This window comes from Mercenaria mercenaria, chromosome 19 (genome assembly GCF_021730395.1).
Source record: "Mercenaria mercenaria strain notata chromosome 19, MADL_Memer_1, whole genome shotgun sequence".
Classification (NCBI taxonomy): Eukaryota; Metazoa; Mollusca; class Bivalvia; order Venerida; family Veneridae; genus Mercenaria; species Mercenaria mercenaria.
Window position 1 is genome coordinate 13,596,543 of NC_069379.1, and position 67,847 is coordinate 13,664,389.

General features: G+C 35.7%; 1 protein-coding gene across 1 annotated transcript; it reads left to right on the plus strand.

Annotated features, from left to right (window-relative positions):
• Nucleotides 1-20,605: 20,605 nt before the first annotated feature.
• LOC123542818 (aminopeptidase N-like) lies at nucleotides 20,606-50,346 on the plus strand. The gene is made up of 24 exons (XM_053531146.1): nucleotides 20,606-20,729; nucleotides 27,575-27,874; nucleotides 28,963-29,173; nucleotides 29,553-29,708; nucleotides 30,816-30,933; nucleotides 31,745-31,865; nucleotides 32,694-32,848; nucleotides 33,141-33,254; nucleotides 34,056-34,190; nucleotides 35,752-35,817; nucleotides 36,334-36,399; nucleotides 37,754-37,938; nucleotides 39,628-39,728; nucleotides 40,293-40,435; nucleotides 40,964-41,019; nucleotides 41,979-42,126; nucleotides 42,655-42,731; nucleotides 43,692-43,802; nucleotides 44,590-44,757; nucleotides 45,261-45,350; nucleotides 45,606-45,656; nucleotides 48,446-48,527; nucleotides 48,799-48,946; nucleotides 50,224-50,346. The coding sequence occupies exons 1-23, from the start codon at nucleotides 20,654-20,656 to the stop codon at nucleotides 48,943-48,945; spliced, it is 2,877 nt and encodes a 958-aa protein (XP_053387121.1). The 5' UTR covers nucleotides 20,606-20,653; the 3' UTR covers nucleotide 48,946; nucleotides 50,224-50,346.
• The last annotated feature ends 17,501 nt before the right edge of the window (nucleotides 50,347-67,847 follow it).

The following is a 67,847-nucleotide window of genomic DNA, read 5'->3' on the forward strand; positions in this document are numbered from 1 at the left end:
TGTTATAATACAAAAAAACTGTTCAAAAATAGTAAGTAGCCTTTTGTTTTAAGAATATAATTTGATCTTTACTAAAACTGTTAAGAACAGTATTTTTTCTTTAAACTTGTGATACGTACCTTCTTTTTAAGACACCATTAAACGGGATAACCTTGATGTGGCCTTAATGTGTAAGATACAAATCTAAAAATAGAAAGTAGCATCAAAGGTCAGTATAGTCACGCTGTCGCTGGATGTAACATTCTGCATGGATTATATATAGATCTGGGGGTTTCCCAACATGTGCATTCACGAAAACGACATATTTTGAAGCTGGGTTAAATACCTTTGACTTGTGTACTGTTCTGATAAGAGGAAGTTACTTCAAATAAAGGTATTTATACTGCCTGTCATTATTTGTTGATGCGTTTTAATTTATATTTGCTATTTTGTCATGACATTAAATGATTGTTATTAATTAATTTGATTTGGTTAGATTCCTAAACCAAGCTAATCTTATTTTCGAGTCCAAGTTGGACCGTATTTTTTCTGAAACGTTTATTATTGTACTACAGATCTAGCTTAAGTTGAACAAGAAAATAACTTCTTGACACTATGTGTCACTCTATTAATAAATACATACTTTTTAGCCCGCCCGCTTACATGGCTTAGCTCAATAGTGAGAGCGTAGATCTACGGATCGCGGGGTCGTGAGTTCGATACCCGTGACGACTTGATAAAAGAAATTTTGTCGGAAATCATTCGTCCTTCACCTCTGATTTATGTTGGGAAGTTGACAATTACTTGCGGAGAACACGTTTGTACCGGTACAGAGTCCATGAACACACTAGTTATGTTAACTGCTCGCCGTTACATGACTGAAATACTGTTGAAAAACGGCGTTATACCCAAAACAAAGCAAAGATTAATTCAGTCATTTTAAGTAAGTTGGTTTTTGCTTGCGCTAGCACAAACATAATATACTAGATAAAAGCCAATTATTGGTCTGGATCGTGAAGAACTGGTCCAGTGGTTATTACTGTCGGACTAAATAACCGGGGTCGTGTGTTCAAGACCCCTCCAACTAAAAATAACTTACTTACTAATATTAGGGATGAAAGTCCCGGATATGGGTGCTTTATGTCTGGCACAGCTAATGAAAATGGAGCGTTCTTTGTATCTTGCACTATCCTCCAACAAGCATTACTGACAAGCTTCTGAAGGAGAAACTTATCTGAGTCGCGCCATGGGAAAATCAACATAGTGGCTTTGCATCCGCGCAGTCTGGTCAGGATCCATGCTGTTCGCTTTCAAAGCCTATTGCAATTAGAGAAACCATTAGCGAAAAACATGGATCCTGACCAGACTGCGCGGATGCGCAGGCTGGTCTGGATCAATGCTGGTCGCAAAGCCACTGTGTTGGTTTTCTCATGGCGCGGCTCGTCTGTGTTTTATGACGATTGTAAATAAGCTAACAAACAAATAAGTGTCGTGAACTTTCATCAAATGAGACCACACCGCCTGTTGATTTCATTTGATAATTAACGTTGGGTTTAAGCCTGTAAGAAATTCAGGTATTTATACATTGACATTCTTAATATTCGTATAATAAACTTACTCTGTTACAAGTATGCATTTACTTAGTGTTAATTGGTTTAACAAGTAGTAGTTTAATACAGATAAGCCATCGGTTGTTGAAATAAGGTTTGCTATTCGTGCGGATCATATGATTACATAAAAAGTTTTGTACTCTTCATTTATTATACTACGAAATGTGAAACGCGCCTAACTATAAATGTATGGAAAGTAGCAGGCAAGAATGTGATTTATTAGGTCACGCCATCGTATCTGTAGATGACCGAGTTAAGTATATATAGATCAGGGGTTTCCCAGCATGTGCTAAACATAGGCGCATAAGATATTCTAGTTTTTTTTCTGAATTGTGTATTGTTCAGAATAAATGGGAGATATTAAAGCGGTTACATCATAGGGACGAGGTAAAGTTTTTCTTTTATCACTGAAAGATCCGTTTTAAATTTGTACGAATGACTTAAAGCAAGGAAGCGTCAGTCAGTCAACCCATCCCTTACCAATTAGACTAGCCACTAGACTGATAATTAAGATATTTCTATGATTTTTCTTTCTTTTTGTGTGTCCAGTTCAATTTCATAGAGACAAAAGCCAGTATATTCTAGTGATTTTATAAGAGGACTGGTGTTAAATTGACTGGCTCAGTTTAATACATTGAATAATAAAATGTAAAAAAATATATCATAGTCTATGAGCTAGTCTACTCACCAGTTACATTCGAAAATCGACTGGAATCAACACCTACGTTTGTTCATTTTGTTGAGTACCATCACAATTTGATATGTAAGGCATATATCATGAAAACTGATAATCCGTTCTTTTTGGGATTTTTTGCCATTAATATTTTACAAAAATACTGAACGTACTTTTTTTTAATGTTTCGTACACTTACACTATGCTGTTAATTGAAACTGCTGTCAATACGGTTTGGAAGTGGCTAGGGGTCCGGTAACTGGACCTGTACGAGCTGTCTAGAAGTCTGGTAATCAGTATACTTACCTGTCAGTGTTACAAAAACGTTGTTTTTTTAACTTTCTTTTAGTAGTTTTTAACAATTATCATGTTGGACACGACTGATTCTGCCTTTTCGACCAGTGTAGATCATGATTTTCGCTGTTCGCCATTCAGTCAGTATCGTTTTTTTTTTTTTGTTTTTTTTTTTTTTGTGAGCACCCCTTTTAACAGTTAATAATACTGTCCACATTTAAAGATTGGCAAGTTTATTGTAGAAATTTAGCAGGGTAAGGGTTAAACACTTTCGCCCGCTTAGCTCAGTAGGTAAGAGCGTCGGTTTACGGATCGCGGGGTCGCGAGTTCGATCCTCGGGCTGGGCGCATGTTCTCCATGACGATTTGATAAACGACATTGTGTCTGAAATCATTAGTCCTCCACCTCTGATTCATGTGGGGAAGTTGGCAGTTACTTGCGGAGAACAGGCTTGTACTGGTACAGAATCCAGGAACACTGGTTAGGTTAACTGCCCGCCGTTACATGACTGAAATACTGTTGAAAAACGGCGTTAAACCCAAAACTGTTTTCTTTAAAAAAAAAAAAAAAAAAAAAAAAAAAAAAAACACAATACAGTGTATTTTAAATCACTAACACAAAACATAATGATTATCTACAGACATTTCAGTTCTGTTGGCTGTTACCTCTCCCCAGATGATACGACTTCACTCCGCTATTTACAGCCGTTGCTCTAAGGCAAAAACAAACAGTTAACGACATTTCTGCATATTTGTGTCTTGTTTTTCTTCATTTTATAAAGTCTATATTTAATACAAAAATTGCTAAAACATTAGTTTGTTATCAGAAAGTCCTCTTCTTACTTATTTACTTGTTGTTAGACTAGCCACTACACTGAAAATAAACACATATATTTTATTATTTTTTTTGTCTTACTCCATTTCTCACACTATTCTATTGATGATGTTAAAATTATCAATGTTTTGGGCATAGGATAAAGACTGGCTCAGTCCACTTCATTAAATCATATATATGAAAAAAGATATATCATAGTTTAAGAACTAGATTAACATGTTTAGAGCGACGAAAATCGCCGTCGGTCAGGGTAACTAAGGCTTTTTTTCTTGGCCTAAATGGATTTTCCCCCCCCCCCCCCCCCAAAAAAAAAAATAAAAATAAAAAACCTTATATAATACGCTTTGAAGCATACATGGTGAAATATTTATATTATTATACCTCACATAAATGTCCAATGCAAATTTCCCATTAGTTTAACTTGAATAATATATCATATTCCCCAGTGATTTTATATCACATGCGCAAAATCGTTATTTTCAATTTCTGCGCAGGTGATATGATCCATAATTTCATATCACATGCGCAACAACGTTATTTTGTTTTTCTGCGCATGTGATATTATTGTTTCATATCACCCGTTGAGAGATTGATACTTTCGCATTGATTATTTTCTTTTTTGTGCTACATGCAAAATATTTCGAAAACAATTTTTCATCAAATATTGAATCGAAACTACAACAATAAGTTTGGAAATGATCTAACTAAGAAAATGAGTACTCACACTTATACGTTTCATTTAGAAAAAGGAATGTTATCGCCGTTTTTCGAATGGTACTGTTTGACGCAATGTTGAAATATTAGAATAAATATAGGGGTCAGCGATATGTAAACGTCTCGACTAAATCTATCAAAAAAGTCTTATTACAGGAAAGTCGCCACAAATTATGAGTGCTAACAAGTAAGACTCTTTAATTCTGTCTTCATTATTTGGTTAGTAATTACTTTTTAATCTTAAATAAATTATTATGCTGATTTTCCAGTAAATGCTTTGACCCTTATAAGCTTTCGGTATAATAAAATAAATATTGCATTCCTGAGAGGGTGATATGAAAAATGTTCACCCCTCGAAATATGAATATAGACCTCGGCTGGCGCCTCGGTCAATATTCATATATCTCGCGGTGAACATTTTTCATATCATCCTCTCAGAAATGCAATATTTATATAATAACACATAATAATAGAAGACATTTAAGAAAAAAAAAATTAAAGAAAAGAAATACAAAAAAAAAAAAAAAAAAAATAGATAAATAAACGAAACACGCAAAATCATACATGAAACTTTGTACATTTTCTCCATAATTACATTGTATTTGCTTGATTAAAAATTTGAAAAAGGTTTATAATATAAAGAACATTTTTTCCTGAATACCAAGGAGTATTCTTGATACAAATGAATGTTTGTTTCAACATTATATTATTATTCACTGGAATCAGGTAAACATTTTAAATGTTATTGCATTCAGTCTGCATTTAATATTTACATTATTTAAAGAAATCTCCGAAGAATAATTATCATCTGCTGATATGACAATACATGTATACATAAGACGGAACGTTTCCTTTTTCGTTGTATAATTTAAACTGACTAGTACATTGAATATTTCATTAAATTACAATATAAGCAAGTTAAGCAAGAAAATAAAAGACTGAAAGAGTTACGTATTAACCCTTACGATGCGAGACACGATTGATTCTGCCTTTGCGACCAGTGTAGATCATAATCAGCCTGCACATCTGTGCAGTCTGATCATGATCTGCACTATTCGCCATTCAGTCAGTATCTTTTGTTTGGTAAGCACCCCTTTATCAGTTAATGGTACTGTCCAAATTTAAAGATTGTCAAGTTCATTATAGAAATTTAGCAGGGTAAGGGTTAATCTCAGATTTTTGTCTTGCAAACAATAAACAAATGTAGTGAAGTTCGTTTAGTGGCACGCTCCGGGTACCTTTTTGTCACGATGCAGTTCAGTTAAGTCATTTGCATGAGATTATTGGTGACTATCGCGGTAAAGTTAACCTTTGCCCTGCTAAATTTCTAAAATGGACTAGTCTATCATTCAATTTGGACAGTACCATTTATTATACAAAGCGGTGTTTACTGAAAATGTATAGACTGGTATAGCGAACAGTGAAGACCGTGATCAGCCTGAACGGACGTGCAGGCTGATCTTGGTCGCAAAGTCAAAATCACTTGCCGCCAGCAGGCTAATGTTAAGTTATACACACGAGATTATTGATCATTTACAAGAGAAATCTTACTCACGCGCACGATGTAGTAGTATATCATACGCATGGCATATTTATAACTTTTCGTGGCTTGGAAGTCTTTATTGTAAACCCCCCCAAAAAAATGCATCGAGTAACCGATTTTCAGAAAAACTTACGCGAAAACAGTTCTTTACGTTTATAAACAGGAATAAACTATGTCTGGCCTGAATGAGTATATCTGTTAGGCCAGACAGGTGTCTCGATATATAAATATATGCAGATTGAGGTTTCCCCCAAGTTACTTAAAATAGATTCTTTTGCAGTTCTTTCCAAGAAAACCAGAAAAATCCCATTAGTCATGCTTGTAGCTTCAAAGAAATAAAAGTTGAGGTAAATCGTGCTAATTTTCATAGCTGAATAACGCTGCACTGTAATTTTATTCATCTTTCTTACATTGTCGTTAACTTCTAATTGGATTCTTATTTATAGTGGGATAGCTTTTAGTAACGTAATACAAAAGGTATATGTATTTCGTTTTTTTTTTCTTCATGAGTGTTTTTTATTTTCTTTTTTTTTTATTTATTTCTTTGTGTGTTTGTTTTCTTGGTTTCGGTTTAACTCCAGATTTTCAAGAATTTTCTGGACAATTAACCTGATAAGTGTTCTTGGATTCTGTGCTATTGTAAACCTGTTTTTTTCAAGTAATTGCCAACCTCCCCACATAAAATAGGTGGAGGACGAATAATTTCATACACACTGCCTTTTATCAAATCATACGCCGTGCCCGAGGCTCGTATTCACGATACCGCAATTTGTAGATATGCGCTGTTCCGCCTTATAGGGCTTGCGCCGTATATAGCTCACGCATGAGCTATATTCGGCGCTTGGCAACGCATAGAACTTACGTCGAACTGTACTGCTTACGTAAGCTGTATACGTTGGACATACACATATTCTTTTCAGACAGGTCTGTCGTCTTACGGTGCACGACATTACGTCGAAAGACATATGATAGAATAAGACAATTGGTAGAATGGACATGTGATAGAATACGACAAGTGATAGAATGGACATTTGATAGAAATTATGTAAATGTCGAATTTCGTCGAAAAGTTTTCGAAAACTTGTCGAAATTACCTGTCCAAAACATCAAAGGCAAGTCTTAACGTATATAGCTTACATGGTCAGTATTAAACATATTTGTGATCATCCTCATCATCGTCGTTGTTGTCGTAATAGTAGTGCTAGCAGCAGCAGCAGCAGCATCAGCAGTAGCAGAAGTAGTAGCAGAAGAAGGAGTTGTAGGAACAACAGTACTAGGAGCAGTAGTAATAGAAATAGCAGCAACAGAAGTAGCTTAAGCAGCAGAGTAACAACAGTAGTTGCAGTGCTAGCAGTAGTAGGAGCAGTACTAGCACTGGTAGGAGCTGTAGTAGCAGAAGTGGTGGTAGTAGTAGTAGTAGTAGTAGTAGTAGTAGCAGTACTAGGAGCAGTAGTAGTAGTAGCGTGAGCAGCAGTAGTAGCAGTAGTAGAAGTGATAGGAGGAGTAGTAGTAGTAGCAGTAGCAGTAGCAGTAGCAGTAGCAGCAGCAGCAGCAGCAGTAGTAGTAGTAGTTGCAGCAGCGACAGTAGCAGTTGTAGCAGTAGTGGTAGCAGCAGCAGTAGTAGTAGTTGCAGCAGCAACAGCAGCAGTTGTAGCAGTAGTAGTTGCAGCAGCAGTTGTAGCAGTAGTAGCAGTAGCTGCAGCAGCAGTATCAGCAGCAGTAGTCGTAGCAGTAGCAGCAGTAGTAGAAGTGATAGGAGCAGTAGTAGCAGTAGCAGCAGCAGCAGTAGTAGTTGCAGCAGCAACAGCAGCAGTTGTAGCAGTAGTGGTAGCAGCAGCAGCAGAAGTTGCAGTAACAGCAGCAGTAGTAGAAGTAGTAGCAGTAGCTGCAGCAGCAGTAGTCGTAGCAGTAGCAGCAGTAGTAGAAGTGATAGGAGCAGTAGTAGCAGTAGCAGCAGCAGCAGTAGTAGTTGCAGCAGCAACAGCAGCAGTTGTAGCAGTAGTGGTAGCAGAAGTTGTAGCAGTAGTAGTTGCAGCAGCAGTTGTAGCAGTAGTAGTTGCAGCAGCAGTTGTAGCAGTAGTGGTAGCAGCAGCAGCAGAAGTTGCAGTAACAGCAGCAGTAGTAGAAGTAGTAGCAGTAGCTGCAGCAGCAGTAGTCGTAGCAGTAGCAGCAGTAGTAGAAGTGATAGTAGCAGTAGCAGCAGCAGCAGTAGTAGTTGCAGCAGCAACAGCAGCAGTTGTAGCAGTAGTGGTAGCAGCAGCAGCAGAAGTTGCAGTAACAGCAGCAGTAGTAGAAGTAGTAGCAGTAGCTGCGGTAGTAGTATCAGCAGCAGTAGTAGTAGCAGTAGCAGCAGTGGTAGCAGTATTAATAGTAACAGTAACAGCAGCAGCAGCAGCAGCAGAAGTTGCAGTAACAGCAGCAGTAGTAGAAGTAGTAGCAGTAGCTGCAGTAGTAGTATCAGCAGCAGTAGTAGTAGCAGTAGCAGCAGTGGTAGCAGTATTAATAGTAACAGTAACAGCAGCAGCAGCAGCAGAAGTTGCAGTAACAGCAGCAGTAGTAGAAGTAGTAGCAGTAGCAGCAGTAGTAGCAGTAGTAGTACTAGCAGTAGCAATAGCAGCAGCAGCAGAAGAAGAAGCAGGAGTTGCAGCAGTAGTAGGAAGCAGCAGCAGAAGTAGCAAAATATTTAATACGTTGGCTTTAAATTTGAGTTGGATTTATAACGATGATGATTATGATGTTATGTTTTGGGTTTCGGAATAAGAAAACTTTTTTTTATTTCGTTCAGAGAGATCATTAGACAGCCAATGAAATAAATTGCTGAATACACTATATTACTTTAATTTAAGAAAAAGATATTTGTGGTAGATTGCTAGTCGGCTTTACGCCAATGAATCGACCATCGGTCAGGTTTTTCAGAGGTAAATCGAACATCGGTCAGAGTCGCACGGACTAATCTATATTTTCGGGTTCCCGTTACTTTTTATTGCCAAATTTAAAGGCATTGTTATACAGTCAAGAAATGTCTTCCAAAAAAGGGAAAAACAGAAGTATCTCCTACGAAAGAACGGTGGTGACATTTCAAATTCACGATTTTTCGATATCAGAATTTCTCAATTTCTCGCTAATACTTAACAATTTCAAGATTTCTCGATTTCACGTTTTCTCGATTGTACTTCAAATTTTCACGATTTCTCGATTTTACTTCACAACATCAGAATTTCACGATTTCAGGATTTCACAAAAGTTTCTCGATTTTACTTCAGAATTTCACGATTTCTCGACTTAACTTCACAATTTCAAGATTTCTTTATTTCACGATTTCTCGATTTTAAACTTTAAATTGAGAAACCGTGAAATCAAGATGTCGTGAAATTGTGAAGCAAAATCGAGAAATCATAAAATTGGAAAATCTTGAAATTGTGAAGAAAAAATGAAGAAATCGTGAATTTGTGGAGTGAAGTCGAGAAAGTTTGAAGTACTAGTAATATCGAGAAAACGGGAAATCGAGAAATTATTAAATGATATCGTGAAATCATGAAATTGTTTTTTTGTTTGTTTTGGGTTTAACGCCGTTTTTCAACAGTATTTCAGTCATGTAACGGTGGACTGTTAACCTAACCAGCGTTCCTGGATTCTGTACCAGTACAAACCTGTTCTCCGCAAGTAACTGTCAACTTCCCCACATGAATTATCAGAGGGGAGGACGAATGATTTCAGACACAATGTCTTTTATCAAATCGTCACGGAGAACATACGCCCCGCCCGGGGATCGAACTCGCGACCCGTAGACCAACGCTCTCCCTACTGAGCTAAGCGGGTGGGAATATTTTAAAGTGAAATCGTGAAATCGTTAAATTGTGAAGTTTTCAAGTAAAATCGAGAAATCGATAAATTGTGAAATAGTGAAATAAAATCTAGGAATCGTGAAATCGAGAATTTGAAATGTCACCGCTGGTCTATCATAGTCTCTAGTTATGAAGCGTTACTGCGCTGCAAATTTGTTTTGATTGGTATAGATAGAGGCTCTAAAGTGGAAAGCATACAGGACTGACCTTTAAAGGCTCTGACCTCCAGATTTTGGCTAAAAATAACCTTTTTTTTTCAAATTGAAGTTTAGTCATACATATATTATGAACATTAGAATATGAGTTTTTTTTTCAAGACTATTTTTAAAATGCCAATCAAGAATAAAGATGACCGCGTCGGGAATCGAACCAGAACCGCCGCTGCAACAAATAGTTTCCCGCTGCCGTTACAAATATACGAGGCTATGAAGGATTTAGTGTTTAATGCGCGTTTAATATAGATATTTATCATAGATGCAGGTTACTTCGAGTAAAGCGTTACAAACGCTTTTCAAATAGTAAAACAACGATTCTCATGTGTTTCAGTAACATACAGTCTTGTCAATAATTAAATGTCGGAGCACAAGAAATATAGCATTAATTTCAAGATATCTAAAAACATCCTTTTTTTTTGTTGTTGTCGAAAGATATGGAGACCAGCGCCTTTAAATCACAAAATATATTCTGCTTTAGAATAACAAAAACAACATACATTCATGTATCTCTAAAGTAGAATAGCTTTACTGTAGTTACTCCGCTTAGTGTCACCGTTGTACTTTTTGAGTGGATAAAACGTTTAAATGAATATCTTTAACTTTACATGAAAATGAAAATAATCATGTCATAATTATAAAGGAAATGTTGCATATAAACATGTGTTTACTTCTCAAAAACTGTTATTATCTGAGTGTTGCTAATTTGAACTTGGGAAAACAAACAGTGATATAACTGAAAAGGCATTGTACCTTTATTTGTCACTTTCTAGCTCACCTGACCATACGTTGCTTATGGTGAGCTAGTTTGATACACTTGCATCTGCCAATTGACATTGTGTGTTTTACGTCGTCCGTTTCAAATTTAACTTTAATTAAAACCATAGAAGTTATATTTTGCCGAGTCCTGAAGACCCACCTAAACCTAGTATTCTACCTTTTTTTGCACCCACAAAAACTTCACGAAAACCATTCTTATAATACAGGAAAAATACAGTTATACTACAAGTTTTCAGGTGGACAAGCCCTTCCTGAATAAATGTGTTTTCACAACTTCTTCTGCAATCTCTTTTCATCATAGTTTTAAGAATATAGATAAATAACTATCTTACACTGTAGAAACAAAATGTGATTGAAATTTGACTAAATACACTGATTTCTGTACATATTGCTACATTAATTCAATGTAATGTTAAGACATTAAACACATTTTATCCTGTCACTAATGACTTGCAGTATTTTCGACCCGATATCAGGGTGCCGTATATCTTTCTTGATATACCGTCAGTTGATCATGTGACCAGTGATATACGGTCAGTTGATCATGTGACCTTATGATCGATATTGTTGTCATAAGAAATTTTGCAACGAAACCATCATCATTGTGTTGGAAATGTCCGAACTAAGAAAATGAGTGCGTAAATTCTGATGAAATTTTACAAAGCAAATACATGCAGTAGGAAACCGCGTACAAATCGCATTACAAGGCTGTTTTAATGTCCGGCTGCTGTGACTTATATGTTTGTGTCTGTCTATTATTGAAGACATATCCGTGAAGTTAATATTCTGATCTACAATTTGAGGGGTTTCAGCGCCGATTCGGTTCATTGGTTCGGATATATTGACGATATCAATTTGCGTAAAATTTGATATTTACAAAGCAAATAGTGACAGACCGTGTGCAAATCGCATTACAAGCCTGTTTTAATATCGGGCTGTTGTGACTTCTAATATCTGTGAATGTATCATTCTGATCTACAATTTGAGGGGTTTCAGCGCCGATTCAGTTCATTAGTTCGGACATGGTGATGATATCAATTTGCCTAAAATTTGATATTTACAAAGCAAATAGTGGCAGACCGTGTGCAAATCGCATTACAAGCCTGTTTTAATATTGGTCTGTTCTGACTTATATGATTGTATCTCCCTATTATTGAAGCTATATCTGTGACATTAATATTCTGATCTACAATTTATATGTTTCATCGCCGATTCGGTTGATTGGTTAGGACAGGGTGGCTCTATCGGTTTCGGGATATATTATATGTTTGTGTCTGTCTATTATTGAAGACATATCCGTGAAGTTAGTATTCTGATCTGCAATTGGAGGGGTTCTAGCGCCGATTCGGTTCATTGGTTCGGACATGGTGACGATATCAATTTGAGTAAAATTTGATTTAATTTTACAATGCAAATACATGTACATGTACTAGGTGATTTCATTCAGCTTTCACAAAACTCTTCTGTATAGAACGTAACGCAAATGAGAACTTCACAATACGATATTACAAGCCTTAGTAATTCGTCCTAGATATTTTTACCTTATCTGGCCTTAATAATATCCGTGTGAATTAAGCTTTTAGCTACCAGTAGAGTGGTTTTATTCGGTTTAGTGTTTAGGAGAGGATGGCTGTGGCAACGTTAAATGTCGCATCGCCGTTAAATGTCGCAACCACCGTTAAATGTCGCAAGGTTGACGTTAAATGTCGCAACCACCGCTAAATGTCGCAAAATCGTCTGCCGCTAAATGTCGCACCTTTAACGTTAAATGTCGCAAAAATTTACCCACCGTTATATGTCGCAACACCAACGCTAAATGTCGCACTTCCTATTTGACACTATGACTATCAATTCATTGTGTATATTTACTTTTTTGAGGGAAGAAAAATTAACAGGTTTATGTCATACATTCAAATAATTATCTTAATGATAAGTGCTATATATATATATATATATATAGCAACAAGAGGGCCTTGTTGGCCCTAGATCGCTCACCTGAGTTCCATACCTTGCTTGAACAGTCACGCAAGAAAAATATATGTGAAATTATTTTGTAATAGGGCCAGTGTTTTAGGACAGAAATATTCTGAGGTTTCTTCTAACTAAATACGATTTGGTAATAGTGTTGTATGTTTGTGGGGGTTGGGTATGGGTGGGGAACGGGGTGAATAACGACACAGAAATCTAAGACACAAACACACAGCACCAAGACAATTAATAGAAAATATAAATATTTACATTTTTGAAGAGGGGAGAGAGAGGGGGTTATGTGTGGGTAGGCGGAAAAGTAGGATAATGAGGGGAATGAGACTAATCCAAACAATTTTAAGAGACTAAAAGTAAAATAATATCGAAATTCCCGCTTTACCTGAAAGAATGTACAGAGGGCCACATAGGATCTTTCTTCGCCATTGAAGCTTGATAGTTACCTTATGACTTTAAATGTAAACCTCCAAACAAAGAAATAGAACCCATAGCTGATTAATAGAAAATCTTCGTTTTCTACAGCTGATACAAGACACAGTCTTCGTGTTCATAGTTCATAATTGAACATCCTGTTGTGTAACTGGCCTGGATTGCTGCCCGAGCCGATTCCCCCACCCCAAACCCCACCCTTGTTGGCTTACTAGTGACTTATACTCATCAAAGTTGCACCCAACTATTTTGGAAATAATATTTTCCCAAAATGTAGACCCAAAACGCCCCAGGGGCGAACATTTTTTACTTATTATAAGTTATATTTCAAAATTCCCCAGGGAGAAGAACCGTTGACCCCTTAAAATGGGGGGAGTACCCCTCCAGAACCTTAAAATTAAGAAAATGCACCAGAGACAACGATTTTATACCTGTTTTTCAAACTTTCCCGGGGAGAGACCCTGAACCCTCGAAAATGACAGGCATAACCCCTCCCATACACCGAAATTTTGAACAAAAAATGCAATAAAAGTCCAGCATTCCATACTTGTATTTCAAAATTGGGAGTGCCCCACTAGTACGTACCTAAAAAATAGACAAAAATGCACCACATGCAAACATTTCATACCTGTATACAAAAAACTTTCCCACAAAAACGGACAGAGGAACCCCGTAAATATCGTACGTTGCCGGTGACGCTCTTGTTTGAAACTGGTCCCCCCTCCCCCCACCCCCTCCTCACTCCCATCCTCCATCAACAATTTCTGGCCCCCGGCCTGTTGTGTAACGAAATTCAGGTCGACTAAAGACATGCGATAAAACGCGCGACAATACGGAGCGCGAGCTTAATGTCTCATGAGCTAAACAGGACTATATAGAATTACATAGTTCAGACCTGAAATAAATCTAGTACTGAGGCGAGTACCACGTAAGTGCTCAAACCTTTAGATGTGAAATATATAACGTATGTATGGTGCGGAACCACTGAAAAGCAAACGTGCAGATTAGAGTGAAAGGTCAATTCAGCCCTTCCCAAATCATTATTTTGCTGTGCGACATTTAGCGTTGGTGTTGCGACATTTAACGGTGGGCAAATTTTTGCGACATTTAACGTTAAAGGTGCGACATTTAGCGGCAGACGATTTTGTGACATTTAGCGGTGGTTGCGACATTTAACGTCAACCTTGCGACATTTAACGGTGGTTGCGACATTTAGCGGCGTTGCGACATTTAACGTTGCCAATGGCAAAGTCAATTTTGAGTAAGAAATTGACAATTACAGTTTAAGTGTTACTATATGTGGCATATGAAACAAATATATTTCTAGTTTTTTTTTTTTTTTTGTATCTGTATGTATATAACCATTAATTATTATTGTTGAAATATTTGACACAATACGTGAAAAAAATACCAACAATACATATTTGAAAGCTCTAAAATCTTTACAGTCAATATTTTAGATCTATACAAACCATCAATCCTCGATGGGTACAGACAGATATTTCAAAACTAATGTGCAAAAAGATACTTGATTCAATTTCTACAAGTTTGCTAGCGTATGTTGTCAGTTTTGACAACAGGCAAGAATCGATTTATTTGTAAAATACCGCTGGATGTGTTTGTCTAAGACAACTTAATAAAATAAATTTCTGGTTCCTGAATGCAAAAAGGTTCAAATCAGTCCTAGTATTTTGAACAATTTATTGTGTAATAATTATGTAAGTTGATATAAAAAGTACCGAAGGTTGTCCGGACTTGTGTTAACGACTACTTGTCTGACCTCGGCAACACAATCAAGCATTCCGCAAACACTGGAAACATCAAGGGCTCGATATCTGATTTGTACTCCAGAGAAAACATTGTTCAACAGTCTATTATTGATGTTATGACAAAAATGAAACTTCAGTGCAAGAATTTGTCAAGGCTATTATAATAATAACCAGTTGCCATCATGAAAGACTCCATACAAGAAGAACAACCCAGCTTAAGTGATAAAAAGTGGAAAGCCAGCTTGCTAGAACCAGTACATCGACTCCGAGTTCTGCGTTTCAAAGAAGATGGAATTCATGACATGAATGACGCTAACATCGTCACTCTCTAAAAGAACAAGGGTGACCTCTGTGACTGGAACAAATATCGAGGCATGTCGCTGCTCAGCATTAATTTTCAGAAACTATTTGCTCGCATTACCATAACCAGAATACTACCTCTGGCCAAGAGAATATTATCCGGAGTCTCAATGTGGTTTCCGTGCCAAGAGGTCTACTGTATACATGATATTCTCCCTACGCTAACGCGAAAACAAATGCTGATAAAAAACGTGTACATTGCCTTCGTTAAATTAACAAAGGCGTTCGACGTTGTGAATACAGATAGTTTCTTCAACTTTAAAATGGTTCCGAAGATACGCTGTCCTCCCTAGATACTCAGCATAGTGAGATCGTTTTATGACATAATTCCATGACAGAATAATGAGTACTGTCCAGTTTGACGGAGACGTATCAGCCGAATTTGGAGTAAAGAGTGAAGTCAAACAAGGCTACGTACCAGCCCCAACACTCTTTGGAATCTTCTTTGCTTTTCTCCTCAAACACGCTTTTGGTAAATCCTCAGACGGTGTTTACCTCCATTCCCATATATTCTATATATTCTATATATTCTATTTACCTCCATTCCATATATTCTATATATTCTAAACATTCTATTCAATATATCCAGGTTCAAAACTAGGACTAAGGTGAGTACGATCCTCATCAGAGATATGTTCTTTGCAGGCGGCGCTTCAATGCCTTAACGCCACCACTATAGGTTACGAAAGTAATAAAGGCTAATATGAAGAGGTTCTGATAAGCATGAAATATTTCTTTCACTCACTATCTGTCAAACAAAACCAACATTTTGAGCCGATGCACAACAGAAATTCCCAGAATCACCATCAACCAAACGGAACTGGAAGTTATCCACTATTTTCAGCATCTAGTTTCTACCACCTTTAACACACTTTCACTTGGTGTAAATATCAATGAGAGAATCAGCAAAGCATACACAACCTTCTCAAACTCACCAAAAGGGTCAGTAAAAACATACACCTGACAACAGTGACAAAAAATGAAGTTTTGCAAAGCATGTGACCCTACTCTGTGGCAGCGAATCCCGGACAACGTATGCAGCACAAGAAAGAAACCATTGATAGAGCATGTCTGCATAGTAGGTGATAACTGTATCGGTGTTATAGTAGGTGATAACTGTATCGGTGTTATGGACCTAGATGCCTAACATAGTTATGCTCCTTGGACAAACAAATGATTGTTCTGGTAAGTTTTGAGGTAGATTGGAAAAGGCAGTTGAAGATTACATTGTCACCGGTAATACATTTCACCTAGTATCTACTGTTACTATAATACGATACCTTCAAACTACTTCAGCTAAAATAAATCTTCATTCTTTTATGATAGTCTAACATTAACACTGCTAGCTTCGCTCTCGTCTGGTATAGATTTCCTCACCAACAAGCAGTAACTAACAATGTCATCATAGAAGTTAACGATTAGTTAATTAAGTGTCATAACTATGTCGCAGCTCTGCTCATAAAGGAATTTCATACGTTTCAGAAGATATATAGCAGTAATTCGGTCAAAGATATCTTATTATAGTGTAGAGAAAAAAACTAGGTCAAAAACAGATCCAAATTTTTCAATGTTAGCGCGTAAATTGGCGCGTAAACCGGATGCCAAATGGGCTTTATTTCTCTCGTGAGATGATTTTTTACATAAGATAAGACATTTTTCATGCCTTATATTCGTATATTTTCATGTTATTTACTTTATAACATTTGCAGTCCCTCGTCAAACTGTACAGAAGTGTTTACATTAATGACAAAGAGTTGCACTGAACAAGAGTTTGTGGCTGTAAGAGTACACATGTGGGCACCTGTCTCACTGGTTGTTTTCAGTCAAACGTGAAAAACTCATTGGAAAAAGTACCGCTGACAGCGTAAAAACAGTCAGTCGGCTTTATTTCTCCACCGCTTCTGCGACGAATCCTCCACCGCCGCAGCGTTGCTTGCAACCACCGCTTCTGGGAAAGATATGGCCAGTGTGTGTAATGGATGTCTAGTGCAAATAAGGTCTAAGACGGAGCTGTATCAAAACGCTTCTGAAGTAACTTGATTTTAGTACATGAAACAAAGAACAATCCCTTTTATTGATACAAATCCTAGATGGCCATATGAGCAATTTATTGTTATATTATTATACCACATAAACATAGTACGTAAAACTGAACGAGAATTTAATTATTTTAAAACGTGACAACATGGCGCCATTACAGAAATTTAAGAGTAATTAAATGTAGTATGTGACACAGTTTAGACAAGTGTATCAATTGCGCACACGTAACTGTGGTACTTATTAAATATAAACTTTGATTTGTTCTCTGGTTTAAATTTACATTTGAAATATGAAGACTGTATACGTTAATTTTTCAGATGGGTCCGTTTTTAGACTACATATGTCAGACTGTGTCTGCATTTTAGCGAACTGAAAAGTTTAATAATACATTATGTTTTTTAATGACTTTGAATGATATATTACATACCTACGATTTTTCTGTCTGAAACGCCACATGTATTTCATTACGATATTTCCATTCGCCCTATTCTTTTCTATTGAAGCAAAAGAACAGGCGCGAAAGTTACGCAAACGCTGCTTAGTTATAATAACGGGTCGCTGTTTTGACAACCTCCGCACATAGTCAGGGAGAACATTCCTCAGATGACGTCGCAGTTGTTCCGTTTGGTGATCAAAATGGCCGGAAAGCTGATTTTAGTGTTAAATGCAACAAAATGTATGCAACTTATAATTAAATCTTGTTTATAAATGGAAAAGAAATATAATGTAAATATTAAAAAAAAATGAAACTTTTTTTTCGGTGTTCTTGCGGAATGACCGATGAACGGCAGAATAGGATCGACATATTAAACATGAATATTTAGGATCTGCAAATTAAACACTTTGGGGTGGGGAGGGGTGGGGGGTGAGGGTGTTAACGCCGTTTTTCAACAGTACTTCAGTCATGTAACGGCAGAAAGTTAGCCTAACCAGTGTTACTGGATTCTGTACCAGTGCAAACCTGTTCTCCGCAAGAAACTGCCAACATGAATTATCAGAGGTGGAGGACGAATGATTTCAGACACAATGTCTTTTATCAAATCGTCACGGAGAACATATTCCCCGCCCGGGGATCGAACTCGCGACATCACGATCCGTAGACCAACGCCCTCCCTTCTGAGATGAGCGGGTGGGCTAAATTAAACATTAATCGCTAGCGATTCATGTTTTATTTGCTGTTCATGCGAAATGAACGACAGAATAGGATCAGCAAATTAAACATGAACCGCTAGGATCGGCTAATTTAAATCAAACATGAATCGCTAGCGATTCATGTTTAATTTGTCGCTTACGATTTAGCGATTCATGTTTAATTTGCCGATCCTAGCGATTCATGTTTTATTTGCCGATCCTATTCTGTCGTTCATTTCGCATGAACACCGAAACAAAATATATCTCATTTCTTGAATTGATATAAAATTTTGTATTCAACTCTCATCGGATGCTGAAAAATAGTTAAAATAGAATCTAGTTAGAGCTTTAGCTGTGACGTCAAATATGACATCACAAATGACTTTAAGATAGCATCTCGACGTTCCATGCGTTAAGGAGGTAGGTTACCTTGTTACCAGGTTAAATTCAAATTAGTTGAACCGCAGCAAATTTTTGTATTTTGTGTAATATGATGTTTTAACAGCTACAATCTCAATTTCGTTTTTCTCTGGCCCTTCAAGTTCAATTTTTATCCAGGTTTAAAGAACATGACCCTCCAAAGGTATTTTATATTGAAAGAAGAAGGAAAATACGGATATTTAACACTTTTCAGTGTATTTTAGTTTCACTGATATCCGTAGAAGTCTGCATAATTGATAATTTTACTAGTATGCGCGTTAGCTTTCTAATATAAGCTTAAAAAGTATATGTCGCGGGGCTCGTGTTTCCTTGGTAACGCATTTTCGCTCATTTTTAAACAACTATGTATAAAAACGGGGTTTTCGACGGCTTCAGTGCCATTCTGTTAATAACCAACATGGAATATTTCGGTAATATTATTAGCAAAATACCAAGCACTTTACATGGTACCCTATTTTACTTAAAGTTTAAAGTAACCATGGCAACAGAGATGTTTAAAATAGCTTATATCTTGCTTTTTGTCGCAGTTTCTTATAAAAAATATTGAATAAAATTATCTTTCTTGTTAATGTAGCTTCAAAACATATTATTTCAAACGTAAGTTATATTTTCATGTTATTTGTATTTATTCAAACAAATTTCACAGCTTAAAATACTTACAGCAGTACCATTCGTCTTGCATTTTTCATGGAAAAATCGTTCAGCATGTGCTATTATTCTCATGGATGTTGTTGAAATGAAAATAAAAAGCCGAAGCTGTGTTCCTTAAATAGACCAGTGTCAACGCTTTTGAATTTTACATTTAGATATATAGGTCACGGGCTTCGTTTCCAAGGTAACATCAATTCAATTCAAGAAATCACAATTTTCTACTGAAATTTGAACAATTTTAGAGCTTCGTTTTAGTATATAACTAACAAATTATCAACGAAAACTGAAAAATAGGTATTGCAAATCAAACTGCAAGTTTTTTATTTGAAAATGGCCGTAACAAGTAAACTTTCACCCTATTATATTCCAAATAACATTGGTTACCATCATCCATTTTCTTACATTCCGCATAAAATTTCAATATAACTACATAAAAGAAGCAAAATATTGATTGTTATTCAGAGGAAAAGACTCATAAATAATATTTCAGCAAATAATATCTGTTTGAAAATAGTTCAAATAAAGAAAATGCACAGAATTACGTACTTTCAAAATAAAAGCTACTAATTTTGCGCGGTAACTGACACGTAACGTCATGACGTCAATGACGTCATTTTAATACAACATTGTTTTGAAGCGTTTCTGCGGCAATTTATTCATTATTTCTGCATTATTAAACCATAAAGCATCAGATCGGAGACAGGTTCATGATTTGTTTTCAGAAGAATGGATATATAAACACATTTAGTTTGTCGTAAACGTCGTCGTAAATCGTCACGTTAGCTTCCGGTTGGACATGCGCACTTACAAATATGAAGGTAACCTACCTCCTTAAAATGTTCACCGTTTCAAACGAACTTACAGTTTTTATGCCTAAATTTTGGCTAATATAACACTAGAAATAGGAACATGTATATAACATTCGGCTGACATGGTCATTGGTAACCGCTGTTCGGATGTGACAATAGAATTTACCAGTTCATAAAACTTTACACAACAACAAAAATACGCGTATTACAAAACAAAATTACTCCGAATTGAGAAAAAAGGTTGCGCTAAGTCTACTTCTAAATGCCGGATACCCTTCTTTGATAAATACGGACCAGAGGGTCCAAGTCACACGTTCAATACCAGGAAAAATACATTCTAAAACAGATGCAAAGTAACAATTTAAATGAGCGGTTATAAATGAGAATTAGCCTTATTAATATACGAATTAACTTGACTGATATACGCTCGAATGCAAATCTTCATTAAACTTTGGAACGCGTCTTAAGTACAAATGTATGTATTATAATTAAATAATAAAAGTATAAATTGAAAGGTCTGTCAAGACTTTAAACGATCAGACACACAACAAGAATGGATAAGTTTCAGACTGGAAGAGGAGAAACAATGCTCAAAGCAAAAATATTTTTTGTATTTGGACTTGTTCTTGGTATGTCACAGCTTTATTTATTTTTTTTTTTATATATAAATTGCAATTAGTAGTGTACGGTAGTCCTTTTGGACCATCTAGATTTTTATTCCTGAATCCTACACAAAAAAACCACGATGATGACAACGCTATATCATTTCGCATTTTCATCATCGTGATTTCGACTTTAACCATCGTGTTTTCGATTTTTTTTATCACGGTTGTTTTGAGATTTCATCTTTCAAAATATTGGGTTCAAAAAGGAAAATTTCGATGGTCCAAACGGAACACAGTAAATTACACATCACACATTATGTACAGTGCATGGTAAATAACTCATTTTGGTCCAGTTCATTATGACGTTTCTTCAATAAGTGGCCTTAGATTTTTGTACATTACCATGGCAACATTTCTAAGGCGACTGCCAATGTCTTTTATGAGGAAATGCAATTATTTGATACCTTTTTTTCTCAATCTTTTTTGTTATTTCGTAGTAAGGGGTCAAAATATAAGTTAAAAAACAATAATCATCCATCATAATTATTTGTAAATTTGTAAGGAAGAAATATATTCTGAAACTTATGACGTTCTGTAGATCTAAATAAAAAAAGATAGATAGAAATAGGTTTTTATCTTACAAAAATTTTATCATGAGGCCTATAAATTCAGTTAATTAGCAAGGAAGTACTTGAAATACTAGTAAGGTATAAACAGTTTCTGTTTCCAAATATAGATATCACATTACTTTTAGATATAAGTGTTGTATTTATTTATTTATTTTGGGTTTTACGGCGCACCAACACAGTATAGGTTATATTGCGCCAAAGAGGACTACAAATCGAGGGTTCAAAGGTAAAAGGTGATAACTGCCATTTTTGCCGAAAATGACATTTTGTGATTTTTCAAATGTACTTAGTGTCCTTTATATCTGGCAAAATTTTTGAAGTAAACTTCAGTCCTTATTTGGGCAAAAATCAAAGAGGTATTTAGTGATAACTTCTTTCCAACAAACTTTGTAGAGGTAAAAGGTTGTAAGTGTACTTATTACCCTCCATTTGACAGTTGCTGAAGAATCTGTAGTGGAAAAAGGTAATAACTGAATTTATTACCTTTTACCACTGACAGAATATTACATTCATACAATCCACAGTGCACTATCTGCTATCTCCTTTTCCCATAAAATTTCTCGGTTATTATGTAAATGTTTGAGTTGTAAACATAGTGTTAACATACATTTATGGAAAGCAAATATTAGAAAAGAGCAGCGGTCGAAAGGACAGGAGTACAGAAGTAAAACTAGGAAGACAATCAGAGCGAGAAGCGTTAAGGTTTAGCAGTATATCACATAACAACAGATTTATTTAGTAAATGAACAGCATCTTGGCAAACAACTTATCTGTCCAATACATGTTTTACTATTCTGTCCGACAGAGTTGGATACTTAAAATATTCGTAATGAGTTGTCCCGCTTTAAATAAGAATGCCATTTGTAAAGAAATAAATGTAAACAATTGTCAAAAACGATGTTTTACCTAGTTATGTAAAGTTTAAATACCCGCCCGACGTTGCAAATGCATCAAAACGAAGACATGTAACAGCTTTTAAAAAAAGGTGAGTTTTTAAAGGCGCTGAACTGTCCAGAAGTGTGGCCACTTCATGCCATGCAGTCCCTTTCCAGAATTCAATAAATGTATCAGTAAATTGACAATGGTTTTGCAGAATAATATAAATTTTTATACGCTGTTAAATTTTCAAGTAAAACAATGCTTTCTTTCTATGATTTGATGACATTCGAACTTTTTTCTCCGAAACATGGACCTATACCTTAAGACAAAATATTGCTCTAAGTGTAGATTCAAGTGTAACGAGAATATAACCGAAAATGAAAGACAGTCAATATTCAAAACCCATTGGTCAATGGGTGGTTATACAAGTCAAAGGCAATTTATTTGTTGCCATGTTGCCAACAAAGAACCAGAAAAGATTTCAAAAAGGAGAACAAAACATAGAACTCTTTCAAATTCTTTTTTCTTCACTGTTGATGACAAAAGGGTGAGAGTGTGCAAAGACGTTTTCCTAAAGACACTCGATATCGGCACAAAAACAGTTGCAAACGCAGTAAAACAGAAGACATCTGGGTAATTTGTTGAAAATGACAAGAGAGGGAAAGCAGCACCTGAAAATAAAACCTAAGAATATCACAGACCATTAAATTTTATAAAAAGCATATCGAAAGCTTTCCAACTACACAAGAAAAGACTACAACAGGAAATATTTAACACAGGGTTTAAGTGTAAGGCGAATGTCGAAAAAGAAACTGTGTTTCAGAGGCTGTGTACAGATATATTTTTGTACAACTTGTCTTTTTTTCACCCAAAGAAAAATCAATGCCGCTCTGTAATCATTATGACACGTTGAAGATGGAAGATAAACTAGATTGTGCAACAAAAACATAATATCACGCACACCAAGACAGGAAAAAAAAGGCCAGAAAAGAGAAAGAAAGTGATAAAGAAAGAGCAAGGAAAGATCCAAAATTTTCTGCGTCAGCATTTGACCTTCAGGCTTATTCACAACAACGCGCAGTTTAACTGGAGAACTTTATTACGGGAGAAAATTGTGTTGTTATAGATTTCCCATAAAGTACACCGACGTCACATACTACAATTGGTACAAAGACAAGGACTTTGGCTCCATGAAAACCGACGTTTATGGTGAACGTGTTAATTGGCTGAATATAAAATGGATACACGTTTGCAAAGACAGTAGACAAAGTATTTTTGTGAACTATGGATTTGATCCAAGTGATTTCAAAGAAATAAAGTTATCCAGAAAAAGAGCAAAAGCAAAGAGATATATCTCAAGGCGTCATGAAAGGCTTACAGAAAAAAGCTTCCAATATCCGCTGCAAAAAAGACAGATCTGTTGTCACTTGTTTCTTCCGGGACGATTCCAAAAGAAAATTATACATACTATAGTATCTGTCATTGCCCTGCAGCAAGTCTGTGAAGGACAAACTTCCGTTACATCCAGTTGGACGATTGATATTATCAAATCGGCAACCATTCTATCAAAGATTTGTATGAATAGCATGCCCTCGAATTTGATAATTAAGTTCTGTCTGATAATATTAATGAACGATGTAAAATTAAATATTTAAACATTATGAAACTTTATTTGAATGAGGTGTTTTTGAGTAATTGACTTTGTCAATCATTACTGGTGTACAACAGTACTACTGTTTGTCTGACCTCAAAAGTTTAATACTGTACATTTCAATTACACGGTACAATTAAAACCATGTAAAACTTTATTGTGTGTGAGGTTTTTGAGAGTATTTTTCTAATAAGCTAATAATCATGTAGTTAGAAAGTAATACTTGAAGTTGGGAGATATTTCTGTGAATGAGAAGCATTAGGTTGTATACAAGTTTTAGTTTATTATGTTTTGTGTTCTTAATGACATTAAGGAACATTGTACCAAGCAGTGACATAATTATATCGCAACAATTATAACAACATCTTAATAATTCACAGAGGTAAAAGGCAATAAGTGCAGTTATCACCTTTTACCTTTCCGAAATTGTGGTTAGTCAGGATCTAAGTACATTTAGAACCTTTCACCTCTGTAAAATGCTACTATTTCATTTATAATTTCCAAACAAACACTAATTATCGTTTGCAAACTATACCCTGCAAGGAAAGATTTACAAGATATGATCCAAAACAGTCAACAAATATAGCAAAATCAAAATTTGTAAGTATATTTTTCGGAAATAAAAGTTTTACTAAAATTTATGTTTTTTGCGTTTTTCTCAAAATGTTGAAAATGGCAATTATCACCTTTTACCTTTGAACCCTCGAAATTTTGGTTCCACATCTCATTTACATCGAAATAAAAACATGAGGTATGGAAATAATTGTTGTAAGTATATTTCAAACTCCGTCAGATAAGAAATAAGTGTTTTCAAATTTCGCGTACGTAGACAGTTTCTACATGAATAAAAACTATAACCTGGAAATTCACAATGAAAGTGGTCCTAATATTTTCTTAAGACAATAAACATTAATGCTTTTGTTAGAATAGCTCCTATATGCTATATAACTCATTTTACTACATGGAACTACATTAATTGAGTAGTCACTTCTTTTTTGGTGTAAACTGTTCTTGGTCCGTAAAAAAAAATAATTTGAAATTACCGTACGATGTCGTGCTATTTCGGTATTCTTCGGATATTAAGGCAATTCAAACGAGCAATGGTTTCCGTAACAACCGGAGAAATCACATAATTAATTGCCACAACAGGAGATTTATGTATAATATTGGCCATGATCTACCTAACTGAATACCACATTCCCGAAATGATCTGTTATGGATGTGGTGGATCAAACATCAATTGCAAACCAATAAAAAAGTGGTAAAATTCGTTTTATATCCTATCCTGATCAATTAAGGTAAATGAGCCGCGCCATGTGAAAACCAACATAGAGGTTTTGCGACAAGCATGGATCCAGACCAGCCTGCGCATCCGCAACGGTTTCTCTAATTGCAATAGGTTTTGATAGCGAACAGCATGGATCCTGACCAGGCTGCGCGGATGCGCAGGCTGGTCTGGATCCATGCTGGTCGCAAAGCCACTATGTTGGTTTTCTCATGGCACGGCTCAAATTAAACTTAATCGTGACCATTAAAGAGATAATGTGAGATAATATTTGCAAAAATCTTACAAATTGGTTGACGACCGTACCCGCTGTGGCGAGGACACCAACGTATCCCGGATCATTCTGACGATACCTTTACAGAAAACAAACTCTTTACAACTTAATTCTAAGATAACCCGTGTTAACGGTTATATTATTAGACGACCAGATTTTAATTTTCTGTAACACAAAGTGGAATGAAGCTGTGTGTTATTATGCAACGATATCACTGTAAGAAGGTTACAGTCATAGCGCCAAACGTCACAGCGACGCGCAACTAAAGAAAGCCACAAGAAACAGGCATGATCGTCAAGGATGTACATGATCATTTCTGGTATCTCGACAGATCTTAAATAGAGATTTTACTTGAATAAAATAGTTGTTTATCGTCCTGTGCATACTATTGAATAACGACGGCGTATTTAAACGACAAAAAGTGATTTTATTCAACGACAAGTCACAATGTCTTAATTAATAAACGATAAGCCGTGTGTTTATTCATCTGTAGAGAATGACAATTTTAGCAATTTTATGATGGAGTAGATAACTGGCACATAAAATCTAAATAAGATTTTCACACGACATTATTTACTTTCCTACTAAACAAAGAGGACTGAAATGGTGTGCTATTTTGCAATCACTTTAGTGTAACTAAGCCACAATTATAACGTCATAGCGTCCTCCCTCCCACCTCCTCACCTCCTCACCCCCCCCCCCCCCCCCCCCCCCCCCCCCCCCCCCCCCCCCCGCTCGCAGACAAATAATTGGTGAATATGTTGTTAAGGATGGAGATAATTAACCGTGATATCGTGTTAGAATTGAAATAAAATATCTCAAACAATGATTTATTTTTGAATAAAACATTGTTTGTCGTTCAGATGCAACCTCGTGATATAACGTGCATCTCAACACCTAACGTTTGTTTTATTCAACAAGAAATCGTAGTTTTTGGAAATATTATTAGTTAAATAATGTATTTTATATTGTAATATAAACGGGTTATTATTCATTTCATTATCATAATATTTCATGTCCTTAGATAGATCTGTATTTATCTTAATTATCTGCCCTGGCTGCTGCTTAAATTAAGTTTCCGTCACCAGTTTATTACTTAAAACCACTAACATTAACAATCGTATGACAAAAACGCATTTCGTTTCATCTTTAATAACTTTTCAAAGTTAATTGCCTCATTAAAGTCATGTATTTCATTGCAGTAATATTTAACAGCTTTAACGTACAAGTATGTTTCGCAACAGCTGTTAGGCCTACAGCTCACTCCACCAAGCAGACGAGCCGCCCGCTTAGCTCAGTAGGTAAGAGCGTTGGTCTACGGATCTCGGGTCGCGAGTTCGATCTGTGCGGGGCTATGTTCTCCTGGTATGATAACGACATTGTGTCTGAAATCATTAGTCTCCACCTTGATTATCTGTGGAAGTTGGCAGTTTACTGCGGAGAACAGGTTTGTACTGTTCAGAATCAGGAATACTGGTTAGTTAACTGCCGCCGTTACATGACTGAAATACGTTGAAAAACGCGTTAAACCCAACAAACAAAAACAAAACCAGCAGACGGATATTGTATTTCATTGTCAGTTAAGATCTGTCTAAAAGCAACCACTTAGTTCAAATGAAAATGATCTTAATCCGTTTGCTAATTCATTTGATAAAAAAAAGTGTCCAATATCTGGCCAATATGAGTTGCAAAAGTACCATCAGTTTTGCTTGACAGACAAAAAAAAATAATGCTGTTCTTTATTGAGTAACCTGTAAAAAGATCCTTCCAATGGAAAGAATTTTGTTGTATGCACTTGAACATAAGTTGTTACTTAATAACCTGCATTATAGCATTTCAACAAGAACATACTTAAGGCGTGTGCACATTCCCTTCGAAGTTCCTCCAATAACGACCTTAAGGCTTAATACAGTGGAAAATATTAGTCATACTAAAGACAATGATAATACCGACGATAGGCGATGTTTTTGTTGTTTTCTTTTCTGAATTAATATTATATGTGGCGGTTGCTCTTCTAACCCCCCCCCCCCCCACCCTTTTTGTTGGTTTGAGAGTCACTATGACATAATTTAGGTCACACGGCGACTTTTTAAACTTTTGATTTGATTCGGGGGTCTTTAAAACAGTTCAATATAGTTTACTTTATTTCAGTTTTTAACTGTGCTGTGTTCGCGTATCCTCCTCCACATGTTTGTACATGTCCAACGACGGCGCAGACGACAACAACACAGGCGCCTACAAATGGCACTACAACTACAGCGCCCCCTGCCGTCTTGGATGTTCGGCTTCCCACGGCTCTCAACCCGTTGTTATATACAGTTGAACTCCAGCCCAACATGTACTCTATGAACCCGGACGAGTTTACTTTCAATGGGTCGGTCAGGATACGGCTTCATTGTGTAGAAAGTACCAACAACATAACTCTTCATATAAAACGACTTAATTTAACTGGTAAGTGACCGTAAGAAATGAGACCAAAATTAAAATAATTACGCACTTTATGTAATTTATGGAATAAGAGATTCGAGGAATGATTAACAAAATAAGTATGTACATTAGAAAGATTTCATCTATTTTTCCTCGATACTGTGAAATTGTCAGTAAACATTGTATTCGTTGGGGACTCATTTTTTCGTCATTTCAAAGCAAAAACACAAGTTATGCTTCATCAATGTTATCTGCGGGTTTCGTAAGCATTGGAGTCAGCGTCCACAAGCACGACTTTTTCGCGCAAAGCATTATATTATTACAAATTTATATAGATTTTTTATTTGCACATGTATACATTATCTTGATTTGCTTATAACATCCGTTCTTTTTTATATTTAATGGAAAGACAGGGTATCACAGTATGCGACAGACTTTCATATTATTACATTTGATCTGTTTCTCTTATCAGAATGTATGAATTCACGTAATGCTAGATTAGTATAAAGCTGTATGTACATTTAAAATGGCTCTTAGTATAGTTAGTTCAAATCACAGTATACACAATAAACACAGGAACGACGCGGCCAATTCAATTGCTTGTGGTGTGCTTTCAATTTTATTCACCTTTAAGCACTAGTTTACCACAAACAATCAGATATCAGCACCACATACACATTGTTAAGCACATCATATACAAGTATAAGCACAGCAAATTTAAGTAGACACTTTATATGCATAAAGTACAGACAGCCAAAAGTGCATATCAACACCAGACATGAGTCAGCTATGGCGTTCTATACCAATCAACGGGAAACGTCTACAATCTCCTTCCGTTTGAGTTCTCCGTGACGATTTGATTAAAGACATCATTTGCGCTCCATCTCTGATTCATGTCGAGAAGTTGGCAGTTACTTGCGGATAAAAGGTTTCTACTGGTACAGAATCCTGGAACACCAGTTAGGTTAACTGCACGCTGTTACATTACTGAAATACTGTTGATAAACGGCGTTTAACCCAGAAACAAACAAAAGAGCTTCCGTTTGTTACAAACGCGACTGCAATTAAGTGTATACATGTGATGAATAAAAATATTTCATCTTTCTTTACAGGACCAATATCAGTGACTAACCAGATCAACCCTGCAGATCTGTTCCACAGATATGAGTTCGACACTGCACGAGAATTCATTATTATCTACACGACAACACAGCTTATTGCTGGACAAATCTACATTGTTGATATAACAAGCTTTGTAGGTCCGTTGGTACCAGATTTAGCGGGGTTATACCTTAGTTCATACACCAGAGGAAATGAGACAATGTATGTATATATTCATTTCATTTTTTATCATTTATTTAATATCTTTTCATATCATGCACCAGAAAAACTTTTTTTCATCATAATGATTCTGTTTTCCACACCTTTATGTGGTTTAAATTTTGAATTAACAATAACAGACCTTTGTTACGACACTGGTACGTAGCTTCTACTGGAGAATAATAATTCGAAGTTCTTCTCAACAACGACCAAATATGAAGTTCTTTTCGGAACGATATACGAAGGTCTTCAATAAAAAGATTTTTCAAACGCATTTTACGTGAAACTTATTGTACTAACATCTATTTGTCTGTTTCTTTTTAAATTAATTTCAAGCTGTTCTTTTTCAAAATTTTCTTTTATTTCAATTATTCCCTGATAGTTATATTACCACGAGTCAGATGCAAGCGACAGACGCTAGAAAGACGTTCCCGTGCCTGGATGAGCCGGCCATCAAAGCAGAGTTCGAAGTCACTTTGGTACGAAAGAGTCACATGCTGTCAATATCAAATATGCCGATAACAAGTTCCGTCAATAGGTAATGTGTGCTGCTGTGGCGTACTTTTTGTTTCCACTTTTATATTCGGATCACCGAGGCTTCTTTACGATAACATCCGAACATTACCGATCCACACCGACTTCCGCTGTAACAATGAAAAAAAAATCGAATGTTTTTCTGCATTCTGCAGCAGGCTCATCCGGGTACGGGGACAGTTTTCGTCATTTCCGGTCGCAAATGCAATAGTTTGCATTGCATAATCAAATTAACTGATTTTAGATATTTAGCCACGACACTGTTAGCGCCCATTGACGCAAGGAAAGTTTTCCCTTGCCAGGATGAGCCTGCTGCTTAAGCAGAATTTGATGTAACCCTCGTGAGGAAAGAATTTAAAATCGCTATTTCGAATACACCTATTGTGTCAAGTACAAACAGGTGAGTAACGTAAGTTTGTTTGACTCATTCCGACAAGTATTGTGCAAGAGAAAGTAGTTGGTCATGTTTTTTTCTCGGTGAGCATTGTATAAACATGTGAAAAATCTGATTAACAATTTACTAAGTAAATAAACTCTACACTTTGTGTTTAAGCGCCTATAAAACAGAAATGTCAGTCACGTTTGTGCTAAAACTAACCTCCTGGTTATATTAGAATTACTAAAGAAACATCCTTCTTACGCATATGTATTTTTCTCTTCAGCGTAGTTATTTTGAGCAGTATCATAATTATAAATATTCTAAGTTTTCACGAACAAAATGGCATGTCCTAGAAAACACAAACGTATGTTGGTTGCATGATGTCTGCCATTTCGTGTGTTCGTGTCGGCGAGGCGAAATGTCGAAGTAACGAAAACACGAAAGGTCGAAATAATGAATATTTGTCGTGTGTTCGCCTTTCGACATTCGAGGTGAATACACGAAGTAACGAAACATTGAAGACAAAAGAACGAAATTTCAGAGACGAACTTTTGTTTTGATCAATTTTCAAAATCATTTTTGAAACTTTTCTTGCCAGTAAATTGTTGCCGCGAAACACAGGTGTATTGTATATCGTCGAAAAAAAAACAACATTTCCAGACTGTTACTTATTTGTCTTCTGAAGCTGTCTGTTCGTACTTACGCTTGATGCTTTTCAACACATTTTTTCAGAGGTGATGGTTGGATTGCAGACAAATTTGAGAGAACACCAAAAATGTCAACATACTTACTGGCCTTTATAATCTGTGATTTTCAGTACGTTCAAGCCACAACAACAAACGGTGTTAGGGTAAGAATGTATCGTCATATCATTAAATGTTTTACTTCTAAATTTGAAAGTAGTATCCTTTTCATCAATCAGTGTAAGCTTCTTTCAGAATGATTTATTCATAAGCGCACTTAATTTGCTATTTTGTGCGATCATTGACCTGATGGATGACGTGAATATTAAAACCATTTATCATGATGAAAACTTAAAACCGTTTTTAATACCTTTAAAAGCTTTTATTTAATACGCAATCTGTATTCTAACTGCGAATAACGGGGGCAATTTGTATTCGAGATATATATGAGCCGTGCCATGAGAAAACCAACATAGTGGCTTTGCGACCAGCATGGATCCAGACCACCTGCGCACGCGCAGTCTGGTCAGGATCCTGCTGTCGCTAACAGTTTCTCCAATTCAATAGGCTTTGAAGCGAACAGTCTGGACCTGACCAACTGCGCGGAATGCGCAGGCTGTCTGGATCCATGCTGGTCGCAAACCCACTATGTTGGTTTTCTCATGGCGCGGCTCATATGTTTCACTAAGCAGCAATGCATTAGAATATGCATTAGATCTTTGCTAACATTCAGTCAACATGAAGACACATCCTGTCCTGTATGTCACCTGTATATGCGGTTATGTTACATATCATATTCCTGAGATCCTCTATTAATTTTTAGTGCCAGGAACTAATCCCAGAAGCACAACTTCTTACTAAGGAACTTTGGACATATTTCAGACAAAAAGTCTTATATAATGCCCGTTTTCTGGACAAAACTATCACTGTATCACTATACCGTCCATGTACCACAAATGTATACGTTTTTTTTTTCAGTACCGTGCCTGGTCCAGACCGGAAGCCATTTCCCAGACACCATACTCTCTTGATACTGGTGTGAAGATTCTAACTTTCTTTGAGGACTATTTCAATATTTCTTACCCGCTTCCAAAACAAGGTAAATGCCATTCGTTTCTTATGATTGCGTCTTTGGATCGATTTCTTTATTTTGCTGAGTTTTATTGGCCTAACTGGGTTTCATTGGTTAATTTCTATCTCGCGCGGAGATTTGATTGGCTGAGTGCAATTGAGTTGCTGCGTGGTACTTTTTTGGCATTTTATTAGTTTCCCTCTGCTTGGTCGGATTTTGTTTTGATGACCACATTTTTAAATCATGGAATTGTAATATATTCTTATGCTTATCTAGATTTTTTTGTGATACAACATCTTAATATCAGCCTAACCGAGTCTGCAGAAAGTCATTGTTCGTGTCCTTCTGTCATAATCGTAGGTATAAATGCAGTACTAGATTTTCAGCGAGTGCTAAGAACTGCTGACTCATTATAATTGCAAAACAGCATTTTTGCACCTGCTTCCATTTCCGTGGTATTTATAACTTTATCAATAGTACTTTTATTTTTATTATATACCTGCCAAAAATACGGCTTGTATTTCACAAGAAAATACGAATAGGCAGAAAAAAATCCATATTATATCTTTTGTATTGTATCTTGCCGAACTACTTTCAATGAATATGCATAAACTGACATGGTTTTATAAATAGAGCATACAAACTATTTTAACTTGATTTCGTTCGATTACAAAACAAGACAAAATGATGGAGGTATATAATAAAAGGACCATTATATAACAGATTATATATTCGACTCTCGCGGATTTTGCCTGGTCGGATCACACTCGGCGGGCAGATCCACTCGAGCAGAATACGGCATCCTAGATCAAGATACTATAAAAGTAATCCTATTATATCTTTGATATTTTTCAGATATGATTGCAATTCCGGATTTTGCAGCGGGTGCTATGGAAAACTGGGGGTTAATAACTTACCGGGAAACAGCCATGTTGTACGAGCCCGGTGTGTCATCTGAGGGTAACAAACAACGTGTTGCTGTGGTCGTGTCGCACGAACTTGCTCACCAGGTTTGTCCGTCCGTCTGTACTATAGAATCGTTTAGGTCTGGGCTGAACTTTATATTGATAACGAATATGCTGTTTTTCTACAAGAATACAAGGACAGTCATAACTGATCCTCTAAACCTCTTAAAGTTGCCACTAACAAGTGTTTTTTTTTTGTTCTTTTTTTTTAGATACTGCTACGTGAGCATTTTATTTTACGAAGTTGACAATCAAAAGGCCTGTTTATTGAACATAAGTGACATAAAATGTAAAAATGCTTATTGTAATTTATTTGACGTGTGGTTCTGTTTTACAGTGGTTTGGAAACCTGGTGACACCCTCATGGTGGGACGATTTATGGTTAAATGAAGGATTTGCCAGCTATGTGGAGTATATGGGAGTAGACCACGTGCATCCAGACTGGAAAATGGTATTGCATGTAGAAAATTGTTAACATGAGAAATAAACGGCATCGTATTTCAAATTACTGATTCGTATGGTTTTGACATCGTTTTAACCTACACTAGATATTTTTATTATTTAAATTGATAATACATAACATCGATGTAAATCACGGCATGTTATCTTTATTGTGTAATACTAGAGGTGATTAAGGTGCCGGATTTGTAATGATAGTTAGCAGTTTTCGTCAGATATCGGCATTCTTCGGCTGACACAAGGTTATGGATTTCCGTTTCTGTCGGAAAATGCCGAAATCGAATACGGAAAATACACATGAGCCGCACCATGACAAAACCAAGATAGTGCGTTTCCGACCAGCATTGATCCATTGATCCAGACTAATAGACCGCGCATCCGCGCACTCTGGTCAGGATCCACGCTGTTCGCTTTCAAAACCTAATGCAATTAAAGAAACTGTTAGCGAACAGCATGGATCCTGACCATACTGCGCGGATGTACAGGCTGGTCTGGATCCACGCTGGTCGCAAACGCATTATATTGGTTTTCTCATGGCGCGGTTTGATCTGTTGAAGAGTTATACTGTCTCTACTTTACTGTATTGTAACCATATTAAATGTCTGTAAATGCAATAGGTTGGAATGTTTTGTGGTTGTTGTTTTTTGGGGTTTTTTTTTTCAGTTTTCGTGATAAATAATATTTTACGTATAAGATCTGTATTATAATGCTAAAGACTTCTACAAGCTCTAGGCCTACTGTACTCAAGCATATAACAACTATATGACGTCATTTCCCATTCTCTTGTTGACAGTTTGAGCAGTTTGTTGTCGAGGATGTACAGGGTGTGTTCAACATTGACGGGCTGATTTCCTCCCATCCGGTGTATGTACCAGTGGCACATCCTGACGAGATCAGTGAAATTTTTGACAGGATTTCATATGCAAAAGTAAATAACGCAAATACGCATGCGCATACTGATTCCCGTATCAACGTCACATATCTAGGCCATATTTGTTTTATTTCTACTCCAGTTTCCTTAAGGTAGTTCTGCACGTTTGGATCGAATTTTTCTACAATGTAAAATGTGATTAACACTAATTTTTCCAAAAACTTCAGAATATACATAAAAATTCAGTAAATAAAAAAATGATGTCGTTGCCTGATTTTCTGCTAGACTGATTTGAAAAATTTGGACCTCGCGCAATATTTCATAATGGAGTCTATGGAAAATCATAACTTTCATAACATTTTCCGAATAGAATTTTTTCTACAATGTAGATTCTGATGAAACTTCTCACTATTGTAAATATCACATGACCTACTAATTTTGTGAAATAAATTTTAGGCCCGTGTGCTTATATTGAGATATTTGACCATGATTAAAGGAACGGAATTTCACTTAATTTAAGACTTATTTTGAATTTGTTAACGTCCAATATGTTTTAATATTCAAATTTTGACTTTAGAAATGTAAAACATTGCCATTGAATAAAATTTACTCAAGGATTTCAGTTATTTTAAAATGATTTTCATTTCCGTACTTCCGAATCCAGCTTTATTCAACGTTTTCCGGATAAATGACGTTACGCCATCACTTCCGGTTTTTCAAACGTGCAGAACTACCTTAAAGCATGACCTTGTGCGATACGTTTTACGTATAAAGAGGATATTTCGCAGAGTCTCGCATTTTAGTATTTTATTCAACTCGTTAAATAAATTCAATGTGGAAAGTTACAAATGAAATATTCTTTTCATTATATGATAGCTTTACCGTCGAAACATAAAAAAATCTACTTTCATTTACTATATAAACAAATCAATTTGACCGACGTCCCCTATACTATAAACGACGTCGACGTCAAAGCTTTATTACACTAGTGTGATAATTTCATCTTTGCCATGTTGTGACGTCATGTTCTAACGGTTATCCGCAACTGTTGCTAGGTGCTTTTGAAAGCGGACCGTAGTAATCATATTTCTAGTCTGAAATTTAGATCAATCTAAATTGATACATTACTATTGTGTTTAATTTAAATTCGCCGAGGACAGATCTTAAACTAAACTTTGTATTACATGTTATGACCAAAAAAAAAAAAAACAATAGATATAAAAATTCGGGCACTTTTTAGAAAGTCGATACATTCCAAAATTCAGAATCATATCGCTTATGAATAAGGATCTTGATGCAGCAATCTTTAAATTTGCAGTCCTTATTTTTATGCATGGCATGTGTTGATGCACTTAAGCAATAAACAAACAAATCATCTATAGATTTGAAAGAATTTGTTCTGTTAATATTCATATTGTATTTATTGATTGAAACTGGCCATTTTCAAGAAATTCTGTTGTCTGACATACTTTATAAAGGATGAAGAAGAGATGTTACATATACTATCACATCTCGGAGTTTCTTGAAAAAAAGTACATTGCGTGTTAATCTACAAAGACTTTAAAAAAAATGTTGTTAAAATACTCAGTGACGTGAGATTTTTATTTTCATATTTAAGGGAGCATCAATTATACGGATGATGAGATTTTTCCTTGGCAACGACACATTCCGACACGGACTAACGGTAAGTAGATATGTTTGTACCGTTATATTGGTAACGTACTTTTTTGAAAAAAGAACTTATATCCTTAACACACATATTTATACTACATTTAATCATTTGCAAGTCACTACCAATTGTAGAAATAAAGTATATTCGTTTATTCAAAACTATTATGTTTAAAGCTAAATGAGTTCTTTCATCAACAAACGTTACGAATGTTACATTTTAAGATGCGATTCTAATCTATATATATTAATCAGAATAAGACTTAGTTGAAAGTTACAGATATCACTTTAAGTAAAATAACGAAAGTATCTGCATACATATCATGCTGGTTACAAACTAGCTTTGTCATTTACAATTAAGTGGACTAATTTAGCTATGATATTTCATAGTCATAGTATATATTATTGTTACCCCTGACACAAAATGAACGTTTTCATGTCAAAACTTCTGAGTAAAGTTTGAAACACTTGACATCCTCATATGACATAGTAATTCGTCTTTTTAAAGCTTTAACTGTTTCCTTGTTTTCAGAGGTACCTAAAAAGTTTAAGCTACGGTTCCGCGTTTCATGACGATTTGTGGTATGCTCTTGGTAACGTAAGTTAATGTTTTCACTCGTAACTTAAATAAATGGTTTAAATGCAACTTAAGTTAATGTTTAATTGCTACAAAGTTCATACTTTTAACGAAACGTAGGTAATGATTTTCAACAGAATGTAAGTTCATATGATAATGTAATTTAAGTTAACGTTTTAAAGCTTGAAGTTCAGGAATAACATATTTTGTAGTCGAATCTCATGTAAGTGAAATTTGTTAAGGGAAGGGTATGTATTAATGTTGAGAGAACTTGTTGCCCAACCCTTTTGCATATACCATTGTTAAGTATTGTTGAGATGTCAATATTATATTAATAATTATGCAATAAAATATGTTTAAACCAACGTTTTAAATATAACATACGTTATCATTTATAATGAAACATAAGTGTAACATACGTTAATGTTTTTAATGTAACGTAAGTTATTGTTTTAATTTAATGTAAGTCAATGTTTCAAATAAAATGTAAGTAAAATTTCCGTTATCTTTATTGACTGTCGTAATATTAATTAAAATTTATTTTTGAAGTTTTAATTAGTTCACAGCATCTGAATTTGTAAATATGTAAATAAAGTTTTAAGCGATATTAGCTGTGTTCTACATAGTTTCCGTTCAGTTTGAAGCCATTCCTAAACCGCACATACGTTACTTTCCGTTTCTGTTATGCAAACGAAAAAGGCGAGTAGAAATGGGTCATCATAACGTTTGCATGGAAAGGAGTCATTTTCTAGTTCTAAAAATCAAAATTAGGATTGACTTGTGATGTAAATGAAATATCGTGGTCAGCAATACCTGTTAGGTTCTTGTAATAAATGAACACAAGATCTAAGGGAAATAAATCTTTACTGAAAGCAATATCGATAAGATTTTGCTCTTTGGCTTTCGTGATGTTTATAACAACAGTTGAACAATATTGAAACTGTATCTCGAATTGCAATGGATCGAGCGCATAAGCGTTCAAGATAACCGAAATTCGACATAAAATGATGCTTTATGGGTATGTTTTAGGGACTGGACTTGACAAATATTTCGAGATGTCCGTGATATTTAGATATGCGAGTTCGAGATATCGAGTGTCAACTGTATATTTGAGCCGCGCCATGAGAAAACAACATAGTGGCTTTGCGACCAGCATGGTTCCAGACCAGCCTGCGCATCCGCGCAGTCTGGTCAGGATCCATGCTGTTCGCTTTCAAAGTCTATTGGAATAAGAGAAACTGTTAGCGAACAGCATGGATCCTGACCAGACTGTGCGGATGCATAGGCTAGTCTGGATCCATACTGGTCGCAAAGCCACCATGTTGGTTTTCTCATGGCACGACTCATATGCATGTTGTTTTTTTATTGTATCCAGCAATCTATAGCTGAAAACAACCCAATCACTAACGTGAAGGAAATTATGGACACATGGACCCTACAGATGAACTACCCAGTGGTCACAGTCACTCAGAATAGAGCCGGGCAAATCACGATCAGTCAACATAGATATCTACAAGATCCAAATGCAACGGACCCTGGGAAGTTTATATCACCTTTTGGGTTCGTAAAGAGTATTAAAATGTAGTAAATGTAGAGAATAATATTTCATGAAATTCCATTCGCTTATATTTTTTTGCTTTAAAATGACAAACGTGACAGTTGAAATCGCACCTTTCTTTCCCGTAAAATCGATTTAGTTATTCATTTTGTGGTGTCTGACGACACGCCGACACAGCTGTAAGTCATATGGCGTCTTTACGGCTCTTCTCAGCGAAGGAAAATACTAGATGTCTCTTCGTGCTCTATGTCACGCACGTGCGGGCACCTGTTTAGAACTACCGACTTAGCGTAAGCCAGATGGATGGCTTCCACACATGTAAGAGTTCTACTCATCGAGCGAGTTTTCGAACCCACAACGGTTAGGGGCCGGTGATTGGAGCAAGCTACACTAACAACCCGGCTATGGATCGACACTACGTTTATAGTTCTGTTAAAGGTCCAATACTAAGGAAAGTGAACATTTTAATTTCTTTTAAAAAGCACAGAAACTATTTCATTTTATTGGAAAATGAAAGTTGGTATGTAGAAATTCGAAATAAATCGCAGTATATGTACAATTATTTTTCTATGAAGTATGAAGAAAGTTAAAAAGACCTGGGGGTCATTCTGTCGATTCATTGAAATTTCAACATAATACACATACATTTCTTTGAGTTCCAAAGACCTTCTGTAAATTTTGACCTGCCAATCTTCATTATTTAGTGTCTTGCAGAAGTCTATACACTGGCTATGAAAAAAATTGCCAACTGACTTTCCCTTAGTAATGGACCTTTAACAAAATATGAAACGCAAGTAAGCTCTAAGTTTTCTGAAGACTGTATTTGAGGCAGAAGTATCGCAAAACAATCAATGTGAAAACAAAGAGATGAATGATAACATATTTTTTTTTAATCTTAAAGGTTTTATCCATTCTGCTTATTCAGCAAAACTTTTGTGACTATATATGATTAAGAAACCAGTCCTGTTTTAGCGGCATTTTCAGTTTCGTTCAGTGATCATGGCAGTTATTTTGCTTGTACTTACTCGACGTTATTACTGTTGACGTGATCGCTCGCAGAACGTATAAACGTAACGAAAGAGTTAACGTAACTACGTATTGTGACCAAGCTGAATATCATTATCTGTATTTTGTGCTTTGATGTTGGAAAATAACTTTTAAATGGCGTTGTACCTTGATTTTATCCTTTAATCATTTACATGTATTCAATTTGAGATTGAATGAGTATTTCCTTGAGCACTTTTGTTTAAACCACACTCAGTCATTTTCATTTTATGCCAACTTTAGCAAAATGTATGGGTTTAAACTTTTAAATTTGCATTCTAAGAATGTCATTGTAATAACAGATGATTTAAAAAACACATTAATCATGTTGTGAACATTGTATATTACTTCATTAGACAGTTTTTATTGATAACCACAACAGCTGTGTCGTATTTTCGTATGCCTGCCGTAAATATACTTAGACTATGTGTTACTATATTTTCTGATGCTTTCGGAACATGCCCCTCTCCCCCATTCAACAGAATCGCAGGTAGATCTTAACGTCTTAAGCATGATGACGTTATCAATACGTCGTCACCAGCAAAACGACGGGCTCCGTTAGTTTTGAGTTTCTTCAGATAAATTAGACTAAGCAAACGTTTATTAGTGAAAAATACGCCTTGCACGTAGACTAGTTTTATTTTCAGGTACAGGTGGCACATTCCGTTTGCCTATGCAACAACTACCCACAAAAGGTTTAACGTCAATTCGGATGACGTCATAATGATGGCGAAAGAGGAAGTCACGAGTATGTCACAATAAATTTATCATACAATTTTTTTGTATTAATTATCTTATTTATTCTAGTAAATTAAGAAATTTCGTACAGTGATACCCGGTAACAGGGAAAATTTGAAAATTAACTTACTTCAATTAAGTCTCTTATGAGAATAGAATTAGCATTTTCATTTATAATATAAGGTGCAGTTGCACTACATATGTGCTTCTTATACAGGCAGATATCGCCGATTATAACGAATTTAATTCTGTAACCCTGTTATCGTTTTGAAACGTTAATCATGTCACATGTACGTGTGATCTGTCAGGTCATTGGATACCTCAACGTCAGTAGAGTAAAACAATATATCAGTCGCTTTTGGTCAAATCATGTCCGACCAGCTAACAGCCCTAACGTTTTCAAAATTAATTTGGACGATAAAGTAACTCTGGAATATGTATTCTTGCTGTTAAAACGCTTATGATTTGCCGATTGTTTCCAATAAGATTTCGACAATAAATATCTTTCTGCAGATTATGTGTTTGTATTTAGATATCTTTTCTAAATCTAAAACTCCTTGGCCCTATTTTACAGAAGTTATAACGAACACTTGTATACCAGCTCCAACAGGCAACAACTGGGTGCTCGGAAATCCCATGCAGTATGGATATTACCGCGTAAACTATGAGGACAGAAACTGGATTTCTTTAATAAACCAGCTGAAATCAGACCATACAGTATGTAATGTTTTAGTCATTAAACTTCACTTTTTAATGGCGTACATTTAGAAAATGTCGTGAAAGATTTAGGCAAATATTTCACTTGCAACACCTGTGAAATTGACGGCAATATGACCTCAGTTCTTACACCAAACAAATTCTGTTTTTTAGGGTCATACACTTCTTTTTGTTTTTGTTTCTTTTTTGCGTTTAACGCCGTTTTTCAGCTGTTTTTCAGTTTTGTAACGGTGGACAGTAAGCCTAACCAGTGTCCCAAGATTATGTACCAGTACATTTCTTTTCTCCGTCAGTAAACTGTGAATATCCATACGCCTCGACCGGGAATCAAACTCACGATCCCGTGATTCGTAGATCTGTGCTGTGTCTCTATTCAACTAAGCGGACGGACTGTAGGCCATACATATGTATACATTAAATGATTCATCTCAGTCACTTTTAACACGTATAATCCATATCCTCATATGCGCAATGATTTTAACAATTTATTCAAATTACATATGTGTATATATATCATTTTGTTTCCAGGTGATTCATGCTATAAATAGAGCTCAGATCATCAACGACGCTTGGAGTCTTGCGAGGTACGAACATGCGCTATTATTAGTCTTCATTTACAGGAAAATAAAAACACGTGCGCACAGACTATGCACACACACCCACAAATAAAAGAGTAATGAAAAAAGAATACACGTAGAGGAAACACAGCAGGGTACTGCCTTGAAACGGTTAAAAAATAACCACTTTGAGAGTTTAAAGTGGTTTTCTTGCGCCAAACGTTACTCGCCAAACCTTACTTTTACCCCCTAACGTCCCGATGCCGAACCCCAGCATGTTTCTTTATTACAAGATAACGTAATGATATAGTTTCCTGGCTGTCTGACCAATTTCTTACACACACAACAGTAACCACTGGGAATCGACGTAACAGACAGTTATGTAATACATATTAAATTCCATGGAAATGTGTGAATGTACTTTTTCCATGCAAAAGTCCTGGAATCGAACTCACTACCCTGCGATCCGTAGCTCTGGACTCTCCCTATTGAGCTAAGCGAACGGGTGTGTAGCCTTCCACAGAAATGTAAACTTATGTACTGTTCCATGGAACTGTAAAACGTATGTACCCTTACATGGAACTGTAAACGTATGTACTGAAAGACTTTGCAGAGGTCACAGCACAAATAATCTTAAATAACACTTTAACGTGCATGATGAAGCAGAACAGAGAATATTTGAACATTGTTGGGGAAAGTGAGTGGTAAAGATTCAAGAGCTATTTTTCACGAAGTTCTGCACCTGACCCGTCATCACACTATCAAACAGGAAAAATTTAATTAAGCGTAATGACAAACGAAGACGCTGAAAACTAAACATACGGCGCATACTAATCACGTGGCATTCAAACTTTCCAGTATTTGTTATTATCAATTACACTGGAAAAGTATTATTTTTAAAATAGAATTTTATTGGATAATAACAAACCTAAATTAGAATTTACAGCATAACTCCATTTCTTATTTTTGTCAACCATAACTTGTAGGTCAGGTGACCTGAACATGTCTATAGCTGTGAGAACAACTGATTACCTCAATAAGGAGAGAGAATGGGTACCTTGGTCCGCAGCCCGAAGTCAGTTAATTTTCGTTGGTTCCATGTTAGCGAACGATCCACTGTACGGGTCGTTCGAGGTAAGTGTATTTTTATTTCATTGTCACAGTTGGTTTACGGCTCCTGTAGGTACGTTTATTTTTGTTGGGTTTAACGTCACACCGACACAATTATAGGTCATATGTTGACTTTCCAGATTTTTGGTAGTGAAGGAAGACCCCAGATGCTCCCCTCCGTGCATTATTTTATCACGAGCGGGCACCTGGGTAGAAGCGCCGATCTTCCGTAAGCAAGTTGGATGGCTTCCTCACATTGAGTACAACGATCCGAGCAAGGCTAGGGCCCACATCGGTGAGGGGCGACAGATTTATATTAAATTTTGTAAAGAAGAAAACATATTATGTATGGCCGACGTAAGTCAAATTAGAATTTGAAAATAAAAATGATAATGTAAATAGATATTAGTGATTTTTACTTGTCTGCCACCACTTTTTCACATTTTGAAACAGTTTTCAAGTAAAGAAATGATGTTGTCGATATAAAAAGCACTAGTTTTTGTTATGAATAAATCAAATGAAAAAATAAGCATAACATTCATTATTTTCCAGAAATTTATGCAAAACAAAACTAAATCGGCATTTGAACAATTAACAATGGACAATACAGGGGCGACGCATTTAGAATCGTAAGTTAAAATGCTATTTCTGTGATTTTTATGATAACACAAAAAAATTTTCTGACCGTAGGATTAAGCAACGCCCTTTTATTCTGACCGAAATATGCCCCTGGTAGACAGTACTTTAAGGTAAGTAATTTCTACTGTAATTGTCATATTATCATACCTCATATACTAGATTTGTATATTCCCCTTTTCACAATAAACACGTGCAAATGTAGAAATTTCCTGAGCGTAGACCGCGTTTCAAACCCCTGACTTCTGGATTGACAGTCAAGTGTTTACTGCATATAATCTGTTCAATAATTTTAATCAAAACGCCCGCTACAGGTAAATCTACGTGTTTAAAGACCCACCATAACCTAGTGACATACTTTGTTCTTCCCATAGATTTCATGAAAATCATTCTGACAACTTAAGAAAGACCTTCCTAAATTAGAGTGTTTTCACAACTGCGTCTGCAAACTTATCCAGGGAATCTGTTGTGTTTTTTTTTCGGTATAATTTTAAATGCATAGACAATATTACACTTTAGAAACAAAGAGTGATCTAAACGTAACTAAATACATCAAATTCTGAGCAAACAGCTTCATTAATTCAATAACATGTTGAGACATTAAACACATTAAATTGTCTTGGACAAATATAGGTCACTTTCAGTTGTAACTAGATACGTGTATTTCCCTATTTTTTTTTTCACGAAAATAATGTATACTTACGATCATATAAACACAAAAGAATACAGTTATCACGTGGTGGGTCTTTAAAACAAGTTTGTTTTTTATAGGTAGAGTAGAACCGATAAGGCTGCCTTGCAATTATAACACCTCAGACGCTTAAAGAAAACAAAGGAAATGATATTGTATACTGCATGCTGCATGTGCAGTATGAAATCGCCTCTCTGTTTTCGAGTCTTTTCTCTGTTGAGATACCCATATTACTGTCTTAATTTTATATGTGTATTTTTAGATACCTACGGAGTCTTATTGTCAATCTGGCCTGTGACTATGGAATTCAAGCGTGCGTGGATGGAGCAAAACATTTGTATTCCCAGTGGATGCTTGATCCCAACAATAACCCGTAAGGATTTATTTTTAAGATTATGATTCGAACATAATTTATGTCGAATTCTTCCTTTACTCAAACACGAAAGTGTACTCTTTGGTTTATATAAGATTTAAATTGAATATTCAACTGAAATTACTTTTACTTGTATTATGTTTTTGATGTATTTCAAGTTATGGAGTCTTAAAGAAGTGAATCGATTTTAAAGCTTTTGCTGTCAACGTTTAAATATTCAATAATAAAAACAAATGCACATTTGTAATAATAATAATAATAATAATAATAATAATAATAATTTGTGTTGGGTTTAACGTCGCACCGACACACGATAGGTCATATGGCGACTTCCCAGCTTTAATGGTGGAGGAAGACCCCATGTGCTCCTCCGTGCATAATGTCATCACGAGCGGGCACCTGGGTAGAACCACCAATCTTCCGTAAGGCAACTGGATGGCTTCCTCACATGAAGAGTTCATGAGGGCTCGAACCCACATCGGTAAGGGGCAAGTGACTTCAAGTCAGCGACCTTAACCACTGGGCCATGGAGGCCCTCAGTAATAATGATAATAATGGTAAGAAGAAGAAGAAGAAAAAGAAGAAGCATAGCGATATATTCATGCAAAGAGGATAATATTTTCAGCTATAAGTTAGTCTTACATATTGACATCAAAAGTCAAAACATGACATACAAACTTTTCAAAATTCAATCAATAATTTGTACATGTAACACAGATTGTGGAATAAAACAACAAGAATTAAAATTTTAATTGAAAAGTCAGTAAATGCATGGATTTTCTCCCAGAATTGACCCTGGAATAAAGCCAACAGTATATTGCGTTGGTGTGGCTGAGGGTGGTATTGACGAATGGGAGTTTGCCTTGAACCAGTATCGGACTTCCAACCTGGCTGCAGAAAAGTCGAGGCTCTTGACTGCCCTATCATGCTCCAAGAAAACCTGGATTCTGAGTGGGTAAATGCATTTTATATTGAATAGTTAGTCATATTCAAACTTTCAGTTGGTTATTGCCTGTTTTGTACATTCTGGGCCCTTATATGTAAGCTATGTTTTGTATACTTTCAATTGCGACTTATTTTCTTGCAAATCAACTTGGATTCTGAGTCCGTTAATGTGCTATGTTGCGTGTACTTTCAGTTACGACTTATTTTCTTGCAAATCAACTTAGATTCTGAATCCGTAAATGTACTATGTTTCATAGTTTCTAAGAGAACTTACTTTCCTCCTAATCAGCTCGGATTCTGAGTCGGATAATAGAGTAAGTTTCCTGGCCAACCGCGCAGTCTGGTCAGCACCCATGCTGTTCGCTAACGGTTTCTCTAATTGCAGTAGGGTTTGAAAGCGAACAGCATGGATCCTAACCAGACGTCGCAGATGTACAGGCTGGTCTGATTCCATGCTGGTCGCAAAGCCACTATGTTGGTTTTCTCATGGCGTGACTCCGTCCTTATTTCCAGTTACTTGAAAATGGCGATAGATTCCAACGAGATCAGGCGACAAGATGCTGTATCGGTAATTGTATACGTATCAAGAAACATCATTGGTCGGTAAGTTTGAAAAAGTAAAATTAATCCATTCATAATCAGTTTGAACTACTTTTGAACAATAAAAGCAATTATTACATGTTCAACATTTCAAAGTCGTTATTTTTAACAAGATTTCGAAAAATATAAGTCATACAAATTCAAAATCACGTGATCAGCTTCCAGCTGATTTGAGCTGCGTATCAAAATACCTTATCATATAATTTTTACATTTGTATAGCTCTTTTAAAGACTTCAATGTATATCTTTTTTTTTCAGATCACTTGCCTGGAAGTTCTTCCAACAGAACTGGGATTTCCTGCTACAAGAGTAGGTAGCTCTATCCACTTTCTCAAGTTCTTATATATTATTGTATTTTAGTATATATTTTGTGATAAAACGTCTTCGAAATCCTGATTGATTGGTTGGTACCTGAGCCCGTGTCCGAGCCCGTTAGATTCAAGGGTAGCAACATATTCAGAGGCGATCTGCAGAAGTTTAAACAGAAAACAAGCACGCTTTAAAAATGATTATATTCTATCAAAATCTATATGAACTGAGTATTTTGCGATAAACGTTCATTTCTTCTCAGTTGTTTTATCATGGTCATAATATTCAAGTTTTGTTTATTTTTGCGCTCTAACATAATATATGCAGTTCTTTAAAACAGTTCTTCGGAGACGTCATGTAACGCATTTTTGACGTCATTTATACCTTTTTCTACATTGAACACCATGTTACTCTACTTAGTGTGGTATCTTGACCAGATTTTATAAATGCATAATTTTGGTACTAAAAGAAAGGGTAAAGAGTGATACATTCGATGAATGAAAAATCCAAAAATCGAAAATTTTGCCCACAAGACCCCTTTTTGCTAGACTGTGCTCATATATATACATGTACGTTATATAAATAGTATGTATAGGACGCATAACAATAGACCGCGCATACATATAAGGTATGTAAACAGCAGAGTGAATCGTTGAAAACTGAGATTATTCTCTTGTTAAAATGAAACACTTTCGTGAAATATATTTCAAGTCGTTTTAACTACTGAATTATTTCTTTTAAATCATTTAAATTTATGTTTTTCGCTACAGCTGAACCTGCCTTAGCGGTCTTTTGTATTAAGCAGCCACTTGCTTTAAGCATATGGAACAGAATTAGGGCAAAAACTGCATTGTGCTTTTGTATATCCAATCTTGCGATTTACATATATGCATTCGTTATTCGCATGATCGCATGTTTCCTTCGGACATCCCATTTTGCATTGTTACATGACCATTTGTGCATCTTATGTTTACATATTCCTTTCTGACATTCATACATGCTTAATTGTTTCATTTTTATATCATGGTTACTTCTTCATTAGTCTATGACATTATCTTGCTTTCGGTCATGCTGCAATGTGACATGCATCACTCGGTGTAGCTTGTGGTTAACCAAGACACACCTTCCCCATGACATGAGTTTATATTGTCTATATGCTGATGATATGGACAGAAATGGCTCCTGAACGGGTTGAATGTGCTTACTCGTACGCATGAATAACTTATAAAGTTTTAAAGAAACACAATCTCACTTGTCACAATGCAGAATGCAGCATAGCACTAAGCATAATAAGGTTACCATAATGTACATTTCTCATTATGATACCAGAGGGCGCTTTTATATTCGTGCTCGGACGCTTCCGCTAAGTCACGGGGAAAAAAATACGACACTCCGCATTTTGGCTTTGTGTCCGGTGACCGGACCTAACCTGTTTGATTTGTCTAGGCGTCCGGTAATCAAGTTCGAAAAGGCTTGTGTATCATCAAACATGTACACATCTTATTTATTGCATTAAGTTAATTGAGATACCATTCGTTTTAACTCGACTATTCAAAGAATAGTCTAGCTATTCTACTCACCCTGGCGTCGGCGTCGGCGTCACACATTGGTTAAAGTTTTGCATACAAGTACATAAGGCTATCATTTAAAGGCATATATCTTTGAAACTTATTTTTCCTTTTTCTAGATCAATTACCAACCTCACTCGGTCAAGTCATATAATTCTGACATGTATTTTGGCCAAATTAAGCCCCCTGTCCAACTTAGAAAATCTTGGTTAAAGTCTTACATGCAAGTTACTATCTCCAAAACTAATGCAGATATTGAACTGAAACTTCGCATATGTCTTCTCGGTTATAAAAGAAGGTGACAGCATAAAGTCCCATAACTCTGACTTGCATTTTGGCCGAATTATGCCCCTTTTGTACTTAGAAAATCCTGGTGAGGGCCTAAAGTCTGGCGGGCAAGCTATTGTCTTCAAATACTAATACAGATATTGAATTGAAACTTCACATGTGTCTTCGGGGTTATAAAACTAGATGATAGCATCAAGTCCTTCTAAATCTGACATGTATTTTGGCCAAATTATTCCCCTTTTTAGACTTAGAAAATACTGGTTAAAGTTTTGCTTGCTAGTACATATAGATATTACTTTAAGGCATATAGCTTTGAAACTTATTTTTTCTTGTACTTCTTGTACTACTTTCTTATAGGTCAATTACCAACCTCACTAGATTAAGTTCCATAACTCTGACATGTATTTTGGCTAAATTATGCCGCCTTTTAGACTTAGAAAATCCTGGTTAAAGTTTTGCGTGCAAGTTACTATCTCCAAAACTAATGCAGATATTGAATTGTAACTTCACATGTGTCTTCGGGGTTATAAAACTAGGTGATATAAAGCACAGGTCATTTCCCAGAATTAAGCATGTCTGAATATCAGAAAGAGACACGCAAACATAGGATGCACAAATGGACATGTAACAAAGCAAAATGGGATGTCAGAAGGAAGCATGTGAACATGAGAATCACAAATGCATACATGTAAATCGCAAGACTGGATATACGAAAGCACAATGCGGATTTTGCCCTAATTCTGTTCCATATAAGCAGTCTATTAGATAGCCTAACTTCCAATATTGACATTTTTCGTTCTTATTTCCACTTTTCTTTGGCAGACACCTGCCTAAAACATCGATATTGTATAGCTCCCTTGGCTGGCAGCTTAATGCAAGTTTGAGTGTATATCATTTATCATTTCTATAGACTTGAAAAAAATATTTTTATAGATTTGGAAAGGGATCGTTTTCATTTTCCTCTCTGATAAGCGGAATTACATCATCGTTCAATACACAGTTCGATTATGACCAGGTAAAGTAGCTAATTTTTTAATCATATGAAAGGCTTTATATGTGTATGTTCGGAAATTGAACTGTCGGGAGGCTGTTTATTGTTTATTAATGCCTTGCTTGCAAAACACAAAGTTCCACCATTCGCAGTGTGCTGTATTTACTGAAAAGTAGGAAATAGTTTTGGTCAAAGTCATTTCGCGAACATTTATTTTAATAACGAAACTTTGGCTGTTTATTGAAGCACGGATGTTCAATAAAGAAGTAATTAATTTAGTTATTTCGGTTAACAGTTGAAAGCGTTTGTGGACAGTAAACCCGACCTAGGTTCCGGCGCACGTGCTTTTGCTCAAGCGCTTGAGAAGACAAAAAGTAATATCGACTGGATGACTGCAAACCTCGGAGTGATCAGGAGCTGGCTACGTGGTCAAGGACACTGAGGTACGTATTACTCCGGCACGGGTCGATATTATTTCAGGAGTTTTGTTTGAAAACAACGAAAAAAACACCCGAAGCTTTCGAATCCCATATAGGTTTTTTACCTGGCCTTCTGTGCGTGCAATGGCAAATTAATTGTCAAGCTGGGAACCACTGCGCGAGCATTCCACCAGATTTTACTGTGACGAACATTCTAGTTTTTCTGTAACGAAAATGCTAGTGTTTTTTTTTTTTGACAAACACTAATATCGAGATCTACAGTTTTTTGAAGTCTTCATCCATAAATATATAAAGGGTGTGTAAAAAGTTCGTTCCTATTTTCACCACAGGCTTCATTTCCAAATGAGGAGGCAAGTGTTGCTGTATTTTAAACATTCAGACAAGAACGCATTTCGGTTTTAGAAAATTAAATAAAAATATTATAATTTCCGGACAAACTGGATTCTTTGTCTATAAAGCATATATATATTGAAATCACTCCATTTTGAAAAGGCAAATATTTTTACTGGCCCATTCCACTTAATTATAAAGCTTACATGCACTGGTAACTTAAATAAATTCATGGCTCTGGCTAAAGTAGCTAAATAGGTATGTTCATCAGAAAATGAAAATGTTCAACCAATATTAGATTTAGTTACGAAATGGAAAAGCTAGCCTGTAAATTATTCAACAGCTTGATTTTATCCAAAATGACATTATCAAAACTTGGCACACTTTTTAAATGTGAAATCTAGCTTACGGTCTACATGCCAAATTGCATTGATGACATTCTTATATACTAAACTACGGTGCCTCTAAACTGACATGTTACACACATTTTTTCCAATTAGGTAATGTGAGACTTTTTTTATTTCGTTTAAACGAAATCATTTCGTTTAAACGAAATAATCATTTCGTTTAAACGAAATAACTTATGATTTCGTTTAAACGAAATGATGATTTCGTTTAAACGAAATAAAAAAAGTCTCACATTACCTAATTGGAAAAAAATTGTGTAACATGTCACTTTAGGGGCACCGTACTAAACAGGTGTAAGACGTGCAATAAATTCCATTCGACACTAAACAGTTTATTAGGGTAACAAAAACAAATAGGAACGAATTTACTACACACTTTTTAAATGCATAGAACACATGTAAAACGCCGAAAGATGTTTGTTTTAACAACCTATTTATGAAACTTATCCAATGTAAGTATCAATTTTCAGATAAGCTTCGCAGAACAGAGTGCATGAGTTTTGAATGCACGAGTTTTTCATGAGTCTTTTCATATCATTTCAGAAGCAACGCAACATAATGTCAAAGAGACAAGAAAAGACAACCCTGATTAGAGAAGAATTATCAATGGACCCTGAGCGTCATTTAATTACAATTTTGACACGAAATAAACATTTTGCAACAAGATATTATTCTTCATTTAATGTTTCTTTCAAACTAAATGTCAGCCTGAAAGTGGTCTTTTTATGCAGGTGGTATCTTTGTAGACATGGAATTCAAGAAGAAAATGGAATTGTTATCCTATAGAACTGTTTACCCCGTTAATAACTAGAAAAATAGCCACAGAACGCAACCAAAAAATATGCTATTCTAAGGATTCCTGTTAGAGCCATGTCGTTTGTCATCCGTAGCGCTTTGAGGTCGACGCACGACAATGCGACACAACATCGCGCGACGGACGGCATACGACATGGTACCTAACAGGATTCCGTAAATAGCAGATGAGGATGAAGTCTTTTCACGAAAGATATTGAAGGGTGCAACACAGTTCACGCCCACAAATCTTTGCCACAAGTGTCCTTTTAGGTTATAACACACTAAATAGTTGTTGTTCTTTATTCTATATAAAACTGACCTATTTCCAATGACCGCAGCACACATCAGGACCCATTTTAAATTTCTGTAACTTACATTTTCTTGAAGAATATTGTCAGTGCTAACTAAAAATCAAAAGAAAAGTGGGGGTCATGTTTGATGCAAGAAAAATAATTTCAGTCAAACACAGAAACTGCAAAATCAGCTAAAAAATGAGACCCCAAATTATACTGGTGGTGTATGATCTAAGTTTCCATGAAAAATTTTGTCATTGTGTTATTTCATGATCAAAATGCTATCTTCATGTCAAGCATAGAGCTGTCATGTGATTTTACCAAAACAATTGCAAAGAAAATAAGGAAAATAGCTCTACACAGCGAAAAAACTGAGGACTGTTTGTATCCGCCATTATGCGACTACCATTTTTTTTCGCGCCATTTTTCTATTTAGTGTTTGTATGCCTTTTAAGCAGAAATATTCAAGTTTTGATCATTGCACAAGTATAGAAAGCTTGATAAAGATTAAACTCAAAAACACGTTTTTATTGTATATACATGTCAAGGTCACACTTTAGTGACAAAAACCATGCTGATACCGGATATTGTTTTCTTCCTCAGAGTCAAGCGGCGGGCGATTGAGGGATAGTGATTTAGTGATCACTCTAGATTCGATAAAGTATACTTAAAAAGATTTTATAACTTATATTGTATGCAACATGCAAAAACATGACAAGAGCCGAAATTTGAAAACAAATCAAATAACATTTTTGAGAGGTGATTTATCAACATCCCCTTCTTTGTGTAACCGCGCAGAATTTAATCAGGAATAGACTTTTCACAACGTATCTATCCCCTGTAAAATGTAGTTCAATGCGGAATAATTTACCACCTATGACGTAATTATCGTTACAGACCGGAAAATGTGGCCTACTGTATCACCATATTTTAGGCAGCCGTGGACTAAATCACAAACTTACATGTACTCATGCTCGGTAAAAAATAGTTCAACTTACCTTGAATATATACCAAAGGTATGGAAGCCCTGGAGGGACAATTGATTTCAGTACTTCCCACTTCTGACTTCTAACTTTTGCACTTCTCACTTCCAACTTCTTGACTTCCAACTTCCTACTTCTATCTTCCGCACTTCTGACTTCTAACTTCCATACTTCCGACTTCCAACTTCCTGACTTTTGACTTCTGATTTCCAACTTCCACACTTCTCACTTCCAACTTCTTGACTTTCTACTTTCTACTTCTAACTTCTACACTTCTGACTTCTAACTTCCTGACTGTCGACTTCTGATTTCCAACTTCTACACTTCTTACTTCCGACTTCTTGACTTCTTACTTCCCTCTACTAACTTCCGCACTTCTGACTTCTAACTTCCACACTTCTGACTTCTAACTTCCTTTTTGAAAGTCGGAAGTAAGAAGTGTGGAAGTCGGAAGTTGAAGTCAGAAGTGCGGAAGTTAGAAGTCAGAAGTGCGAAAGTTAGAAGAAGGAAGTAAGAAGTGTGGAAGTTGGAAATCAGAAGTCGAAAGTCAGGAAGTTGGAAGTCAGAAGTGCGGAAGTTAGAAGTCAAAAGTGTGGAAGTTAAAGTAGGAAGTAGGAAATCAAAAAGTTGGAAGTCAGAAGTTAGAAGTCAGAAGATCAATTGTCCCACCAGGGCTTCCATACTGAAACAGTGTCACCGTAATAATGGCCTTTAAGTTTTAAAACTGGATATAAAATGTATAACTGAAAGAATTCAAGTATAGGATTTGTCACAGCTAAAGACAGAAAAAAAACACTCTAAGGGCGTATTTTCATTAACAATTTGTACATAGAACTTTCTCTATCTTGTCTATCTGTATTAAGCAACCACTTGCCTTAAGCGATTGGTCAGCTAACTTCCCAAACTGATTTTTTGTCTAATTTCAACTTGTCTTTAGCAATTACCAAATTGAATCTTATGCAGCATGACTGTGTCGCTTCTGTAGCTGGTTGTTTAATACAGGGTATGAGTACTAAACGCAGTTATGACCTTTCATGACCCATTACAGTTGCTCATGATCAAAAGGTCAAGGTCAGGGTGGCGAATTGATGACTTTTGTTTCTGCAAATTTCATGTTTCAGTGTGTGTTGTACGTAATATGTGGGACTCCCTCCTGCTCTGTTAGGACAGTAAATGTGATACCAACGGATTTATTTTTCGAAAAAGCCTGTTCAGTTTTAAGTCTTTGAAAAATTTCTATACGACTGTTGGATGTGTGGTAGTAAAATTATTAGAATTGGATTTACAAAGCCCTATCAATGATTTGTTTTGGTCGGATTACTGTTATTCAGATATAATGCCATTTGGTAGATTTCCTAGTTTATGACGGTGAAAAAAAACCACCCTAGGTGCCCTTACAAGAATTGGTCCTGGTATAAGAGCGCTCGCTGGTTTCTTCCATAAGCCAGTCACCTCTGATAACGAATTGTTTACATCAAGCCTGACTCTAATCCCACATCAGTACGGGGGTGGGGGGACCAATGGATCTCGGATGCTTCGTTTTCGTACACCTACAGTAAAAGTAAAAATGTTTTAAGATCCAATATTGTGCGGTTGTCCAGTGTTAACATTGAAAGCAGGGGTCGTGAGTTCGAGCACCCGCTTCTCCAGCAGAAGTAACTAATATTTGGATAAGAGTCACGTGTATGGGTGCTTTAAACTTCTCACGCTAAAAAAAACAACAGGGAAGCTCCTGGAATTTGAACGTCTTCTGTATCTTGCCCTATCCTCCGACTAACATTACTAACAGTCTTCGGGAGGAGTCGCTCGTATGGGTTACCGGTGGCGACTATAAAGAAATATTTTCAAAAAAAAAAAAACAACTAATTATAAAGACAGGTCAAAATGATTGAGTCATACATTTTATTGGAAAAAAATACGCATTCTTATTGACGGCTAACGTTCAGTATTACTAAAATTCTCATTTTAGATAAACAATAATTTCTCCTTGAGGGGATAGAAATAATATTATTACGTAAAACAACTTAAACAGTTTTTTCTTTTATATACGCACATATGGAAAGTCACTTTCATTAGGATATAATTGTGTGTGAAGATGATTTCTGGCGGGATACTTTTAGTAAAACGTAAGTTCATATTTAATTTATTTTGTTTCGTATGGCTTAGTTTACAAATGAGGCAAGCTTGTCTTGTATAATAATAATGAAAGTAATAATAATAACAATTATTATAATAATTATAATGCTAATAATAATTATAATACCTTTATTTCAGGAGGAAAGCATATTTGGCTGTAGCCAGTCTAGCATATGGTCCTCTGACATAATAATGTTAAAAATTCATCATCATGACAGACAGTGAATCAAAATAATGTATTACAAACAGATTAACTTTCTTAGTCTATTTGTTCTTTTTCTAGTGTCTAAAAATTTAATTAAATACGTCACGTTGCTTTTGCAAAACTTGGTTAACAGTTTATTCTAAAATTGTTTTACTGATAAACCCATTTTTATAATCTGTTAGTGCAACAGCAGATTTACATGAAAGTTTGAATAAATTTGAGTGCGTATTATTTTCTAAAATTAAGACATAGTCTTGAGTAGAACTGTACAGTAGTTTCAAAAGGTACACTCATGCGAAGTCACCATTTAATACCACAGTCACACATACAGCGCGGATAGCTACGTTTAGCTACGGTTAGAAACGTAGTAATCCGTATCGATCCGTACCTAAGCCGTAGCTTAATGTAGTAACCCGTATCAATCCGTATCAACCCGTACGTCTGACGGTACGGATCGATACGACTACTACGTTTCTACAGGGTAACGTACTATCTGCACCGATTATGACATGGTATAAGCAATTTAACAAAGAAGAAAATGTCGCGATTATAAAGCCTATACTGCATGTACTAGGCATAAAACATTGACAAGTGTCCCTTTTTTCACTCCAGCTATTCAACATTTAGGTCTTACTATATTGTTTCATCCGCCTATTCCAAAATAGGAAGTGTCTGTCGCTTTCTTTTATATCCCAGTCACACATACGGCACGGGTAGCTACGCCAAGCCACGGAGAGAAACGTAGTAATTCGTATTGATCCGTACCTGAGCCGTACGGACTGATACGGATTACTACTTTAAGGTACGTCTCAGGTACGAATCGATACGGATTACTACGTTTCTATCCGTGGCTAGGTGTAGCTATCCGCGCCGTATGTGTGACTAGGGTTTTAACCTGAACATAATTAATGCTCCAGGAAAAAGCACAATATTCAAAAGTTCTAACTATGTATATGTCCACTTCTGCGAATTAGTTCGAGATTAAAATTTTGGCCATACCAGTTCAAGATCATACTGATCAGCCCACCGCTCCTTATTATGTATAATTATCAAATTAGACTCTTATCGTGCTTTATTGTCTAATAGACAATGTCTCAGCGTTCACATGCTGAGGAATTAAATATTCCAGCATCTCAACCATGAAACGGTGAATCATCAGAAGGGGACGCAACCGCTCGTGACAGTTTAAAATCGTACTCGAGAGAAAATATATCTCGGCCTTATATGTAAAACAATCAAGTTTTTTTATTCCATGTTTAATGATTTTTATCAAATAATACTAGGTTTATCTGCGCAACAATTTCAAAAAGATGCATTTATCTGTGTTTACGTTAAATGTTGATTTTTTTCTTGCACTGGAAAACAAGCTGTATATGACTTTGCAATTGAAACTATTTACTGTTGTTTATTATTCTTTATAATATCTAGTTTAAATGTAGAGTAAAATCTGATTCAGAATAAATACCTTTTATTGTTGATATATTTTTTGTGTTGTATTGTATGTCCATATCATTCTGTGATATGTAGTTTGTACAGCGCTTTTGAACGTTTATTTTATGGATGAAAAGAGCGCTATAAATATCTGGTAAATAATAATAATAATAACAATAATAATAACAATAATAATAAATCCGGTAGTGCTTGGCTTTCCATTCCAGGCTGCCCCCTTTGGCTTCGGCAAAACCCTGTCTTACACAGGCCGTAATATTAGATCCTTATATTGCAGTCATGTTTAGGGACGTCGGTCACACGAAAAAAAAAAAACGATCTCGTACGAGGCTTGGTAACGGATTTAGTGAGCAGTGTCACGGGAAAATTTCAGGACAATTTCTTTGTAATTTGCCGTCACTGTAGATGAAAGCAGGTTAGGAGTGCACATATGGATACATGTGTTCACTATTTAACTTATTTTTGTCAGTATTGTGTTATTCGGCCTTAAAAAAACTACTACTGAATCGATTATAAAAATAGCCAAGTGCACCTAATGCCATTTTTCTATGCCACGGATTTCTGTCAACAGTTTAACAGAAACTTGATTTAGAAATATTTAATCAAGAAATATGGGTGATTTGGACATTCTCTTTATTGGAAATTCGTCTGTGATACATGAAAACAATATATCATTTATCTGTGAACGAGTGCATTTCGGTAACAAACAGGTAGCCTAAAGCAACCATCTACCGACAGTTTTCATAAACATTTTTGTAAAGCAACAAAAAATTTAAAAAAGAAATACAGTGCGATAACAATCTTACCATTCGTCTTTCTTTCTTCATTCTTTTTTACTTTTCTCCATTTCTTGTAAATATGAGACGTCAATTAAAATATTGTGAACATATTCTGTATCAAATATTGACAACTGTACAAATCAACAGAGCTTCATTTGATGCGATATCTACGGTTAGTTATTTCTGTTTTAAACTGCTAGCAGCTCATCAAGAAAAATGAATCCTAACTGTGGCCAGTCAAAATACTGAGAAACGCTACACATTATTGTTAATTTTTCTCTCTCTCTCTTCAAAAAAACCTTCAAGACCAAACATGCTTATGTGCTACCGTAAATTCAGGGATGTCGGGTGTATGTAGGGCGGACGCTTCTGTAATGTTTTACCATTTTTATTTCATCCATTGTTTCTACCAGGATGTCGCATTATTTCTTATCTTTTCAATTTAAGACTCCCAACCAATGAAATCACAGATTTATATTATGATAAACATTACATTCAAATTATGCAAATTATTCTTATACAACCATTCTTTACATGATAGTGGCTGAAGTGACAAACAATGGAAAAAAGACCTTGTTTGAAAATTACCTACAGACTTCGTAATATTGCACTGCTTATTAATAACAAGTAATCAGCATAATTGTCAACATATAACTTAATACGATTTTAAACTTAGCAACTGAAAAGTTTACAACAAGACACTTAGTCAACTTGTTTTCTGCATTTTAATGCTCATAATGAAACCTGTTGGGACGTTTGTCACATCCAACTCATTCCATTCTTCTTTTGGCCATACATACAACACACATGCCATCACTTGGACACATACCATCACTTGGACACATACATACCATCACTTGGACACATACCATCACTTGGACACATACCATCACTATACCATCACTTGGACACATACCATCACGTGGACACATACCATCACTTGGACACATACCATCACTTGGACACATACCATCACTTGGACATTGATCAATTACTGGATCTAAGTTGATTTGTTGGCAAGGTTCAGAAACCCTTCTTGTTGTGTCCAATTGATAAATGTTGATGTTGAATAATGGCTGAGGTTCTTCTACTTCTGGAGCAGCTGTGAGAAGTTTCGCTGCAAGAACTTCCTTTTTACTTGTTTTATTGCAGGTGGTTGCAATAGGATGTCTTGTAATGAATCAGGAATTATTCTTATTTCAGCAAATGGATTATCACTTGTGGTGTTTTTGTCTGACCTGTCGCAGGTTCTGTTTGAGTTTTGAAACGACGCCTGGATTGCAAGGAACTATTCCAGCAATCCGGAAGGCTTCTGTTATATCCCAAGCAGAAAGCATGTTTAAAGAATATTATAGACATTTGAGCCGCGCCATGAGAAAACCAACATAGTGGCTTTGCGACCAGCATGGATCCAGACGAGCCTGCGCATCCGCGTAGTCTGGTCAGGATCCATGCTGTCCGCTTACAAAGAATATTGCAATTAGAGAAACCGTTAGCGAACAGCATAGGGCCTGACGAGACTGCGTCCTGAATGCTTGACACTTTGCTCACAAATTTGTTTCAGAGGCTCGTCCGAAACCATTTCTTGATGTGATCGACATCTCTTAGTTTGAATACATTGGATCGCATATATTTAAGTTTACTAGATATTTATATACTTCTATACCTTTATTTATATTTCGGAAAGAATTTTAGATTATGTATAACTCATATAGTTAACATAGCTCCATACTGTCACTGGAAATCGAACTGTCTGAAATAGTCACTAGAACTGCTGAGAAACATGTATTTATAGAAGACTTTGTTCATTTACATTCTAACATACTCACTAACATAATGCTGAACTTCATTTATCGGAACTGTAAGGAAACGAACGTCATGCGACAATTCCTGATTGACGTCATTATGTTCTCTCACCGGTCCGGGCATCGAATGTTGAAATACCGTATAGATAGATTATCTACTTGTTTCCTTACAGAAATATATGTGTTTTTGTTTAAGTTACCATTTTGGCCGTATGTCTGGCAGACACCGCAAAAGATGAAGCAACAGGTGACGCAGTTGATGAATCTATAAATGGCGTCGTTCATAGAATAAAACATGGAAGAGATATTGAACGTGGCGACTTTACCTTCGTTGTAAAGCTAGAACGAGACAGAAGACATGTATGCAACGGTGTACTGGTAGACAGGAGATGGGTGGCAACTTTAAAATCTTGCATTGAGAAACAGTAAGGATATAGAACTATTTTAGATTTTCCGTCTATTTTGTTCATTACATATTGCAGACTGTTCATTAGAGGTAATGATAAGTACAACAGCTCTCATGCATCCACATACGGGGAATTCAATTACAGTAAAATGAATATCCTCCATGATCACAAAGAACCAGAAGATGTAACAACACTGAGCAAAAGAACGAACCGCCACATTGCACAAACAGAACACTGTTGTGATAGTTAATAAAAAGTTTTAGAAGACATATAGATCTACCTTGAACAGGCTTGAATCTAAATACAGTAAAATCTGTATACATATCCTTTAGAAGTGAATAAAATATGTGAAAAGATCCTTTGGGTCATAATCAAACAAAAGTGTGTCTCGTATCTCGATATATACGATTTTACCTGTGTCCACGGAAATATGTTCCATTCTTTGAGCATCAATTAGAGTTTCTGTTTCAATGTACAGCCTCTTTAATGTACAACCAGTCCATTGCCTATTCACAAGTATACTTGTATTCATTAGGGGAATATGCAAGTTATGTCCGAGAAGCTGAAATTTGGACGGTATTTCGGATAGTTCGCGTATCTGTCTTGTGTCTTTACTGTAACAGTGTTCTCCTCAGGAATAAGGAACCCATTTACGTAAGGACACTTTTTATTCATCATAAATGTTTGGTTCCAGTACTGCTTACGTGCACGTGGGAAGACGACGTTATAGACTATATTATTCTTAGATTGTTCGAATATTCTTATCGTAAATAAACATTTTTTATGAAAATCAGAAGCTATATATAATTGAGGATTTTTGTTTGTTTCAGCTACGAACCGAGACATCTTTCTGAACATACTAATCACGCAAAACACACAGAGGGTAAACATATCAGACTGTATTTTCACTTGTGGTAAGACAAACTAAATTCCTACTCGATAGTTTTATATAAAATGTTTCACTATATAAAGTAATGGATTCATAATGACAATCCGGGCAACTTGTACGTATTCACCGTTTGCAATTTCGGCAATTTCCGGTTGTTATGAAAAACATCTAATAATATGAGCGAAGGTTGCCGAAGAGAAAGTATAATCATACAAAAATGCCGAATGTCATTTCGGTTCGGCTACGTAATCAAATTCGGCATGTTTCTTGATTTTAGAGATCTGAAGGCATGCCCTTTTTAAGCTGCATGCTTCTGGATTTATTTCATTTTCTTCGAAAGAGAAAATGCTTTCATTAGTTAGAAATTTCAATAAAAAGAAACCAAATAGATAGTCTCTGTGTTTAAGGAAATTCATGCAGTAAGACTGAAACTTTTGAAAGCGTATGATAATCGCACAACTGAAATGTAATACTAAAGTTAAGCTGTACTTTCATATTATACGCATGAAAATATCTACCTACATGTAAACAACATTGATTTATCATTTTTGATATCTATTGGTAAATTGCTATCAGTTAAAAATTTCAAATAATAAAACACTCTTGTTGTGATAAATGCCTTCTGATTTGCTAAACATATATACGTACGTACGCACGCGCGTAAATACAGACATTTATATTAAGCATTTGAAGGCTACAACTCATACAATATGGTCTAATCAGAGGGACAGATCTAGACAAGCCTCCAAACACGGAAAGTACAGGTATATCCGGTATATCTTAACTGAGGACCATACGCCGCTTTTCATGCAATTGCACTCTGTCTATATCCCTGAAGGTTCTATGTGCACGGCCGTGTGAATACATCTGTGGGTGTATATTATAAGATTCTTTCACTGGTTGTAGGTGCAGATGGGAATATCCGGCGTCGAGGGTAACTGTTTAGGCGGTAACGAGGCTTCCTGCCGAGTTACCGCCTAAACAGTTACCCGAGAGCCGGATATTTCCATCTCCACCTATAACCAGTGACAGAATCTTTTTCTTGCATACCGATTTCAAGAAATAATAATAAAAATAAAATCAATCGAACGGCATTCTTTTTAGAACTATTTCTTATAGCAGTGTATTTAAACAAAGAGCGGGAAACCAACGTCCGTAAACAGGAAAGACGTCATGACGTTTCAAAACAAATAACAATGTTTAGTTCCGGTTTTTGTGTTATCAGTTGCAGCGTAACGTTATGAATTTTTGATAAAATAACGTGATTTGAATCGAGAAATATACTATCAGGAACTAATAGGAACTGTCAAGGTATTGAATTTTTATTCCGTTTTTTAAATAAAATATAAATTACTACATAAATCTTCTACATATATGTAGTTCGTAATACGTCATTTGCAGCACGAGAGTCATCTTACACCCCGGGGTGTAAGATGGAGTTTTCCAGCACCGGTAATAATACCGGAAATCCCCGTCTGGTATGCAAGAAAAATTATATTCCGGTACATATAAAATGTGTAAATGTTGAGTTCTGCTCAATCCGGGGTTGGAGGGCGTGGACGGTAACTTGTATTTCCACTACTGTCCTTGAGGTGGCCCAATCAAACCGAGCCTGCAACATTTTTGTTTATGTCGTGTTTGGTTACCTGTGGTTTTTCCACATGTTCTGTTTTACTTAGGTTATTAAAGTTTTAATGTGCGGATACACGTGAACCTAATGAATCAACATTTATTTCCAGGTCAGCGTTACGATACCGTGTACTTTTAAAACCTGACGAAAGAGGCAAGGTTGTCAAACGCTCCATTAAAAAATTTAAGGTATGTTCACGTAAACTGAAATAAGAGTGTAGTCTCAAGATTGAAGCATTTGATTGGTTGATTCAAGACATGAATTTTACATTGACCAATAGAAAGTGTGCGTTGTTAATTTGTTCTCTAAATTCCATTTTCGTGACAGTGTAGTTTATGATTTCTGTTTTTGTTGTTTTTTTCCCCCAATTTACCATTGACACACGTGCGAAGAATTCGTGCGAATTCCGCACACATTTGTTACAGATATTGCCTAAAATATCATAAAAACAGAAATGTGACGAATACGTTTTTGCTTTTATTAATAGGGGTACAGATTTGAATCGTAAATTTTCACAAAATTTGTGACATATTTGTACGGTTTTTGACATATTTGTACGATTTTTGTGAAGTTCGAACTAATTCCTCACACTTGTGAAGAATTCGTTTCTATGAAATTTGCAGTTCCATATGGCTGTGCTTATCATACAGGTCTTCTTGAGATTCTTTTTTTTTTTTCATTTTCGTACACTGTGCAAAATAGATATATTGACACCATAATGTGTTCCAAATACGTGTTTTTTTTTACTTGAAATACAATATTTTTAAAATTCCTTTCGTTTCTATCTAATTTTAACATGTAATTTTTTCTCACAATATGAATACTAGTATATCATGTTTTGCCAATAAATTATCTGACTTCGATTTGACTTTTCGTGATATCTCCAGGCAATGATGGTTTATTGTACGTTTAGTGATACTATTTAAACAAACAAATGACATATATTTTTCTTTCTACGTTTTGGATAGACTTACTGCGGTTTATATTAAAATTATTTTACGTAAAGAAGACGTCCCCAAGACATTTGTAAACTGATATTTATGCACGTAGGGCTGTGTCATCACATGCGTCAATTTCTTTGAGTTTCTTTTTTTTTGTCTTACAGTCATTTTATAATTAATAAAAACCTTTTTATCAAAACACAGTCATGTTTGACTTCGTGGGAGTGAACTAAAGCCATTACATAAAGTTGGTATTACATAAGTAAGGTGGAACATTTTATGTTTTGTATACCATAATTAATTTATTCCGTTGGGTTTAACGTCGCACCAACCCAATTATAGGTCATATGGCGACTTTTCAGCTTTAATTAATGGTGGAGGAAGACCCCACGTGCCCCTCTGTGCATTATTTCATCACCAGCGGGCACCTGGGTAGCCACCTTCTATAAGCTATCTAGATGGCTTCCGCACATGAGGAATTGAACTACGAGATGGCCATGGAGTCACCCCTCCACCCCCGCCCCCGTCCCCAACCCCGCGCTGTATACTATTATATATCATATTTAATCATACTGATTTGTAAACAATACCTAAATAATGGCCCGTTCGGATAAGTTAATTCACAGTGCCAAGAAAGTTGGAGACACTATTTACTCGGTTTTAGTACTTGTATGAAACTACTTTTATTTTAAAGATGTTAAGAATCGGACAGAATTATTTGAGCCGCAACATGGGAAAACCAATATAGTGCGTTTGCGGCCAGCATGACTCCAGACCAGCCTGCGCATCCGTACAATAGGCTTTAAAAGCAAACAGGATGGATCGTGACCAGACTGCGCGGATGCGCAGGCTGATCTTGATTCTTGCTGGTCGCAAACGCACTATGCTGGTTTTTCACGTGGCGCGGCTCAAAATTTTATCGACTTTAAATAATTTATTGCAGTTGATTGTGTAAGGAATTCGCAAGTTTTAAATTAAAATGACTAAAATTCTTTTTTACGATATTGTCATTTTGCAAAAATTAAAAGGAGACGAATTCCCATTTGACAAGTTTTATCATCTAAATTCATCTTAAAAAGGATAAATAAAATGAGTAAAAATAATTGCTATTTTACAGAATATACATTTTGTTAGTTTACGCATTACATTCAACTGTTAGCAACTTATTGCCAAATACAAACTAGAATGTTCGGGCTACCAAACAAAATATATATTAGAAGCTCAATTGGCTACCAATAAACTTGCAGAGCCTGTATTTTGTGTTATCATTGCACATCTGTAAATTTAATCTGTATCTTGTATTTGTTATCATTTCATTGCAGATCATGTACGGAAAGTATGAAGAAATCCTTTTGTTAAGATTGAACAAAAAGGTTCGTCGAAAAGAGGACAAAGTCCGACAGTTTGACCGATTCTCAACTAGGAAAATAGATAAAGAGCTGACAGAATGCAAAGCAGTGGGCTTTTCGCGTGAGTACTCTGCTTTATAGACCAAATATGTTATCTCAGCCATGTATCTTTTTTATTTTTTTTTATTTTTGCATTTAATTGATATCAATTTTTTTTGCACGATTGGTAAACTATGTTTAAGATTATTGAGATAGTTTTTAACCCTTACCATGTTAAATTTCTATAATGAACTTGTTCATCTTTCAATTTGGACAGCACAATTAACTGTTAAAAGGGGTGCTCTCTAAAAAGATACTGGCTGAATAGTGAATAGTGCAGATCTTGATCAGCCTGTAAGATATGATGCCTTTTTATAAAATATGGCTGCCACAATGTCCGTTGAATGAACAAAAATACATTTATTTCGCGTTGAATTCTATTTCTGATAAACTTGAATATTGCTGAAAATATACGAATGCTTTTTATTATCTCCCTTTATGGCTCTGACTGTAACAGCTCACGTACAATATTAAAAGTGGTGCTTTTCTATTCATGTAATTACGTATAACATCTATCTGGAAAACTGTTTAATCTGTTTAAGGTAAAAAAATTAAAGCATTATGAACCTTTTATGTGGCTTAAGAACATTTTACGTCTTTTCCAGAGGACGGATGCCTTTTAACAGAGGTAGACGTGCGCATCAAGCCGGCTGAGAAGTGCAAAAATTTAAACAGTAAAACATCTATGTGCTTTAAAACAATAAAAGGGACACTTTGTCAGGTAATAGCTTTATCTTTGTTAACAATGTGAGTCGCGCCATGAGAAAACCAACGTAGTAGCTTTTCGACCAGCATGGATCCAGACCAGCCTGCGCATCCGCTCAGTCTGATCAGGATCCATGTTAGTCACAAACACTTTCTCTAGTAGGCGGATGTGCAGACTGGTCTGGATCCATGCTGGTCGCAGAGCCACTGTGATGGTTTTCTCAAGGCGCGGCTCATGTGTTTGAATAACATTCTCCCGTGTGTAGCATTCTCCGTACAGTCATACAGGCTTTTCAGTAGAAAATGTGACAAGTAGATTTATTTATTGATTTTGTTAGGTTTAACGTCACAATTATAAATCTATGTCATATGGCGACTGTCCAGCTTTGATGGTAGAGGAAGACCCCAAGTGCCCCTCCGTGCATTATTTCACCGCGAGCGGGCACCTGGGTATAATCATCGACCTCCCGTAAACCAGCTGGATGGCTTCCTCTCAAGAAGAATTGAACGGCCCGAGTGAGGCTCGAACCCACAAGTCAAGCGACCTTAACAATTCGACACGAGAACCCGTGACGAGAAAGATGCGGTGTCTTGTGCTACTTAATGTTCGTGATTAACTATAAAATTGTCTTTTAGTTTAAAGCTTTATCATGTCAAAGTTGTGCTTTTCTGCATTTGTAAAATAAAATATATGTTTGGGTATCGAATATGCCTGAAAACTGCATTTTGTTTGGAAATAGATTTGTTCATTTGCTTTTCACGCAACTCGCCTGAGACCCGGTCCCTTGTCTGTTTGATGGCAAAGTTTGCAAATTTATGAATGAATTTTGATTGAGCTTTTTTACACGGTTGTACCTGAATTATACTTTCTTTTAATATATGCATTCTGAATTTTATTAAACTGTTAAGTTTAGTTTGTAAAACTTTTTTCTACATACCAGTATGTACGTATCTTATCATTTTTGACTGTTGTATATGGAAAACAGTTAACTTACACATTTTTACCAAATGCAGATGACTTTCTGCCAGTTTTAGTGTATGTTCCAAATCGCTTTCAACCAGCCGACACCAGATGCAGTAGGAATAATTTCACTAGGGCCTAGCCACGAAAAAAAAATGTATCTGATGTCCATGAGTGACATACATTTAATCATACATGTAAGACAGAGGTATTTTATCTGTAATTCACATTTTTTAAAAGGTTTCAATTAAATGTTTGCACAGTTGACCATGCATGCGATATTTTGCCGGTGTATTTTAGTTGTTTTTTTCTCTAACATTTCAATATTTCAATGAAAAGCATATGTCTTCGTACTTTCCAGAATGACAACGGAACACCGATTGTATGTAAACTTGAACAGAAATGGTACTTAATGGGTCTTTCTGTGGTCGAAGAAGGTTGTGGACGAAATAACATCGGAATTCGAATGTCCCACTACAGCCGTGCCATAGAAAATATAATAAATCCTAAATAATCGAAATTTTCAGCTACGCTTTAAATCATAATGCACTACAACTATTGATACTTCTGTTCAGTTTAGTACATGTATATATAAATATCACATAGCTTTGATGGGGACGGAAAATATTTCAACACGTCGAGTAAAACATTGCATGGCTGTCTGCATAGATGGGGTCCGAGAATAAAAATGTATACCAATTAGAAGCTAAAATTTTGATAAATTTTCTCTGCAAATATTTGAAAATGAGTGGTGTTTTGGATGAAATAAAGTAATCATTAGATTGCTGCTCTAAATTATGTAATCTGAAGTAATTGGTAGAAATGTTGACTTTTGTTTAAGTTGGAGGAAAACCATGGGTTTTATAAGGATATATTTATGCATTAAATTATAAAAGTGATAAAATACCATAAACTTGAAACTTGAAATAGTAAGTAGATACTTTAGTACTCTTGGGTACATTGTGACACTACCTTGTAGGTACATTTTGGGTTTCAGCTTTTGCCTGCACCCGAACTTGAATAATAAATTTCACTAAAATGTTGACAGTATTTCTCTCCCACAAAAAGCAATGTGATATTTGTTTAACGATACAAAAAAAAATAATCTAGAAACAGTTTCAAATGTTGACGAAGTAATCAGAAGAAAGACGAATTCAACTTTGTGAAATACATGTGCATTGTAACTGCGACGCTCTACATTAAAAAGTATGGAAGGCCGGCGCGCCATGTTAACTGACAGTCGCTGCGTTTTAAATAACACTGTTAAATCTAAAATGTTTAATGATAAATACCAAATGCTGTAAGACATATATATAGGATGCTAATTGCCAGACATACAAACATGTATATCTCCACGGAGATAACCTCAATGATAGCTGATAAAGCAAAAATCTTTGACAATATGTAATTATGTAATGTTCTTTTAGTCTGACTTGAAGCAATGATTGCATGCTCTACTCGTCACGCGAACATAGTACCGATTTTTTCACTCTGAAATTGTTTAAAAAGTTTTTTAAGACAGAATTATGTAACAAAGGCCGACTTTTTTAATGTATGAAAATCCTCCTCTGAAATTTTCAGCTCTGTTCAAATACGCCCTTAAACCCATTTAGCTTTATTGTCTAGAATTTCATAGTGAAGTCATTTAACATCATATACATTGAATCAAAACCGACTCCGAACCAATTTCGTTGTTGTTTTTCGTTTCAGGATCCTCATGGTAGGGCTTTCACATATACCAAATGTAACCCCGATCAAATTTAACACCCGAATCTCTCGATGAAAACAAGTTAAAAAGCATATACGTTTCGACCCAAATAGGAAGTCCAATTAGAATTTCAATCCGTGCTTGTTTTCATTTCCGGTTTTGGATTTCAATGTACATGTGAAATGGCCTATTCATTATAATTATGCATTCTGATTTTTATCAGTTCAGTTTTAGTTCGATGTTTGTGAAATAGCATTTACCAAATAGCGTTTGCCGTTTGACAATTACCATTGGCAGTCACTATTTAACGTTAAGCATTTGGCAATTAGCACTTGATATCAAACATATCATTTAACATTTAGCAATAAGATAATTAATAATTGGTATAAAAAATTTCACATTTGGTGTTTAGCAATGAGCATGGCGCACCGGCGTTCCGAAATACGCTTACAACTCATAAAAGAAAAAACTTCTGTATCTTTGATATGTAGCGCATTTGCTATAGAATAAGAGCAGTGGAAACAACAACAGTATTATTGATGGAACTATTTTACACTAGCAATGGGAATGAAGTATGACAAAACAAAATGGCGAGTAATATCTTTATTGAAAAAAATAGCAATATATTTTCTGTATACTTTGTCTACTGTGTAGATCAAACAAGTGAACATGATGAAAGTAAACCTTTAAACGAGACAATATTCAAATTACAATTGTCAATAAAACAGATAAAAAACAAGCATTTGTCTAATTGTCAGCATTTTTCAAAAGCTAAAAAAAACGGGTATAGAAACGAGAACATGAAATATCAAAAGCTATGACTGTGACCTTTGGAAAACAACAAGAAGTGAAGAAAAACGTCTCTATCTGTCTAATGGACGGCCTTGGACTTGAAATGTCGGACTGTGGTGTATTTTGAATCGCTTGTGTATCGATACCTTCTTTTTTCTTTTCTTTTTTTTTTTCGTTTTTTTGCTGGGTCTCGCGACACAGCTGTACACTTAAAGCGACTATCCAGCTTTTCATTATTTTA

Excerpts from the sequence above, each read along its gene's own strand:
- LOC123542818 (XM_053531146.1), top strand. The coding sequence starts at position 20,654 with ATGGATAAGTTTCAGACTGGAAGAGGAGAAACAATGCTCAAAGCAAAA. Across the intron at positions 29,174-29,552 it reads ACCAGAGGAAATGAGACAAT|TTATATTACCACGAGTCAGA; the intron begins GTATGTATATAT and ends ATTCCCTGATAG. Across the intron at positions 35,818-36,333 it reads CATTCCGACACGGACTAACG|AGGTACCTAAAAAGTTTAAG; the intron begins GTAAGTAGATAT and ends CCTTGTTTTCAG.